At 41.9% G+C, this 72,089-nt stretch overlaps 1 protein-coding gene and 1 pseudogene across 1 annotated transcript; both read right to left on the reverse strand.

Moving 5' to 3' along the window:
- Positions 1 to 30,880: 30,880 nt before the first annotated feature.
- Positions 30,881 to 31,946, reverse strand: LOC147451585 (uncharacterized; annotated as a pseudogene).
- Positions 31,947 to 36,541: 4,595 nt separating this feature from the next.
- LOC147451586 (glucan endo-1,3-beta-glucosidase 8-like) lies at positions 36,542 to 38,062 on the reverse strand. The gene is made up of 2 exons (XM_086518778.1): positions 37,759 to 38,062; positions 36,542 to 37,675 (listed from the first exon to the last, which is right to left on the reverse strand). The coding sequence occupies exons 1-2, from the start codon at positions 37,959 to 37,961 to the stop codon at positions 36,640 to 36,642; spliced, it is 1,239 nt and encodes a 412-aa protein (XP_086374904.1). The 5' UTR covers positions 37,962 to 38,062; the 3' UTR covers positions 36,542 to 36,639.
- Positions 38,063 to 72,089: the final 34,027 nt, after the last annotated feature.

Consider the following 72,089-nt stretch of genomic DNA (forward strand, 5'->3'; position numbering starts at 1 on the left):
CATATTACCATACTCTCTTCAACTTTCAAAAGAACTTCAAAAAATCAGCAAAAATCCAAGGTTAACCTCTGCAAATGAAGGCTTTATCATGAATTTTCCAAGGTTTGAAGATAACGTAGCTTCATCGACACGCGTTACTTCGCCATGCTGACCGCTTCTTCTACCGGTGCTATAAAGAGGTGAATATCAACTTCTCCAAGCTTCAACCTTGCTTTACAAGCTTATCCCTTCTCTAACTTTTCTTATCATATATCTCATCATTTGGTGAATGATTTTGTAAATATTTTTTTGTGATAATTACTAACTACTAACCACTAACCTTATCGTAAAATGCACCCTCTCCTAGAGTAGGCACTTCAAAATTATTCACTCAATCCCTCTCTCCTTTCATCCTCAATAATTCTCTTCCCTTGAGCCCACATCCATGTGACTCAAAGGACAAGAGAGACCCACCCTCATTAAAAAAAATTAAAAATATGCATAATCTTTTATTCCTTCAAATAAACTTGATTAGGCCTAATCCTAATTGGGGCTTCTAAAACCTATAAATAGAGCTCTTCTCTCCCTTGTAAATCATCACATGATCACACTACACCACACCATTCTCAACACATAACACACCACTCTTCAAGCCTAGTTGTGTAGAGTGTGTGCATCGTGAGTGCTCTATTCCATCATTACACATAGGTGCATGGAGAAGCTTGAAGTTAGTTATGCCATCTAGAGGAGTGGAGTGTATACTATACTCTGCAATCACACTTGTAGCCTACTCTTGTCCATAAATAAGATTCATAGTTTTGGGTGCAATTGTATGCTGCAACTACGACTCTTCTCTCCAAATTGACTTGATAAGTTGGCTCATCAGGTGGTTGAAGGTATATTGTCCTTGAAGTTTGTTGTGCCATTTCATGCTTGGTGGTTTGAGGGCTTGTTGAATTGTTTGCCAAAACTTTCAATTGTAAGAGGGTGCTCGGTGAGAGGGCTCCCGTGACCCTAAGACAATTTGTGTATTGGCAACAAGGTCAAGTTTTGTGTTGTCTCTCTATTTCTCATCAAGTTTTGTGTGCATCTAGTCTTTAAGGGTAAGACTGAGTTGCTCAAGTTGATTTGTGCTCTTTACCTCTCTCTGGCGTGGTGAATGTTTGTGTTTGGTGTGTGTGGCTATCTTGCATTCCCCTCTCTTTGTGCGTTTGAGTACAAGGAGATATCACGTGCGTCCTAGTTCGCATCTACAACTAGGTGGTGCCCCTTTTCTTGTTTGGTTTCTGGCTGTGGGTTGTTGTTGTCTCTGATTGTGCTTGCCCCATCCCCAATTGAGCAGCACGGGAGCCTCGAAGGGTGTTTAGAGGCCGCTCTTCTTGTTGCCCGCCCCGGACCGCCTCAAATTGGTACCCCTCCCCCAGGATGATGGTATATTCATGTACCATCATAGAGCATCTTTTCCAAAGAGAGTGCTTTAGAGTCCTTGACGAGATCTTCATTGTTTGGCCCCTCAGAATTTTGGTTTGAGTTACACTCATGCTTCACGGAACAATACCTACATGAGATAGCTGCCTTTTGACAGATCTTTGGTAGATCCTTTGGTAGAAGGCGACTCAAATAAGGCTTCAAGCGATACCCGTTTACCTTCTTGGAGTGCTCTTTCCCATTCAAGTCCATAAGTTGATAGTAACTTGAAGTGAAAGCCTTCTTAACTATGTATGGCCCTTGCCATCTAGTTTCAAATTTGGCATCAAAACGATTGTCGAGTCTATTGTCATACCTTAGCACAAGATCTCCTTCATTGATGCCTTTGTCCTTTAGTTTCTTGTCAAGCTTCTCCTTCGCCTGCATAGATTTCCTCTTGTAGCACTCGTATGCTGCTTCTCTTTTCCACTCAAGCTCAGCTAAGGTAAGAAGTCGATCCATCCATGCTTCTTGATCATCTTGTGCTGCTTTGCCATGAAGTCGTATTGTTGGGATGTTGAGCTCAATTGGTTGTAAAGCCTCTTGACCATAAATCAAGTGAAATGGTGTAAACTCCGTGGCTTCCCTATATGTGGTTCGATACGCCCACAAGGCACCATCCAAGAAGTCATCCCACAAGTTTGTCTTGTTTCTCACCATCTTTCTAATGATGCCTGCAATGACACCATTCGCTTTTTCTACCAGACCATTGGATTGGGGATAGTAGGGTGTACGATGACGATGTAGAATGTGAAGTTCTTCACAGACCTCTGTGAGCAAGCCCTTTCTAAACCTTGGACCATTATCAGAAACAATCTCCAAAGGTGTGCCAAATCTACAACAAATGTGGGTGTAGACAAATTTGCTCACTATCCTCGTTACCTTTGCCACACTTTGTGCTACCACCCACCTAGTCATATAGTCTACCGCCACTAGAATGTAGAGTTTACCATTTTTTGTCCTAGGGAGAGGACCCATAGCATCAATGCCCCATTTTTCAAATGGACCATTTGCAAGGACTAGCTGACGTGGACCATGTAACAAACGCTTGTTTCCATTAATCTGACAGTTGTGACAGCTTTTACACCAATGTTGAACATCAATGTGCAAGCTTGGCCAAACATATCCGGCAAGAAAAATCTTTTTTGTAGTGAGTTCCTGTGCAAAATGACCACCACACGCTTCCTCATGCAAACCTTTTAGAATGGCTGGGATTTCCTCAATAGTTGGTACTCTTCTGCACACTTGATCCTTCCCTCTTTGATAAAGGGATCCTTTTAGAAAGAGATACGCGCTTGCCTTTTTCATGAGTCTCCTCTTCTGAGCCTTCGCGAAGTCTTGTGGAAACTCACCCTCCAAAATGTAGCTAATAATGGGAGTCAATGACTCCAATCCCTGGTATCTCGGTCAACACATGTAACTACTTGCTGTGCAAGGAAATCGGCATCTTCATTCTGTTTCCTAGGAATATGATATAGTTGCACTTCTTCAAATTGATTAAACAATCTACGAATGGCATGAACTTTTGTCCTTAGGCTTTCATTCTTGCATACCCAAATGCCTAAAATTTTCTTCACAATGAGAAGTGCATCCCCTTTTACCATGAGACGTTGTATACCTTGGCCAATGCATATCTTTAAACCATGAAGTAGTGTGTCATATTCTGCTTCATTGTTGGTAGTTGAACCTGGTAGATTGACCTTCTCTTTCATGACCACCTCTCCACTTGGGTTGAGCAATACTAGCCCTCCCCCTGCTTTTCCTGTGACTCGTCGAAAAGCTCCATCAAAGAACAAGGTAAAAGCATTAGGAATACTTTTAGGTGGTGGCAATGGTAGGGTATTTACTTCAGGCACCTTAATCTCCTTCTCATGTACCCTATAAGTAAGGATCCCTGCCAATTGTGCATGCACACTATCTTCTACCTTGAAAGAGTATTGGAACTCTTGCAATTCCATAATCCACTTTGAGATCCTAGTGCTAAGATTCATTTGAGATGACACCCAAGGAAAAAAATTTTCTGCAGTGATAATTACAAAAGGTTTTGGTAGCAAGTAGGATCTAAACTTTCTCACCGCAAACATGAGAGAAAGCATCATGAGTTCTTCCTCCGTGTAGACTCTCTCCAAAGCATTCATGACCCTACTAGCAAAGTAGATGGGTCGCATCCTGGTACTGTGGGGATCTTGTTGTAATAAAACTGCACCAATTTTTTCCTTCCCAACACTAGAGCTAACAAAGAATGTGTACTCCCAACAAGGAGGCATGAGTATTGGTAGCCCTGACAAAATGACTTTAATGTTACAAAAGTACTCTTCAAGCTCATAAGACCATGCAAATTCTACTTGTTGTGTCAACTTTTGCAAAGGATGAAGCAACTCCGAAGCTAAGTGAATAAAGCGTGACATATACTTCACCTTTTGAATGAATGAGATTACCTCTTTGAGATTCTTGGGTGATGGGAGCTCAATAAGAGACTTTGCCTTTGAAGGATCCACCTCAATGCCTTTATAGGAAACCTTGTGACCAAGCAAGATCACTTCATCCTCACCTATGTGACATTTGTCGGGGTTGAGTTGACCTCCCATGTCATAGAGCTTCTTTAAACCTTCTTCTACCCTTTGTAGATGCAATGATTTTGAGCTATAAATGCAGAAATCATCAATGAACACCCTAATTGACTTTCCAAAGAATGCTTGAAACACCATGTTCATGAAACGCTGGAATGTTGCAGGAGCATTTGTCAGACCAAATTGCATGACTCTAAAAGCATAACAACCCCAAGGAGTGATGAAGGTTGTTTTTAACTGATCTTCCAATGCGATACCTATTTGAAAGTAACCCGAGTAGCCATCACACACAGTGTACTTCTCATGACCAGCTACCTCATTTAGTATCTCATCTTGAAATGGGAGGGAAAAGTGATCTCTTTTTGTTGCCTCATTGAGTGGACGGTAATCCACACACACCCTCCACTTGCCATTTTTCTTAGGAGTGACAACAACGGGAGAGACCCACTCTGAATTCTCCACTGGATAAATGAAACCTGCTTCTAGAAGCTTTCTTACCTCCTTGAGTAAAGCCTGCTCCTTGATGACTCCTAGCCTTCGTAGCTTTTGAGCCTTAGGTGTGGCCTCTGGCTTCAACTCAATTTTGTGTTGAACAGCATCTACTCCATGCACATCGGTGTAGTCTTTAGCGAAAAGCCTAGGAAATTTCCTTAACACACCTTTGAGCTCCTCTCTTTCATCCTTTGTAAGTGTTGTAGATAACATACCTTCTAACATTCCTTCATCTTACATATTTTGGTTCTCTTGGGAACCTACCTCTTCCAAACCTGGGCAAGAGGTCTCTTAGTTGTTTGGATTAAACCTTACCCCCATGACTTTGATGGAAGACTCCTCTTCAGTAATGCTGCCGCTACTTTCTCCTTCTGAAGTGCTATTGGTCCAGCCTTCCTCCGTCTCACTTTGAGATGATTCTTCATGGAGCTCCTCTTGGCGTTGCTCCTTCATGTCAAAGACAACCTTCTTATGATTGTCATTCCTGCAAATTAGCTTTCCACTCTCCCAATCCTGCAAAGCTCGCATTTTCATTAGCCATGGTCTCCCTAGGGTAAATGGATAACCATTTCCTTTTGTAGACATAACATAAAAATCCACTGCCTTCTTAATGCCAAAGGCCTCTACAAAAGCATTTTTACAAATGCCTACACACCTAGCTTTGCTATTGTTTGCCATCTTGACTTTAATTTCAGGTGTCTCATGGATGTGCATGCCTAGTTTTTGCATGAGTCCCTCTGTCATGATGCAAATATGTGCACCCCCATCTACTAGACCTTTCCTAACCAATCTTCCTTTGATGTAACAATCTAGCACAGGTGTAATATCCTCATTCATTTCAGCATGTGCAATTTTTACAACAGGCACACTCTCTTTTACCTTTCTTTTAGTGCTAATTGCCTTTGTTAAATCCCTCCTAACTTGTGGGCATAATGCAAGAAACTGAGGCCATGAGATATCAGGACCCTTACCTCTCATGTCTTCCAATGGGTTGTATGGAGCCATACCATGTCCAAGAGGGAAGTCTTGGAGATTGATACGATGTCGAGTCCTCTTAATTTCCTTGGTCTCCTTTGCCTTCTTTTCTCATCCATGATCACTTTGTGACGTGACTCCTTCTTTCTCTTTACCTTTTCCTCGGCCACGCTTAATGCCATTTGCTTCCATGTCAACCTCATTTGAGTTTGTCACCTCTACTACATGCACATTTGGGTCTGGCAAAGGTGGAACTCCTTCCACTCCTTGTGGAGGTGGTCTTGCTCCATTTGGCCTTTGTAGAAGCCGTGGTTGCTGACTAGTTCCTTCTCCTGCATTCATCACTGGGTAATTCAAGTTAGGTCTCCCTGGCTCCCCACGGGGCCAAGGACAATTATACATCCCATGTCCAGACTCACGGCAATTCCAACATTGCAAGACTCTCCTAGGTCGTGAATCTCGCTCTTTAGACTTCTTTGCTTGTCCCTTTGGACCTACAGCTTGTGCAAGGTGAATTGACAAGCTGCTTAAAGATTCATTTAACTTCTCAATCACTTCCGCCGTTACCTCAGGAAGCTCCCTAGATGTTGATGCTTGTGACTTACCTTTGGGTCTAAGACCTTCTATTGGAACCTCCCCCCTTAAGCACTTGAGTTTCCTATATTTCTCAGCAGCCAAAGTTTCAGCTGCATGAAAGGTAGCAGGTGCACCCTCCTCAACTTTTATCTTAAGGTCAGGAAAGAGTCCGCCGTCTATGAACTCTCCTTCTTTAGGAACTCTGCACCATCACCAGGGTTAGCAACATTTCTCACCCATACAGTCCAAAGACGTAGAAACTCTTGCTTGTACAAGTAGTAGTCATCTAAGTCTTTTTGCTTATGAGAAACAATGTCTTGCCATAATTTCTGAGTGTTTTGGGGATCAAAGAAGTATTTCTTGAAATGATTCAACACTTTCGTGTAATTCCCCTTAACTTCCTCAGGCAAAGAGTCAAACCAAGTGCTAGCATCTTTCCTAAGGACTACCTCAAACATTTCTACACGTTCCTGATTAGTTACTATCCTCTTGATACGACAAGACATCTTGAAATTTGCTAAAAATAATTCTGCATCCTCTCCAGGCTCTCCAAAGAAAAGAGGATATCCGGACATTTGGCGTTGGGCCTCCATTGAATCGGTTTCAAAGTGACAACACGTTTTTGTTTTTCTTTCTTAAAAAAATTACACAATAATGTTTTCTAAATTGCAATCTATTCTATAACAAAATAAAAATATTCACATCAAATGACCTGTGATAATCAATAAGAGGCAGGATGACAGGGTTTGGTGATGCGAGAATTTCTCCTACTCTTTGGGCACCAAACATGAACACCATACGTTGTTGAAAATGGATTTTTCTACTAATTGCAATGTTTATTTTAATGTGTGGAGTGAAATGAAAGGGGAAAACCTCTATTCTTGGGCCATTATCCATGGTCTATGCATGACCTAATTCTTAAAACAAAACAAAAATATAGACATCCAAACTAAGGTCGTACCTAATGAGAGGCAAAATAAAAAGATTTACTGATGTGTTTGTCTCTGCCAACCTAAGAGGACCTAAAATTCTACGAATTACACGTTGAAATTGCAACTTAGTACTAACAATTATGTGTACCTTTTGCCTTGCAATGGGAATGAAGGGATCATACAAATTCTCGTGATTCATGCAAGCTACTTGATTATGCTAAAGGTTGAGCCTTCAGAAAAATACACAAGCCGTCCTCCGTGGGGGCACCAATTTGAGGCGGTCCGGGGCGGGCAACAAGAAGAGTGGCCTCTAAGCACCCTTCTAGGCTCTCGTGCTGCTCAATTGGGTTGGGGTTGGAAAAAACAACAAACACACACACAAAGCCGCAACCTAACCCTACACAAATTTGGGGCACCACCTAGTTTTGGATGCGAACTAGGACGTGTAGAGAGAGAGAGAGAGAGAGAGAGAGAGAGAGAGAGAGAGAGAGAGAGAGAGAGAGAGAGAGAGAGAGAGAGAGAGAGAGAGAGAGAGGGCTGCTTTGAAATGTATCGACAGTGATCAAGCAAACACAATTATATCTGTAAGAAAGAGAGAGAAGGGGGAGGGGGTGCTTGTTGCATTAATACCTTCTTACAAATCTGTCATGACCAATCAAAGTGAGATTAGTATTTTTTCAACATAGCTCGAGTAAATTACACCACAACACATCACAAGAAAATCCACCCCAATCACTGTCTTAAGGTCAGGGGAGTCCTCTCCACCCTGTCGCCCTCTTACAGTATGTGGAATTTATGGCTAGATTGATGACAACACCCAGAGACAAGCTATCAAGAACTTTAAAAAACACCAAGACACTTACACATCATTGTTGTCCATTACTTCACGTTGAAAGAGAGACAAAGTATCCAAGCTTAGTCCAAATCCACCCTCCTTGATTCAACAAATAATGGGCTTACACTAGTAGGAGAAATGATAGATTTCCAACTCTCAATTGAATGATCACTCTCTCTCTTACAATGGCATAGAGTTCCCTTGCTAATCACCCCTACTACAACACATGCACATGCATAAGGCAATGAGCTTCCACTCAAGATCTCCTTCTAGAGAGGTTGATCTTGGCTTCTCAAGCTATAGCATAGTGCTCTTGCTTATGACTCCCCCTTTGTGCTAGCTACACCCTCCTTTTATAGCAATTTTGAAGGTTAGGGTTACTCCTCTAACCATGGTTGGGTTAGCTTTTCAGCACTTATCTAATTTCTTTTGCTTGGAATTATCAAGAAGTTGGTGTGGATAGATGAAGAAGAGAGAGAGGAGAGAAGTGCAGGTGATAGGACTTTTCATAGTAGGTTAGTGTTAGTAAATTAGTAGAGTTAGTTATTTTTATTGATTCACAAATGGAATTGGATATTTACAATGGGAGTATCCAAGTAGGATACAAATAAGGAAGAAAAAACTCTTAATAGGTAAGAAAACATGGATTTCTTACAATGTTGATGCTCCAAGTGTCTTGAGTAGGGTCAATTTTGACGCTTGTTGACGGTCCACTAGCTTTGACGGTATGTTTTTTTCACTCTTGACCTTCCTTTGGGAGCCAAGGTAATTGAATATGAGTAATCAATCACCATGATGCTGTCTTTCAAGAGAAGAGGCTGAATTTTATGGTTTTTTTATAGATATGGGTAATATGGATGAGGAAAAATGAGACTAGGTGGTCAATTTTGGAATGGAAGTGTGTGTAGGAAACATGAGTTCACCATGGTTTCTCTTATTCTTCAAGGTTTAGAAGAAGGTGAGTAGGGTGCAGAGAGGAGTGGTGAGAGAGGTGGGGATGATGAGTGGAGAGGTGTGTGTGAAAGAGGAAAATGATAAAGTGGAAGAGGGAGTGTGGCTGCATAGCATGGGCAAACTGGGGTCCACCAATAAAATCATAGCTCACAGCGCGTAGCTCAAAAAATATGAAGAAATTTGAGGTGAAAGTTCAGCTCATGAGCTACAACTTTTGTTTGTATCACCTTTTCAAATTCGGAGAGCATGTGATCTTTAAAAATTCAGTAAAACCGATTGTTTTTTCCACTGCACAAGGTCCTTGTGAGGTCCTTCTTTGGATGATTCTTTTGAATACCTCCAAGAGTGAGCTCCCCATGGTGCATGCATGCATGCCACATACCCTTGACCTTATTTGGTAGGTCTATAATTGAAGATATTGTTGAGATCATGATATAAGTGAATAGTACAACTAAGAAAATCAAATATTGAGGGGTCTAAAAAAATATATACATGTCAAATATAAATAATATAGGTGGAAAAAATATAAAGGGGTCAAAATAAATCTCTCTCATTATAAGTCTACCATAAAAAGATGAATATTTTTGGTGTTCTAATTTATGAGAGTAAAAGAGAATAGATGTAGGAAGGAAAAATCACAATAGTGAAAAAATATACACATAAATAAAACTAGTTTTTTTGGATTTTTGTTGGGATGGAGTTACACCAAAAATAAGAGAAGCTTGCATGAAATTATTTTTATATGGAATAAAGAGTATGCAAAATGGTAAGAAAAAACATGGTAATGGTGAGTTAATGTACATAGCATAAATAACACACCATAGGTAGAAATATTTAAATAAATACCAAAATAATTATGAAAAATCCTTTTATTTAGGCTCTATATACAATGAAATATTTACACACAAATGGGCCATAATATACTTATAATTTTTATTATTTTTTATTTTTTTGGCTCAACTAGCGTAGTGATTAGCTAATTAAAGGTTTTTAAGAAAATATGGAAAAAGTCCCCTAATTCACACACACCTATATAAAGTGAAATGATAGGGATAGCCAAAATGTTTGAGTGATTTGATAGGGTGAGGTAGCTTACTATGGCAATTATGGAAAGCTAGAAAACGGCTATCAGTACCAAAGTATTAATGACCTGATAATGTGCAAATACTACCCACAACATTGTAAAGTGCCATGTTTAGAACTCTGGGTACTAGTCCTAGGAACTTGATACTATGCAGATTGTAGGTACTAGGATTGGTGTTTTGGGTGTTGTAAAACTCTAAGTTTTGAAGAATCATTTGATGAAAAGTACCAAAGTTCCAAAGAATCGATGACTTGGTATTGTGCAAATACTACACATATCATTGTCAAGTACTAGGTTGGGAACTGTGGGTACTCTAAAGTTAAGATTACCAAACAAAGAATACATAAAGATACATGATAATAGAAGTCCCATGGACTTGGTACTACTGAGAGATAGTACCCAAGCCATCCTAAAGTACCAAGATTGGTGCTTTGGGTGCTGGTCAGCTCTGAAGAATCATTTGATGAACTACCAAAGTTCCAAAGTCTCAATGACTTGGTAAGGTGCATATACTACACACAGCATTGTGAAGTACCAGGTTTGGAACTCTGAGTACTCTAAAGTTAATATTACCAAATAAAAAACACTACAAAGAGACATGATGATAGCAGTCCCATGGACTTGGTACTAAGAGATAGTACCCAAGCCATCCTAAAGTACCGAGATTGGTGCTTTGGGTGTTGGTCAGCTCTGAGGAATCATTTGATGAACTACCCAAGTTCCAAAGTCTCAATGACTTGGTACTGTGCAAATACTACACACAACATTGGGAAGTACCAAGTTGAGAACTTTGGGTACTCTAAAGTTAGGATTACCAAACAAAAAACACTACAAAGAGACATGATAATAGCAATCCCATGAACTTGGTATTGAGAGATAGTACCCAAGACATCCTAAAGTACCAAGAGTGGTGCTTTGGGTGCTGTTCAACTCTAAGTTTTGAAGAATCATTTAATGAAGTACCAAAGTTTCAAAGTCTCAGTGACTTGGTAATGTGTAAGTACTAGGAACAACATTTTAAAGTGCTAAGTTGGGACTCTCGGCACTCTAAAGTTAAAATAACCAAACAAAGAATACTACAAAGAGACATGATAATACCAGTCTCATGGACTTGGTACTGAGAGATAGTACCCAAGCCATCCTACACTATGAAGACTAGTGCTTTGGGTGCTGTTCAACTCTAAGTTTCAAAGAATCATTTGATGAAGTACCAAAGTTCCAATGTCTCAATGACTTGGTACTGTGAAAATACTAGGAAAAACATTTGAAAGTGCCAAGTTGGTAACTCTCGGCATTCTAAAGTTAAGATAACCAAACGAAGAATACTACAAAGAGACATGATAATACCAGTCCCATGGACATGGTACTGAGAGATAGTACCCAAGCCATCCTACACTACCAAGACTGGTGCTTTGGGTGCTATTAAACTCTAAGTTCCAAAGAATCATTTGATGAAGTAACAAAGTTCCAAAGTCTCAATGACTTGGTACTGTGAAAATACTAGCAACAACATTGTAAAGTTCTAAGTTGGGAGCTCATGGCACTCTAAAGTTAAGATAACCAAACAAAGAATACTACAAAGAGACATGATAATACTAGTCCATGGACTTGGTACTGTGCGGATGGTAACCAAGCCATCCTAAAATACCAAAATTGATGCTATGGGTACTATATAGCTCTGAGTTTCAAAGAATCATTTGATGAAATACCAAAGTTCCTCATCATTTGGTTTTAGCTTTTGACAAGTACCAGGTGAGAAACTTCTAGCATTGTGAGTTGAAGGTGTTTTTGAAATATCAATTGGGTATGTTATGTAGCAAACAGTACCTAGACCTCTGTAAAGATTCGGAATGATTACTACCTTCCTCGGCCTCAAAGCATATTCCTATAAGAGGTATAATTGATCCCTTGAAACTATGTACACCTGAGAATCATCTAGAAAATGAACTAGATGTTTCACAACACTCTTCTCTTCAATTCTAAATTTACAAATGTCCTTTTTATTAGGAGAGACACTAGTCTTTGATGACCAAAAAGCATATACTATATTCCTTGTTATAGAATTTACATGGTTCCCGCGATGAAGCGATCTTTGACAGGCAAACAATGGTAACACTTCATCGTCATATTTCATGTGTAGTTGAGAAGTTTCCACTGCAATGTTCCTACTATGAACACCTAATAGTGTTGTAATTTTAGTTTGATTCACTGTTGAGCCACTTGTAGTGTTTAAAATCATGCTCAAAGAGGTTTTCTTGATGAAAAGTTTGTTTGCAAAATGAGGGACCTTGAGCTGTGTAAGTGTACTGCAGATGCCAGACACAAGACCGGATTCAACATCGGTGACTTGGAGCTTTGAAAATGTATTATGTTGGAGTAGTTTCTGGAAGAGATCCTTTTGCTTGCTAGCCAAAAGACCTCATGTTTGGTTGCACCAACATCGGGCCACTATTGAGAAAATATTCTTCCTTGACTTGCATGTTGAAGCTCTCCCAATGATGTTGGGAATCCTTTCCTTGCTTCTTTGTTGATGCTTCTTAGCAACCCAATAATCTCTCATGTAAGTGAGGTTTGTGAGAGATGAAGTGACTGGAATGATCATGCTTGGACTAGTATCCATTTTGTGTTTAGTTGTTGGCTCCTAGTCATCAAAAGACGGGAAGCTCTCTGAAACCGGTATCTCCATTGGCGTGTGCAAAACTGTGTGCAGATTGCACCCACACACACACACACACACACACACACACACACACACACACACACACACACACACACACACACACACACACACACACACACACACACACACACACACACACACACACACACACACACACACACACACACAAAGAGAGAGAGAGAGAGAGAGAGAGAGAGAGAGAGAGAGAGAGAGAGAGAGAGAGAGAGAGAGAGAGAGAGAGAGAGAGAGGTACCTTGCACTTCCCCGCCCTCCCCCCTCCAAAAAAGTACCCCACGTATCCAATGACCCCACCTGGCAGTTTTCTTGTTGCCATAAAGTAAAAGACCACCACTTTTTGAGTATACATATAAACATATAAAATAAAAGGAACTTGATTACTAGTATACTTCATTTTTTTCATCAATAGATTCACCAAAGGTTTGTTGTGTCAAGAACACCACATTTTTGTACCACCAATACCTGCTTTCAGCCTGTAGTTTCTAGGCTTCTAATCACATTTTACCCCCACTTTTGAGTGCTATTTAGAGCAATAAACACATAAAGTGGTTTTACAGGGCTATACTTGCTTGTTAACCGATGTTAACTTTGCTTATACATACAATAGACCCCCTAAAGTGGTTGAAATCACTTAACCTTTTGCTTCAAAGTCGCTTTGAAGTGGTGGCTGAAATCACTTTACCTAGTGCCTATTCTTATTGTGCACGGAAACAAAGTTATACTACATGGTTCATAATACCTAAGGTTGGTCTAGCAGATGTAATGGATACTTAACAATAGCCTTTTGACTAACATGCCTTTGGCATATGTCTTTCTTATTTGGACAGACTGGAGTCTTTGTTGTCAAAACCAAACACTAGATCCTTAATGTCCTTTGTGATGCATGTAGAACGATGAACTTGTCGTTGGCTGCATGCTATAATGGAAAACCAGCTATTCTCATCCTCAAAGTATAGTCGTGCATTTGCAAAATTGATGTTTCTTCTATGTATACCCACTGAATTTGCAAGTGCTCTATTGGTTGTTGACAGGCACACTAGTATGTCAATTATTTGGTCAATCGGATATGGTATGCTGGTTAGTCTGATATCCTTCCGTCGGATTGGTGTGGGTCGGATTATGGTCAATCAAATTGTGATAAATTGGATATTTATAGATGGTTTGTATTCCAAAAGTTGGGTTGTTATAACCATATTATAGTGGAGCAGTTCATAAGCTCATGTTGTGCTTTGTATGGATCCGACTATGATTTATGAATCTATAGTGTTCTTTTTGAGGGATATACTAGTTTTGAGTTCTATTTTTAGTGACTTTCTTGCTCTATCTGATCTCGTCTGTGTGTTACGTTTCTCAATTTGATCGTAGTATTGAAGTCTGTGAGGCTATGGAGTAGTTGTGTAGCTTACTTTTATCTGTGTTGATGAACCACAACACATTTGGTGATCTTATTGTGTTATGTCCTCTTTTTTTGAGGTCAAAATCAGTTGTTAGGTATTCTTTCTCTGGCTATGGAAGTTTTTCAGAGATGATGCATGTCCGTGAGGGACAGGAGAATATCTCAAATATATTATACAAGGGTTCAAGCCCGAGCAGGCACCATAGATCAATTTCATTATAACTCTGCCACTGAGGATGATGAAATTGACCCACCACATGTAGAACCACTACTAAATTCCAGTGTGGAGAGTTCTGGTGCAACCGAGGGAAGGGCAGTGAGGAAATTATTTGGGGTGTTACTCTTGATAGGAGGACCTGCAAGTAGTAGAAGGAGACTCCACTTTGACCCACTGAGGGTTTCAACCATGCAAAGAACTAGGAGAATCCCAAATCTTATCCCCATGGCCCACCAACCACCTCCTAATCCACAGATTAAAGCAGCAAAGTTCAAAGGAAGTTCTAAGGAAGATGCAGATTGTCATGTGGGCAATTTTGAAACAAGATGGGAAGCTAGTGGATACCAGGTTATGTACACGGATGCTATCAAATTACATCAATTTGCAGCTACATTGGAAGGTAAGGCCATAGATGGTTTAGCCAATATGGTATGGCTCACTTTGCCACTTACAATGCACTTAAGGTATCCTTTTTACAAAGATTCAAAAAGGAGAAGACTCCTACCGACATTCTCAGAAAGCTACATCGTATCAAACAAGGTACCACAAAAATTCAAGATTTTGGTTGAAAGATTACACGGCAATGAAAGACCCACTGATGAGATGTTGACTGGCTATTTTTTGAAAGGTTTAAGGAATGGTATTAAGAATGTTGTGGCCAGTATTGTTATTACAGGTGGTTTTAACAACTTGGTACATGATGTAGCCAAAGTTGAGAAAAGGCTTGGCATGATGAAGTCCATCAAAAGAGGAAGCAAAAACTCTAGATTTGTTGATGATTCATGTATAGCTTCTTCTGCTGAATTTGCTTTAGAGAGTTCATCTGACCATGAAGATAAGAAGAAGAAAAGGACTCCTGATAAGAAAAATAAGGACAAGACAAGTGATGAAGTTGATTTGATCCAACAATTGAAGAGTATCGGATATTCTGTGATAGATTCTAAAGAGAAGAGGTTCTATGAAATTTATGAGAAGGATGGTCATACAACTGCTCAGTGTTGGTATAATCCCAAGCGGAGGAGTTAACCACCTTTTAATGTTGGGCGAGGTAACCCTTTAGGTGAGGTTAATTAGGCGGCTCCATTCAGAGGTAAACCACCTGGTTAGGGAAATTAGAGAGCACATGGGAGAAATTAGGACAACAAATAGAGAAGACCCCAAGGGGTGATGCCTTGTGTTTATTGTGGTGATCCCAACCATTGGGCCAGTCTTCGTTGTGTGTTATGGGTAAACATAGGGAAGAAAGGGGTATTCCAATTGTTACTTTTAATCAAGAGAACCACCAAACAGGTCCACCATAGCCTCCTTAGAATCAACCTTAGGCACAAGCCAATGTTACTATCATCGATATTTTGATTTATCAGGGACCAATAACTAGATCAACATCAAATGTCCAGATTAAGGAGTGTGAGGAGGAGGAAATTAGTTGCAATAATTTAGTACAACAGGAGCAAGGGATTGAGATGTACGTTGTAGCAAGGCCTAAAGCCAAGGGTCCTATTGATTGGGAGCAGCAAAAGGGGTACAAGATCGGGTGTATAAGCATGTTCAGAAGGAGCAACAACATCAGGTTTTGGAGGACACTTCTGATTCTTCCAGTGAACCATTGCATCAGTAGAAGGGGGTTGAGAAGTATAATTTTGATTGGTTTGAGGTACTCATTAATTCTCCCTTACATTTATCTTTGGATCAATGCTTTCTATAGTTCTTGCGTTTAAAGAAAGGCTGTTGCATAAATTGCTGGGTAAGCACTATGAATTTTTGACTCAGCAAATGGGTGAACCTGGTGTGAACACAATTCATCCTTCTAATGTGTATTTTGTAGTTCCAGTTATTAAGGTTACCTTATAGGAAAGGGTATTTGATGAGGTATTGCTGGATGGAGGTCTGGGGTAAATATTCTACCAGAGTCAGTGTATCTTTCAATGGGCTTAGGGAAGTTGGAACCAACACTTTTTCAAGTCAAAATGGTAGATTAGAGAAGGGTCCAGCTTGTGGGTATCTTGAAGAATTCTTCTATTCAAATTTCAGTCATACAATTTCAAGTCAATTTTGTAGTGCTTAAGATGAAGAAAGGAGATGCTTCCTATAAAACATTGTTGGGTAGGCCTTGGTTCAGGTTTTCCAAGGTGAAACAAGATTGGGAGGAGAATCAGGTGGTTCTAACCAAGGGTAAACTGGTGACTACTATTCCTATGTTGGGAAGGAAGCATATTTCTGGCAAGGAAAGGCCATTGTTTGCCCAATCTATTAGTCTTGCAGAATAAGTGGAGGATGATGAGGAGGAAGCCTTCTTGCAGGCTAATCCGGCTGTTGTTCTAGTTTTTGAGGTGGATATTGCAAGTATCTTGCAAAAGGAACAAGAATCTGAAGAGGTTGCTACTGCACCTATTTTGGGTCAGGAAATTCAGAGATTCAACATACTCAGGTTAATGGATCAGAGTGTAGCTTCTAGTGCTATATAGGATGTTCAACAGGAAGAAAAGGATGCTAGAGACATGGTGGAGAAGATCTATAACAAGAGGTTTGGTGGCTCTAAAAGAGTTCAGCAAGATGAATTAAAGGAACTGAATTTAGGAACTAAGGATGATCCTAAAATGGTCAATGTCAGCATTTAGGTGGATGGAGAATTTTTATAGGACTTTTTGCAATTGTTGTTGGAATATAAGGATGTAATTGCCTTGGATTACTGAGATTTCAAAGGGATTAATCCAATGCTGCATCAGCATCATATTGATATGAGAGAAGATGCAGTTCCAATTGTGTAGCAAAGGTATTGGATGAATCCTAATTTTGCACAATAGGTCAAGCAAGAAATTGACAAATTGCTAGCAATTGGGTTTATCAAACCAATCCATGAAGTTACGTGGTTTTCACCGATCATTGTGGTATCCAAGAAAAATGGGAATATCCAAGTATGTGTTGATTACAAAAAATTGAATGCAATCACTACCACTGATCCATTTCGAATGCCATTTTGTGATGCAATATTGGATACAGTGGCAGGGAAAGAAACGTATAGTTTTTTGGATGGTTTTTTAGGGCAGAATGAGATCACAGTGGTTGAGGAGGATCAACAAAAAATAGCTTTTATAACAGATTGGGGAGCTTTTGCATCTACAATTATGAATTTTGGTCCAAAAAATGGACCACCATTATTTAATTTTACAGCTTATAAAACATTTGAGCCTTATCTGCTGGGTTTTCTGGGAGTTTTTGTGGATGATTTCTCAGTGTTTGTAAAAGGGATTTGCATCTCAATCATCTAAAGTTGTGCTTTGAAAGATGTCGGATGTTCAAACTCTCTTTGAATCATTAAATTAATTGAGTAGGTTTGTGGGTCAAGTCAAATGGAATAACAGGTACATTAGATTGGCCAATGTTTGCATGCCTCTTACTCATTTGACCAAAAAGCATGTAGCTTTTGTATGGTCTGAACCTCAAGAAAAATCATTTCAGATGTTGAAGAAGATGTTGTTAGTTGCTCCTATCTTACAACCTCCTGATTCCGACATGTCTATTATGCAAGCAGGGTGTTAACTCCTGAGAGGAACTATGGAGTTACTGAGAGAGAAGCTTTAGGAATGGTTTATGCCTTGAATAAATTCAAGCACTATCTTCTATGCAATTGGGTTATCTTTCATGTTGATCACCAAGCTTTGTTATATCTCATTAAGACCTTTGCTTACAGGAAGGTTAGCAAGGTGGATGTTTTTGTTGCAGGAGTTTGATTTTGTGATTGTTCATACACCCGAAAAAGAGCATGCCATAGCTGATTATTTGAGTCGGATTGAGACATGAGAAGAACCTATAGTATTTCAAGATGATTCACCAGATGCTAAATTATTTGAAGAGCAGAGTTCTATTTTTGATTCATGGTATGATCAAATGCTGATTTTCTTAATTGATGGCATTATGCCCACTGAGTTTTCTACAGATCATAGGAGGAAATTTTCTCTTACAATTAGACCTTTTCTGGTTATTACTAGAGCCTTGTATCGGAAAGGAATTGAGCAGGTGATTATGTACCTAATTTTGTGCAGTCAGCTGTGTTGCAAGAAGCTCATTTTGGAGCAAGAGGAGGTCATTTTTCAGGTGACATTACAGGTAAAAATATTTTACAGGTTAGTTTATGGTGGCCCACTGTCTTAAAGGATGCTCATTCCTATTCTAAGAGTTGGTATGTTAGCAATATTGTCAGCCTAATTCTAAGGATAGAATGATTGATCATCATATTTTACCTTGGAAGCCTTTTCAAAAGTGGGGTATGGATTTTGTGGGACCTGTAAAACCTACTACTAGTAGAGGGTGCAAGTATATCTTGGTTGCCATTGATTATTGTACTAAGTGGGTGGAGGTTGTAGCTTTGAGAGACAATAAGGCTCAGGGTGTAGCTAAGTTCCTTCATCACAACATCATGACTAGGTTGGGATTTCCTATTGAGTTGGTGAGTGATAGGGGGACACATTTTTTGAATGAAGTTATTTCTGAGCTCACCAAAACTCACATGATTATGCATAAAAAGTCTACAGCCTATTGTCCTTAGGAAAATGGACAAGCTGAGATTACTAATAAGACACTTATTAAAATTTTGAAGAAGATTTTTCACGAGAATAAGGACTGGGATGAGAAGTTGGATTTTGCTTTGTGGTATTTCAGAACAACTTTTAAGGTGACACATGTATGACTCCTTTCATATTGGTATATGGTCTTGAAGCTGTGGTTCCTATGGAGTTTGTGGTCCCTAGTCTCAGGGTCAGCGCTGAGAAGATGACTCCTAAATTATCAGTTCAACATAGGAGTAAGTATCTGATGCAATTGGAGGAAGACAGGTTGGTCATTTCTTACATCACAGAGGTAATTCAAAGAAGAAGGAAATCTTGGATGAGTATGAATGTGAAGTTTAATTTTTTTAAGTTAGAGATTGGGTAATGCTTTACAATTCCACGTTGGGTCCTCATCCTAGTAAGTAGAATTTGAGATACAAAGGACCTTATCAGATTGTTCAAGATTTGGGTCAAGGTACATTTATTGTGGCTGATGTGTTTGGAACTAAAGTGGACAAGCCTGTGAATGGTTTCAGGTTAGAAAAATTTTAGGGGAAGCCACCTCATCTAGATTGGCTTACATATAGTTGTAGATAGTGCTTTTTGTGAAGTTTTTGGGTTCTTGCATAATCCAATGGAGTAGGTGATTGTTGAGACTTTTTCAAAAAGTAATGGGTTTCCATTGGGGGTAATGTCTGGGTTACTGGAAGTCAGAATTCTCCATAGGTGTGAGTGTTATGATCTCAGAGCTTTTGAATTTCAGCTTAGTTTTTTGAAACTTATAGTTTAGAGGTTCTAGGTCAGATTTTATTGGCTCAGACGTTGTTGGATCAAAGATTGCTACATCGGATATCTTTTCATTGGATATCTTAAATGTGTGGATTTCATATGTGGCCTTGAGCTACGTGCATACACTAAGTTCTATTATGAAAGTGAGCACCTCACTTACTTGGAAGTGCAGGTGTGGTTGTGTGAGGAATCACGGGTGAAAGCATGACTCGGTGGACACCAAAGCTGTGTCCAGGACATCACTATTTGGCAAATTAATAGCTGTAATATGTTTGACAAAGATAGAAGAACCCAAGGCGTGTGATATATCATTGGATAGCTCTTGAAGAGGAGAATCTAAAAAGCTGTTTGGCGCCAAATTTAGAATTAATTTGCAAAAATTTTACCGCACGCCACGTCTAATAGTGCAGCTATTCAAAACTAGTAACAACCCATGAAAATGTTCCACCCAGTCATGTTTTCACCCTCACATAAACCTTTCCTACATGTATATCTGGTAGGCCTTCAAAATCTCTCTGCCCTTGGAGCACCTTCCACCATACTGAAAGCAAAGATAGTTCTAGCCATGAAGCCTCCACCTGATGATGATCAAGGGGAATCCTCTAAGCTGGGACTGAGAAGAAGGGAACTTCACTATGTGGGTCGACATCTCAGAACCTAAGGATGAGGCCGAGTTGTTGCCTGAGGAAGATGCAGTTCCATTGTCTTCAAGCAAGATGCTTCAGAGCTTGATGGAACCCTTTACAGATTTCAAGGTGGAGATAGATTTCCAGGCTGACAAAAATGTGAAATGGTTGAAGCATTAGGAGGAGAATGGGGTCTAGGAGGAGGCTCTTTATTTGGCACTTTAAGGAAGTCAAAGCTCTAGTATTAAGAAAATAATCAAGGAGAGATTTTGAATTCAAACAGGCAAAACGACTAGTTTATTTGAATTCAAATTCCCCCCCCAAAATGAAATTTAAATCTAGCGGACAAAACTATATCAAGTAACATATCTACAAAAAAGCTCGACGTGTAGATTATAGATCTAGTATAATCTCCATCCAAATCGGAGATCGAATGTTAAGTTATGGAAGGCCAAAAATCATAAAGTTGTTCCACCCTTTTTTGGGGGGGGGGGGGGAAGTGCATCCTTTGACCATTCTTACACCTCTCTTACTCACCCACCATTCTTGCACACATGGCACGCACCTATTCGTCAAAATGATAATCACCTTCATAATCTCATGGTAAGTAAAGGGGCCCTCCTAGATCTCATTCTCTTCCTAATGATTATCAGGTTGTATGATTTTGCTATCTTGCCTTGGGTTGAATGGAAGGCTAACATATATGCAAAAACACAGATGGAGTTATTGAGAAAAACAAGAGGAGTTATTTTAGAGAAGCTCACTTTATGTCCTGAGTAATTGCTGTAGTATTTCAATTGCCTTTTATATCTGTTATTGTAGTGCCTAAATTCTCAGATGATGCTTTGAAGAGAGAGTTTGGTCCCAGAGAAAGAGGGAGGCAGTATTATATGCTTAAGAATGTTGACTACAGCAGAAGGGAGCAACTTAAATGGTTTTGGAAAGACTATGTTTTCTGGCAAAGTATGATTACATGTCCAAGGATAATTTTGCACCTTTATGCTCTGCTGAAAATGGAGGAAAAGTGAGCTGGGCCAATTGGGTCTATGACAGGATTCATGCTGAGATTTTCAGTCCTGACAAGAGGAAGACTCACTTTAACATCAGGTTGTCTGCATTTTTATCAGCATGATTTTCTTTTGCCTTGAAGGTGGATGCAGGTGAAGTTCTTGTGCCTAACATTACTCCAATCATCGAGTCAGATCAGGTGCATGATCAGGGGGAAAAATCTGAGAAATCAGATGTGTTTACATGAAATTTAGAGAAATTGAATACTTTTCAGGATTTGTTGTCAGCTGGTTACTCTGAACAAGAGGCTAAGCAGGTTTTGGTTAGTCTTGAGTATAGGCCAATATTTGGAGATTTGCCAATGTTCACACAGAAGTTAGTTATGGATGACAAACCCCTATTAACCTAATTGGAAAAACTTTCACTATGCCTAAGAAAAGGAAGTTGGATGCTACTGCTCATAATGTAGTCAAATCCTTAGAGTTTTTTGGAGTTGGGCCAAGCATGGAAATAAATTTGGGCCAATCAGATGTATTTCTCAGAATATCTGTTTTTGAATTCTAGAAAAATGCATCAACCAATTCTCCCTACTCAGAACCTGCTTAGGTAAATGTGTTGACGAGCCACAACATTGGTAAAAGGCCTTGCATCTACTTCATCCCTTGAATTAATGCAAGCCATACTATTGCCCTCTTAAAAAGTATTTGTGTGGCCAAGTGGGGGACCTTGACTTTTGACAAGGTGTTGCGATTATTTGAAAGCAATGCTCTCTTTATATAACGTTCTGAGTACTACATGTTACAAAACACTGGTTTCTAGAGTAGCTAATCAAATATCTCTCCTTGGAGTTTCTTTGTCAATCTTTGTGTCTGCACTTTGACATAGCACGTAGAATCTTCCTTTTCAACTTCTCATCAAGCTGGACATCCTTCCGCTTTTCAACACTAGGAGTGTGCCTTTGCCTCTCTCTTTGTTCCCTTTTCTATGTAGCCTAATACTCTCGTAAGCATCCTACGAAACTTTTAGGAAACTCTGCTGGGTGTGCACTGGTGGGCACATAGATGGCTCATGAAAACTTGCATAGAAAGATATGAAGACATGAATATACATCCATAACAACCACGAAGAAGAGCCCAAGGAATCGACACGCCATAGCATCTCACACACACAAATAGCTCGAAAGAAGGGTCCATCCTGTGTGCAGAGAGAGAGAGAGAGAGAGAGAGAGAGAGAGAGAGAGAGAGAGAGAGAGAGAGAGAGAGAGAGAGAGAGAGAGAGAGAGAGAGAGAGAGAGAGAGAGAGAGAGAGAGAGAGAGCCCGGGGGATTCACTCTATATACAAACGGGATGCCACCTGCGAGCGGACAACTTTGATAAAACCCCTATATACGACTCATACTAGGGAATATGACCCCCCTTTCTACACTTATACGACAATCAATGACGAAAACTATCATACCCCTATCTTATATATAAAATTTATGCCTCACATGATCTAACCAAGTAAAACTAGTCAAGGCATGGAAAAATCATGCAGCTTGAGTAAGAAGCCCTAATCATGCCATCCACTTTGTATTATCACTGATGAGTTGAAAGCTTGTTTGTAAGGTTTGCATGCATGTACTCTTGTCGCCTTATGTGAACAATAAGGCGGGAGAAAAGTTTTTGTACCTCTTTTACCAACGAGCTCGTCTAAACCCGCCCTGAGACTCCGCTCTCTTCCTTCTTTTTATCTTTTGGTGTGCCTTCAAAATTATAAGTACTGAAAAGCTCTTCCAACATGGGGTTGTTAACATATGAGGAGAAAGGAGAGGGAAAGCACTAAAAAACGGCTTGAGATGCTCCTCTGCAAGAAGCCGAGCATAAACGAGCCACTACCTGCAAAGAGACTCGTGAAGCATTAGGTGAAGAGCGGTCGAGGGCTTGAAAACCCGATATAAATGTATAGGATTGTTCAAAAAAGTGTAGGGCAAGAAAGAGAAAGTGAGCAAAAGATAGAAAGTGAGGGAAGGGACCTAGAGTTTTAGGGGACTAGCCTAGTCACTACCCTCATCTAACGAGGAAGCGAGAACCTCAAAAAATAAACCTCCACAATGAAGCCATTTCGGTGATTGCACCTTCTTGAGAGCCTTTTAAGTTTTCACCCACCAACACAAGTTACCTCCGGCCTCCATGCTGGTAACATCATTAAATGCACTCAAGAACCCACTACCCTTAGTCATAACTTTCTTCTGAGCACTCATTGCAACACTCACCAATAAAAAAAACAAGGAGAACAAGGTAAAAAAAGTGATAAAATAACGAGGCCTACCATGTAACTATTTAGGGTCACAAATTATTTAAGTGTAGCTCTAAAGAGGTCAAGATGGGAGATAAGCACGGGGAGCACGCAAGGGTCGAATTACGTGGCGGAAGGTGGAAAGATCATGCTAAGCACACTGAAGGCCATGAGCAACAGTAAAATCCCACATATGCTTGTTGTGAAGTCTAATGGTCTGCCTGTACACCCACCTCGGGACCACCATATAGCTAGACCAACTCTGGTTACATTTTGAGAGAAAACCAATTTAATCTCAAGTTTGTCATTATATGTTAGTTCCATGGCTACCTAACAGAGTTCAATTACTGAGAGCCATAAGAGGTGATCATACTGAAGAAGATAGCCTACCATAGTGGGAAAGGGGAGCGGGAGCTAAGTACTACTACTCAATGTTGCAATTGACCATTTCCCACCATCGTCTATAGGTGTTCTTGCCAAGGCCAGAGGAGGTTCTGCTTGTGCAACTCGATGCAAGTCAAGATCTACAATCCAATCCCCCCATGATCAATCCCCTTGCGGAAATCACCAGGGCTCTACTTTGCTTGTCTCCCTTTCTCAGATGATATATCTTTCAAACCTCCCTCCCTCCCCTAATTCTAAGCTTGGAAGCCAAGTATAACCAAATACTTGCATTTTTGCCAAATTTTGGGGTATGTTAATATTGATATAGGATACCAATTTTTCCGATTATGACTATGCTGAAGTAGAGGATGATGCAAGTTACTATTAGTGATAGCACTTGGGTGAGCTTGAGCTACCCAATACTGACAACGATAGTGATCAAGAAGCAGCAAGCCAGAATCCATATGAGCAACAACAGGCAACAATGGAAGGGGAGAAGAGGGTGGGAGGAAGCATGAGGATTTGGGATGCGACACCTCCACCACTGTATTCCAATGACCAGAGAGGTTGGCGTATCGCTGCAAAGGTTTATACGACAAGAGAGATGCCTACCAAACAACAACCAAGTAGCAATTTACTTTATCCAGCCATGCCATGTTTGATATGTTTTGTTGAAGAGAGTGGATTGGGCAGATCGTCCAGGCACCACTGGAGTTGGACGTGGACGCATTGCAGAAAAGGTGGCAGCATGCAATGCAAATAATCCAATGCCTCCTCGCAAGCGTCCTATTGTTTTACTTTCTGAAGAGTCAGAAACACTGACTGAATTAGCCAGCCAAGGACAAGACCTTGCCAGCCAAGGAGAAACACCGGACATGCTTTGTGGCTGGATTCTTGAGCTTGAAATAGAGTTAAGTGATGCACAAGCAAAGCTTCAACGATATGAATCATTGTATGGACCTTTGCCAGATGATACTACCACTTCACATAAAGATGTTGTTGAATCATCCCGCGAGCTAGGAATTACATATTTTACCATAGACGATCTTATAGCAAATCTATCAAACTCATAAGTCACTCAGAAGCTTTTTGTAATCTCAAAATTATATCAAACTCTTTTCGATTGAGTAATTTCCCAGAACCTTGTTGTAATTTCAAACCTACACCGACAAGATATTATCGACAGTTTATTATTTTCAACTGAAGAGATCACATCTCTTAATTGTGTATATATTTGAGTGTGAGTGAATATGTGTGTCTGAGAGAGAGAGAGAGAGAGAGAGAGAGAGAGAGAGAGAGAGAGAGAGAGAGAGAGAGAGAGAGAGAGAGAGAGAGAGAGAGAGGTTTTGATGTGAACGACAACGAGATAACACTTTCTTTCACCATATACAAAAACTTGTTGAGTAAGTATTACAATGGTACTCTCACAAATCATCTCCATCTTCAAAAACTGCAACCATATCATCTACTTGTCCATATCTGAGCATTTTGAAACTATCTCCCATTCCATATCATCATCATCATCAACTTCTGCAGAAATAGCTTCATGCGTTTGGAAGACTCCATATTGCTTTTGAGCGGCTCTAGTTGCAATGTTTTGAGGCTTATGAATAAGTCTCATATTGCAAAAAACATACACCAAATCAGTAGCCCGTTTAGTATGAAGTCTGTTTCGCTTTTTAGTGTGCACAAAGTCGAATGCTGACCAGTTTCGCTCACAAATTTCACTTGATGCAGCTACTGATAAAACTCTAACTGCAATGTGTTGCAACTCCACTTTCTCTCCACCGTACTCCTTCCACCATAATGGTGCACTTGTTTTGCCAATGGCATCTATATGCCACGGATTCTGAAACATACCAGTTCTGTTGGCATAATCTACTCGTGATGAAAAGCTACTTTTCCATCTTCGTGCCCTAAGAGTTGGGAGCACACTGTTTTGAAGTTGGACATAACTTCTTTGTTGGCAGATTGCTGATGCATTTGAAACTTAGGATCCAATACAAAAGCCGCACCATGCAATGGCGTATGCAACTGCACCCAACACTTGTTAACAATTGTAATCATGGTAGCTTTATCCTTTGCACCAAAACTGACATTTTCTCTTAGCTTGCGTATAGCGTCTGACATATACTAGTAGACCCGACCAAAAATAAAAGAATCTATGAATTGCTCTCAAAAGATCTACAAATGGCTTTGACACAGTTACTATTCTTTCTACATTACGCCAAAAGACTGGCGAGTTTACTATTTGCTCACATCGACCAGTTGCTTCCTGATAACTTGGATACTTGTTGAGCCATCCATCCCATCTTCTGTCTGCTAAGGTTTCCATCAATGCAGGCTTCAACTCTTGCAAAGCAGCAAGAACATAGTATGCCGTAGCAAACCTTGTCGCGCAAAATATTTGCAAAGCTCTATTTGGTGACTTGGTTCGAAAAAGAGCATACAAAAATTGATGCTCTCTAATGAATTTCACCACATGATTAGCATCCAATAAAGTTTGCTTCACACATGTCATTTTACCAATATCTTTTAAACGCAAATTTAAAGTGTGAGCTGCACATGGTACCCAAGAAATCTCCGTATACTTGACTTGAATAGCTCTTCCTGCTCCTTTGTAGTTGGCCGCATTATCTGTGACAATAGCACTCACATTCTTTGGTCCACCTACCTTTGCAATTGCACACTCATACACCCCTGGTAGGTAGGTGATAGTCTTCTCTTTCAGTGAGCTGTCAATTGCTTCCACGAACATAGCCCCTCTAGGGTTAATAAGCATTACATTGATTAAAGGTTTTTTTTGACAGTTAGTCCATCCATCCAATGTTATGGTGCATCCATATGCTGGAACAAACTCTAGCACTGTGCGTTTGAGAATGGCTTCAGTACTGTCTTTGAATTTATCAAGACATTCAGTTCGCATCTTGTTATAGTTAGGAAGCATAAATCCTTTTTTGGCTGTACTCATCAAAGCATCTTGAAATATTGGATTGCGCATAGCATTGAACGATATGCCACACACAAAAAATGCTTGTGTCCATTTTAAATGCAACTCAAGCAACCATTGTTTACCTAATGCTTCAGGCATTGTCTGTCCATTGGATGACGCTCTGCCGGATTTGCTTGTGCTAAGAACTCCTCCTGATGTAGAAGCATGTCCATGAAGAGGGTTCAATTGAGAACTCTGATCGTTTACTTGAGTGACACACACCTCTTCTTGCCTCATTGCATACAGATGGTTCAATATTCGCATGAATATCTTTAGAAACATCACCTTTATGTTTAGTTGCAAGAATCAACTTTACTTTGCGAGAATACATGGGAAATTTTTCATGAATATCTTTTGGCGGTGCCCCGCACTTTTCAACATTGCCAGGGACTTTAAATAAATTCTCTTTAATTCTGGTTGCATCACCACTGAGCTGGTGGCCACACGATTTACATTTAAGTCGAGATGTATTTCTCCTAGCTTTCAACTCATGCACATAACTCCACTCTTGTCCTTTCACCATGATGCACAAAAGTAATTTGCTACTGAAAACAAAGTCGGTGATCATTTTTATAATCAAAATCAATTTAAACATTAAATTAATTTAACTAACAATGATTGAACAAAATTAAAATAATTAAAAATAATGATTGAACAAAAATACAATAATAAAAAACAATACCATTGGATTACATATAAATTGCATCGATTTATCTAAAGTGCAAGCTTGTAGCTTTAACACATTACGCTAATCAATAATTACAATTAAATCAAGTATTAAAATGATTATCATTATAAATTGTTATACCTACAAGAGCTATAAGTGACATTTTTAAATGTCAAAACAATAATCACTTAAAATACTTGATAATTATCGTATCTATGTAAAGTGCGAACAAAAAGTTTTTACACTTTACCATAGATTTTTAAGCGATTATCTATCTACAATGCGAGCATGTGTATGCTCTCACACAGTACGATAGATTTTACAGTCCAAATAAAGATAAGAGAATATCAATATTTTTGGACATGTTTTTTCTAAATTTTTACTCTAGTGAGAGCATAGCAGTGTGAATAGCTCTACACAAAACGTAAAAATATAATTTGGTTTCATTATATTCATTTTGAAGTGAGAGAAAATCTCTACACATCAAAATCCAACTTTAAATTACATAAAATTATTTTTATGTAATTATATTTTTAAACTAATTATCTCATGTGAGAGTACACTCTACACACAACAATAATATCCTAATTTTTTTAATTAGTCACTTTCAAGTGTCAATTAATTGAACACATTGACAAGTGATTCTTATAATTACATTTTGTATCAGGTGAGAGATTAAACTCTTCACAAAATACAAACTTTCAACTATTTACTAATTTATTCAAAACAAATTTATAAATTTGAATCACAAAACTTAAAATCCATTGAATTTTAATTTTTATCTAATTCAAATTGTTTTATTTTCTTACATATTACTCTTTTGATTGTTTGGTGAGAATACTCACATGGAGAACACTGACTGTGAATGATGGTGTGAAAATTGGCTGTCGCGTGTTGCTATATATACTAACATATTCGATCGTTATTATTTTAGATCGAAAATAATTTTGTTCAAAAAGTTTCTTGATCGAAAAACTAAGAAGTTATACGTTTGGCCATGTGTGCTGATGTGGTACCGTATAATTTAAATAAACGAATAATACGCCCATTATTCGCGTATTATACGTACGTCTCCCGAATAACGAATAATGCAACTTAGGATGTTCGAGGTGATGTGGGCCCTGCTCCAAACCTTGCACAACCTCATGGGAAATTTATAGAGGGCTCACAAAGGGGTGCCAAGTCAGTAGCCGATAAAGGGAGAACTGAGGCGTCGAAGGACCGGGGCCTTATTGAGATTCTGGGAGAGGAGCAAAGGAGGAAGGCTGAGAGCATTTTTTTGGTGACAAGGGATTGCTTTGGGAGGTTGAGGTGGTTGTTTAGGGGCCACCAGGATGCCACTGGCATAGGGTGATGGAGAGGAAGAGGAGGTGTGTGTGTGTAAGATTCCCATTCTCCAAAGTTTTAACTAAAAAATTTCACTTTCATTATGTAGTAGATTGTTTCAGTATTCAACATTTTCATGATAGTAGCATTCATTGCATGCCACTTTCAAGAACCCAGTGTTCACTGCTATTAATGATTAAGACAACATTTCATTCTAAATCTTTTAAATTCAAAATTCTGTGTACAATTGACATTTGTTCTAAATATATATGCAAGCTACATCTACCTGAATTGAAAGACAATTCATCACATTTTTTGCAAATACCTGTTATGTATGATGTCATCTGTGTTTGTTGTAAACAGAGATATTGTGAAGCCTTCACAAACAGCATATTTAACAGAAGAAAAAACTTGTCCCTTTTAAGTAAACACATCCTCGGATTCGATATCAATGAAGTTCTCCTAGAATACATTATCCATGTCTTAACTTCACAACAGACATGAATTGATTTGTTAAAAAAAAATACAAAATCTTTTCTCAGTACAACGATAACCATGTCTTTTAACTTGATGCCAGACATGAGTTAATTTGTGATTAAACACTGAAGGTCAACATAAGGCAGAAGCTTAACACTCTCTCAAGTGGCACAATAGCAGATAACAAAAACTACCACTAATTCAGACTAATCATGGTAGGAAACCCTTAAAATCTACTCAGCCAATAATTGACCTTTTCTACGTGTTACTTAAGAACAAATCAAATAAGCTCGTGCCTCAAAGCACAAATGACCCCAGCCATGCTGAAGACTAGAGCTACTTTTCAAATATTTGAATCATTCTAGCTTCACTCAAGTAAATAGACTTTGAAAAGGAAACAACATTATTCCAAGCAGACACCTCAACAATCCCTTTCCTCCAACTCAGGAAACAACTCCACCAGAACAAATTTGAGGCACTTAACAAGGTTGCTCTGCTCCTCCGTACAGAGTGAAGCTCAATGAAACCAAAATGGCATCTTCTATGATGGAATTGCAAGTACATAAAAGATGATCATCATCCAAAGAAACAGAAGGGCTTTATTAACTCCGAAAGGTAAAGAACAACACAACATCTTAAAAATGATAACTTACAGTCATAGCAACAATTTGATCAGGTAGCTCTTTGATATCCACATCAAAGCGCTCTTGGACCTATACCCATGCAAAAGAACGATTTCTTATTCTTCTACGAAGAAGACTTATCTTTTAAAGCTTATGTAAAAAGACATCACAAAATAGCTCTACCACCAACAACCTTCAACATAATGCATATGGAACCTGAGTCGGATTCTTGTGACTACCCTGTTTGTAATATGTTAATATGCGTAGGAAAATGTTTGTGTAGGATGATTGAGGTGAATGGAGCATTCCAAGTGGCTTCATACTAGACTTTTGCTTTGTAATGAAAGGTTTGCACAAGACTGCAATGCATCACAAAGAGGCCACAAAGGCTACTCCTGCAAAGCATCATCTATCATCTAATCACTCACATTAGTTTGAATTGCTTTGTAAAATACATTTATGCGTTATTGGGCTCGCATTGCGAGAAATGAGAACTAGCTACAGCCTCAGCCTTGGAGCCCTGTGCTTCCCTTTACCTGCATATTTTTAAAAAAAATATATATCATTAGGTTAACTATACACAACCTTCATTCAAAACAATAAGGTGGCAACAATTCCCATAGCCACAACTTCGTGACTTAAATTAGGCAACAAGGACAACCATTAGAGCACTAACAACAAACAAACACAAAATAGAAACACAAATTAACCATACAAACATGAGCTTGAGCATTAGGCTTAAAAAAAAATTAAAAAATACATGAGCAATTTTTGTGCAACAACATGGCACAACAATACGCAAAGCAATTCAAATTCAACCTTGACTTTTGAGCATCAAAAACCAGAAAAAAAAAACCCACTTTTTGAGAGCCAAGACTAAGTAACTCAGATTAAGTAACATCTGAGAACCCCAGTTAACATGAGCCTAAGTTGAAAGAAGAGGAACAAATGGGAACCTAGTAATGATGCCAAAAACATATGAAAGGATGCTAAAAATTGAGACTAAGTTGCAAGAAGGGAAAGAACACTGAAGCAATCACATCACAAAAAACAGGCTGAATGTTGTTGATGTGTGGAGCACCGCATCACTGCTCCCTAGAGCCTCTGTGCCGACTCTTGCAAGCTTGCTACAGGAGAACGGCAGTGAGAACAGAACTAAACAAAATGCAATTTGCTTCACACTTACCAAGAGGAGTGAAAAGGGCCACGAATGGTCAAAATCTGTGGACAACAAACTTCAGCATGAGCATAAGAGTTTCAAAAATGGAAATGACACATTATCAAAATGCAAGAGCTTTACAACTGGGCAGAGTGTTCCTCCATGAGCTAATGCCCTTATGCATGGACCCCACCTAGCCCACTTGCTACTTACCTCCCCCCCACTTTGCACAATGGCTAGAGTCGCAACACAAAACGTGCAGTTCAGCTAATCTTAATCCCACCTTCGTCAACAACAATTGCAAAATATCAAACAGGGTTTGCCACACTGATCTCATGAGTGTCGATTTGCAAGGGCACTCAGACTCTGGAGCCCCGAAGTCCCAACCAACAAGCGAGAACTAGAGACTTACCTTGAAACTCAATCAAATGGTTGAACGAAGACTTGCTGGCAGATTCTCTTAAAGGAGCGATCAAAGGAGAATTTGAGAGTGAGTTTGCAGAGAAGTGTACAAACCGAGAAAGCATGGGAGAGTGTTAGTTTGGCATGGCACACGTGGGAACCGCCATGGTGGCAATGTTGTTAGATGTCTAGCACGATGGTAATGGCCACAACACACACACACACACACACACACACACACACACACACATCCAGTGGCCCATGCTTGTGCCTGGGGGGGAAGAGAGAGAGAGAGAGAGTGATGCAGCTCTAGATAATGGCTTGTGGGATTCCTTATCACTGTGTTGTGCTTTATATCCTTAACAATAATGCACAACAAACAAAGCGTTATACCAAGCTTTCAATAAGAGAAACCTTGCCACACCACTAACCTCAAAAACCCAGACAAATATTCAAGTTGCCTTTGCTGCGTGTTCTCCAAGCAAGATGATCATGAGCTTTTGAGTGTAGGCTCACACCCAATGAGAGGGATTGACAAGTTGAGACACAAATAACAAGCTTGGGACCAGCAATGCAGCAAGGCAGGGATAATGTGATTTGAGGCAAGCTAGGTCAACATGTCGACGACGTCAGACTTGGGGGGACCACAACAAGAGGTATGCCCATGCATCCGAGGCCTTGAGGGCTGAAGTTCTTGAACTAGCCATGAGTGGAGCACAAGCCACCCTCACAGTCTCCTTTCACATCCTAGATAGCGCACTTACGTCGACAGTGGATGGGCGGCAGATCGCATGCAAAAAGGCCTTGCGGTCCCTCATTCGAAGAACAGAACCCTCTGTGGCAACGTTGGAGGATGGTAATCAACACTTTGCCCTATCGTCGACCTTCAGTTAATTGTCTTGCAAGCAAGAAAGAAACACACTTAGATGCCTGCTCTATCTAAGAGGGAAAATAAGATAGCCTAAAAAAACACAGCTCACTCACATGAGAGAAACTAGCAATAAGCTCTTCATGGATAGCGCCTCCGATAGTCCAAGCAGGCAGTGCAACATCATGGCATATAGGGGGGAAGAGCCCACACACAGAGAAGTTCCATGGCTGGAGAGGCCATCCCAAACGTAGCTCTATGGAGGAGTGCATAGTCAAAAATCTCTCATAACCCTAACATAGTCTTTAGTGCAATCCCATCACCCGTGACCCGATGCGATAAGACCCATCCCACCACTCATGAAAACATTCAAGGCAGGTCACCGTTTGCATCCATGATCCCACGTTGGCAGACCACGTGGATCATTCACAGAGAAAAAGAAAGAGAGGGGCATCAGGCATGTGTGCATGCAAACACATGGACGACCACCCCGATCTTTTTAAACTAATATATTATATTATTATATATATATATATATATACACTTTCACAGAGGAAAAGAAAGAGAGGGGCATCAAAGGCTACGCACATGAGATCTTCAAAACACAGATAGTACTTCAGCCGGGAATTTAGGAGGTTACCGCAGAAGCCCTTTCGCGCACATGAGAGCACTTAACCCATGGAAATCGCTCTCTCCTATTTTTCTTAGCACCTGGAATGTAGGGCCACAATAGCTAACTGTGTAGCAAGCCCTACTTAAACGCATTTGACGCAGCGGCAGTAAGATAAGATTCCAGCCAAGTCACGGTTTTTAGCCGCAGTGGTGGACTCTCAGGCTCATGTGCGCACCCTTTCAGACATGTGTGCTTGCAAACACATGGACGACCACCCCTGTCTTTTTAAACTAATATATATTTTATATATATATCCTTTCCTTTGTAAATGAGCAATGAACATTACTTCATATTTGGAAACTCAAGACATGTCCATCGTTAGATTTACACACTCTCCATTTAAATGAGTGCCCACTATCTTGTTTCAACCAATCAACATTTTTGGCCTATCAAAAAATGTCAATCTTTTTTCTATTTTAGTCAGCAAAAAGAGAAGGCATCTCTATAGCCTTTGCCCTTTGGGCAGGCCAAAAATTTACATATGAGATTTTTCACTAACAAAAAGGGAACACATCACTATGGCCTTAGCCCTTTGGGCAGGCCAAAAAAGTGATGAAATCGCAAGGCGTGCAAAATGACCATTAGGAGATGTACATAATTAAAAACAAGATAGAGAGATAGAGAGTGAGGCCCGGTCGACCTTGGTGCCCTTCCGAGCCTGAGGCTACTTGACCGATGAGGGCTACTGTGCAAGCTTCTGCGAGCTATTGGCATATGATACAACGAGCAACAGGCCATTGAGAGAGGGCACTACTGAGTAACTGAGGGCAAGCCACACTAAGCAACTTTTTTTTGTTAATGAGCAGAGTAGGGTGGTGCCCATTTTGTTTTGAAGGAAATCTCACCAAATCCCTCTATTTTGCACTTTCCATCTGGACAAGAGAGGGGATAGAGAGGATGGTTGGAGGATGTGAGTGTAGGCGACATCTTGCATGTGGGCCGATGCAAGTGCTGACAACTATCACGGGTGGAGCTGGTGAGAGCTATGGGAGGGTGCTCCTCTGTGTGTGTGTGTGTGTGTGTGTGTGTGTGTGTGTGTGTGTGTGTGTGTGTGTGTGTGTGTGGAATGGACTGGCGACGAGACCCTCGCATGCAGAAGCAAGGCAAGGCACGGGAAGGCTCCTTGCTATGCAGTCTCTCTCTCTCTCCCCCGTGAGTTTTTCAACATTTAAGGACAGGAAGGTGCAGCTTGGCTAGAAATGGAAATCATTGTCGGGCTACAGAAGCTGGAGATTTGGACTCAACTACATAGAGTTCGTAATGTGACTTGTGGGTTACGCCTTCTAGCAACGCACTCTTATCAAACATATACAGGGGATGCATGCCTTATCATCGTCATCCTCCCTCCCTTAGCTGCAAATCACATTTTCCAACATGGGTGTATTTTACTAGTAGCTTTCCTAAATGGAAAAGAAAATTTGAAGGTTTTTTCCCCCCTTGAACGTGGTAAATTATATGGAAAAAAAGACCCTTTTTTCATTTGGGAATGTGTCGTGAAGTTCTTGTGATGTGTGCGTCAACTCCTTCATAAACAAGAGCATAGACAATCTGTGAAAATTCAAATTTAGAAGTAATCCAAATGTAGAGGTCGTCTTTGCAGGTATGTGGAGATGGGGGGGGGGGGGGGGGGGGATGCATCCCGGGGTGAAGCGTTTGGGAAACCCTAATGATGCAAGTGTAGCGATCCTTGATGAGGGAGAGAGAGACTTTATCTGTGTCGAGGGAAAGACGCAAAATGAGTGTGTACGACGAAGTTGAATACTAAATCTCACAAGAGGGGCAACCCATAGAGATTAGAAAGCAAGAAATGGACCTTTTTAAACAGAGGTGAGAGTTTAAGAGTGGGTTGCATTGGCGGCAATGGCTAACCTCGGCACTCACATATGGCACATGTGTACATTTGGACAATGGGAAGGGGTCCCATACGATCCCACCCATAAGGATCGATGGTCCACTTTACAAGGCGCTAGCAAGGTAATTCTTTGTGGTCAAATTACCTCTTGTTGTGTTTCTCCTACTTCTTGGTTAGAGTCAACCAAGAGAGACAATGTGACATGCTCTAAGGTTCTCACTGCTCAGCACTCACAGACTCACAAAGAAAATCTTTGAAGATGCGGGATGAGAAAATCTGACAGAGCTTGTGCCACCTGTGCCACAAATGTTGAGAGAGAGTGAGAGGGGATTCATAGACAACGCTTACAAGTCACAAGCTCACAAGGCAAATTGTAAAGAGTCGGGATGACACGAAGGGGCGGGAGCCTTGCCAACCAAAAATAATGTTTATTTAGATTTGAACGTTAGCTAAGCCTAATAGCAACAGTGTAGTCTTTAAAATTTACATTAACCTGATCAAAGCATCGTGATTCTCCATTCCCACTATCCTTAGTCCTATTCCTCACTTCAAGAATATAATGCACTTTAAAATTCTAAAAAAACTACATAACTTTTTTATTTTTCCTTATATTTATCTTATCTTTGTATATTCAAAAGGTAGTTTATCTCCTCTTCCTTTGCAAACACTTAAAAAACCTAGTAGGCTTTTTTAAAAAAGTTGCCAAAGCCCACATAATTAATTTGAAGAGGTAAATTTTAAAATTTGTAGGTGGAAATACACTAGAACGAGGTTTGTTTCGAACACTGACATGTGGCCTTCAGTTTTGGTTCAAGATAGTATAAAAGCTATAGGCTAGATCTTCAAGCATCTAGACCATGATAAAACAAAGAAAAGTATAGGGAATAATATGTGTGCCCTCCCCCCCCCCCCCCCCCCAAAAAAAAAAAAAAAAATAAAAAAAATAAATGATACCCCCTCCCTTATTTTTAAGCTTGGGGATAAATTATTGGAGGCTTACCCCTAACTTATACGCTTATGTAGCTTGTAAAAAAAACCCCTCCCTTGCACTTACGTGGTGCGGTAAGTTTTCCATGGTGAATCCCCACAGAGAGAGAGAGAGAGAGAGAGAGAGAGAGAGAGAGAGAGAGTTATGGAGAATATCTATGGACACACAACTGAGAGAGAAAGGGGATGCTCTGTGAAAAACACTCTCACAAACAGAGAAGGGGAGAACTTAGCTTGGTGTCTGCAACCCACATCTAAGAAGGAGTGGGCATTTGAAAAGGAATAAAAAATGCACATCCCTCATTATTTAATTTTGTTTTTTTTTATTGACTAAATGAGTTCCCTCCCCCCAAAATCATTATAGACTCAATGAGTCCCCTCCCCCCAAAATCAATATTGACTCAATGAGTTCCCTCCCTCCAAAATCACTTGGAAAAAGAGTGACCAAGATAGCCCTTTTTGGACAACCAATACATGCTTTGACCCTTATACATATTCAAAGTACCTTTGGGTGCAATGTGGCTCATGACTTCAACTCAGTGTTAAGTAGTGGATGAGAATTCTCTTCCCTATGCTATTGCTTTCGCACTTTGATGTTTGCAGCAATATACTGAAAACTTGAGCTTGTGTGCATGTAATTAATATGTATGAATACAACAAGCGAGAAGATTACAAGATCCAAAACCAAATTTGGCTTTCAGCAAAACTCTTGATCTATTATGTATACATGGTATAATATAGAGCAAACTTTGTGCGACTGCACATCATGAAAGAAATCAAACAATTCATAGTAACATCGTTTCACTCTTATGCACTGAGGTCAATTTGCACAATGAACTTGCAAGTCTCCGTAGAGGGGACTTCAGTAGTGAGGGTAGCTAGACCTTCGAAACTGCAGGAAGCAGATGATTGGTTTTGCGCCTGAAAGTATTGATTGAAGGCAAAAGAGGCGTTGCCTATGGAATCCAGGCCATTGCAAGAACTTCCATATGAAAGCTGTGTACAATCTGCATTGGAGCAAGCAAAATCAACCGCAGCAGCAAGTTTGGCAGGATCAGCATTCGACGTATAAATAGCAACGCACCATCGCTGGGGGAGGTGTATCACCCCCTTAGCATTGACCAAATTTGCATTGGTGGGAGAGGCAGGAATAGTGAGAGGGTACTTTGCATTCCCATCAAATGTGAATATACCCCAATGCCTCTCAAATATACCAGGAGCGGTATCCTTGTTGTTCTCATCAAGCAGACCAAAAAGATAGTACTCTACAGTAGTGTTGGGCCGTAATGGTGTCCCCTTATTGCCCCTCACATGGTTTACAAACCCCTGATTAAATCTTTGAGCATTAGCTGGTGTCGCAGCAGATAGCCCATCCGTCGGCCAACCAATCTCCCCGACAATGATCGACATGTTGGGAAACCCTACCACTGCTAGTGCTTGCACCAGCGTATCATAGCTAGCATCAAAGGTGTTGGTGTAGAGCTTATCCCCATCAGTTAATTGTGCTATATTGCTATCAAAATAGGCATAATTCTCGGGAAAATCTTTATTCCTCGCATAGCTGATGAAGGGGTAAATGTTGACAATGTAAGGGCAGCCATTCTGGTTCAAAAAGCTCACAATTTGAAGCATTTGAGCAGAAATATCTGGCCTAAATGTGCCCTGTGAAGGTAAGCTAGAGTCTGTTAGGACATCGGCATTCATGGGCACTGTGGCTTTGATTTGGGTTCCAAGATCAAGCTTGTTGAGGGCAGCTTGAACATTTTGGAGCGCTGGAAATGTGAGCGCTACATAAGTACCATTGTAAGAAGTGAGAAAAGGTTCGTTAGCTACTGCAACATACCTGCATGCGCATCGTCACCACCATCAGGAATCAGCTTGCATGGAAAACAAACAGACAAGCTTAATGAAGGAGGATATATATACTTGATGTTCACGCCGCCATCAAAGATGTAGGGCTTCACATGATCCTCCACCCAGGTTACCGCTGAATCTGCATCCTGAAGACCGGCAAGGTCCTTATTGGGGATGCCTACCATCACCTCCATATCTGTCCCTGCAAGCGCCTGTAGAGTGTTCTCGTCCGTGTCAAAAAGCTTCACCTTATTGAAGTTGTTATCCTTAAGCATCTGCACAACGATGGAAGCTGGAAGCTTGTGCGTAGACTGGCTGCCCCAATTGACTCCGAGCCCTTGCACCTCGACCCTGACTACAAAAACCAGAAGCAGAGTTGCAGCCTGCATGGAAAGACATGCCTTCTTAGGAGGGGAAAACTCCATCTATCTTCTTGACGTTCTCTCCTCGACTCTTTCTCTCTCTATAAGGCCCGCGCATTCTCTCTCGTAGAACATTCAAATTTTAAAAAAACAGCTATTTTGAAGTTTGACCTTTCCATACTTATCTGTGACTAAATTAAAAGGTATTCCTAACGGCGGCTTCAAAAAAATTAAAAAGGTATTGCTAATTCAAAGATTCCCTCAACAAAAAAATCCTATTCCTTAGTTTATAGCACATAGCAAAGGGCAATGACGAAACACGTAGATTTGCAACAATATTAGCTCGAAAGGACGGATACATCATTTGTGTGTGTGTGTGTGTGTGAGAGAGAGAGAGAGAGAGAGAGACGCAAGGAAAACGCTAAAGATAACTAAGAAGAAAACGCTATTAAAAAAAAAAGAGCAGAGAAACACCTATTTATATGTGCACAAAATGTCTTTTGACTTTCCATCTTCATTTGTCTTTTGAATTTCCACCTTCATTCGTCCTTTGACTTTCCACCTTCATCTGTCTTTTCATTCCTAAACTCGCCCTTCACTTATACACTTAATATGTTTTAAAAGAATTCTTATTTTCCTGAGATTGGGGAGACCTAATCGGAGGCCTTTTTAAAGATTGCTAAGAGCCAAGTCCCGCTAGGGACTTACAAAATTAGTTATATTAATTTAAAAAGCTTAAAACCAGGTTACGCTGTGGTTGTCCCATTTCAGCAAGGTTATAACAAAATACTCCTAAACCATTTCGTTCTTCTTTTTCCCGCCAGGATTTCGGATGGCTAACGAATCAAAAATCGATAGAAGAAGACTTTGGCCGTCACAGCTACCATCACACCTAATTCCAACAATTGGTATCAGAGCAGGTTGCGTTCTCTTGAGCTTAGTTGCCAGTAGCTCCAGCACACGCCTGGTCACTTTCTTCGATTTCAGTTAGTCTGCTTAGAGTTCTAATTTGGGCTCATTTCGGCCTCCGTTTTCACTGCATGCAGTATTGTGCAGGCTATTTCTTCATTTTGTGCAAAAATTCTGTTAGTGCCGTTTTTAGCATAATAGGTCCCTTACGGTCTTCTATGGTTTGTGCTATATAGCACGTGTTGTTCCCGCTTTCCTTCTCCTCTTTTCAGACAATTTTCACATCAGGTGCAACATATACCATGGCTAACAACAACATAGATGTGTTCAAGATGTTTGTTGCTGAGGACAGATTGGATGGGGACAATTACCCTATGTGGGATTATATGATGCAACATGTTTTTGTGTTGAAGGGCGTTTGGAACATTGTGCAGGGCATTGATATACATCCTGGTTCTGAGAATATAGGCGATGTTGAGGATGTTGCAAGTCTTCTTGCAAGAATTGCTGCTGTTAGAGTTGTTTTGCCTACGGCTGAGCAAGCTCGTTGGGATGTAAAGGATGCACATGCTCATGCATTGATTGTGTTTTCTATGAAGCACACCATTACTCCTCACATACGTTTAATGAAATCTACAAAACAGGCATGGGATATTCTGGTTGGTCTTTATGCAAGTTGCAATGAGGCAAAAATTGCATTGCTGCGTAAAGAGCTGGAATCGAAGATTATGCATGAGGAAGATGATATGGACACTTTCCTTGCTAGTGTCAAGGATATCAATGAGAAACTTATTTGTGCAGGAGAAGTCATTCCAGATAGTTCCCTTGTGCAGACTGTTCTTGATGCCTTGCCAGATTCTTACCAGACTTTTGCTATTACTTGAGACTTATGACCCAAGGAAATCCTGAAGTTGTCAAGTTTGATGCAATGTGCACATTGCTGTTGCAAGAGCCACTTTCCCAAAAAAAAAAAGGGACTAGACATCGTGGAGTTGAATAGACTTTTATTGTTGCTCAAAGAAAAGGTGGTAACAACAATGCAGCCACTTCTCATGGTTCTTCTGTGAGTGGGAAACCACCTATTTCTAATGTTTTTGCTGGTAGTATTTTGTTTGGGAATTCTGGTGATAAGGGTAAAAAGAAGATGCATTGCCATTATTGTAAAGCTAATGATCACTTGATCAAGCAGTGTCCCAAGTTAAAGGCCAAAGAGGCTAAGAAGAAAGAGGGTGGTTCCACTGCAAATGCTGGTTCCACTACAAATGCAGCTATTGTTCAGTCTTTAGTGAAAGGAGATTGTGTTGCTGACGTTGATGCGGAATGGGCTTTTAGTGCGGAGTGCACTTATAATCCTATTGTTCATGATGCATGCATGTCAATTGCTACGGATTCACATGTGTGGTATTTTGATAGTGGTGCTACAAAGAACATTACCTCACATCGTGATTTGTTCACCTCTCTTGAGTCTATCCCTCATCGGAATTTAGTTACTTGTGCCAACAATGCCTCGTATCCAGTTCAGGGAAGTTGGAAAGATTGTGCTTATTGCTACACATGGAAGTTCTTTCACACTCGTTGATGCACTTTATGTACTTGGGATCAAGAAGAATATTTCGTATGTATCTGTACTTGCTAGACTTGGTCTTGTAGTCAAATTTGTGGATGACAGATGTACAATACATGATCTCATTTTTGGTGATGAAATTATTGCATCTGGCATTTTATGACGTGGGTTGTATAAGCTCACTTTGTATGACAAGTGTGGTTAGAATTTTGCAAATGCAGTTGTGGATTCTAAGGCTATTTCAGATGCAAAAATTTGGCATGCACATTTAGGACATCTGAATTTTGCTAGTTTGTTGCGTTTGTAAAAATTTGATATGGTGCTTCTTTGCCGCCTCTTGAAGAACCTATCAAACATGTTTGTGAAGGCTGTATTTTGGGTAAGATGTAGCGTTCTAAGTTTCCAAAGGATGGTTCAGTTAGGGCCAATGTAGGTTGCAGCTTGTGCATAGTGATGTTTGTGGACCCATGCAAACTCCATCCTTGGGCAATTACCTTTACTTCGTGAATTACATTGATGATTACTCCAGGCATGCATGGGCATATCCGCTTAAAGCTAAGTTCAAAGTGTTTATGTCCTTCAAACAATTTTTGGCTATGATTGAAAATGTTTCAAAATGTATTCTGGGCACCCTTCGTTCCAACCGAGGGGGGGAGTATATGTCTCATGAGTTTAGTGCATTTTTGGTTACTTGTGGGATTAAACACCAATGTAAAGTGCCTTATACATCTCATCAAAGTGGTGTTGCTGAGAGAAAAAACATGTCACTTACAAGAATGGCACGATGTATGGTCAAAAGTCAAGCTTTGCCGCATTTGTTTTGGCTTGAGGCCATCATGTGTGCCACTTGTGTACTAAACAGGTGTCCTACAAAAGCTTTGCATTCTATGAATCCATATGAATCATAGCATGATAGAAAGCCTTCTATTGAGCACATGCATGTTTTTGGCTGTTTGGCATATGCTTTGGTGCCACAAACGCACTGCAAGAAATTGGATGATAAGGTTGTCGAATGTAAGCTCACATGACATTTATGACTCTTTGTTGCCTCTTTTCAGTGGTGGAAGTTTGAATGTAACTTCCAATGAGGAAAATATATAGTCTATGGGGGTTTCTGAAAATGTTACAAATCAGCCTATTACTGATATAGATGTATGTATGATGTACTTGATGAGGAAAGGGATGATAATGAGCAGGCTAGAGGTATGCCTAAATGTTTGGTCCATACTTTGTGTGTTAGTAAATTGGATGCACCTTTGTCTAGTCCTACTCATTCTGGTTCTTGCCATGCATCTTATGCATCAGATTGTTGTTAGGAAATAAGACGTAGCTAAATAGATATTTGAGTAGATTACTTAATGGAGAGAGATAGATTTCACACACAAGAGATTATAGAGTAGAGAGAGAGAGAAAGAGTACATACGATATACTGGGCTACGTCCACGGGAAAGAAGCCACTCAATGGCTTTAGTACTTCAAAACAAGAAGTAGTTTACAAAGGGATTATACCCTTAATGGAGCTCCCGCCTTGCTTCACTCTCACCACCTCACACTCACCTTGTTGCATCAACTTCACACTATGAAATGTGTGTAGAAATGGCCTCCTTTTATAGGCAAAAAGGGCTACCCTCTCTCATGAGAGGCAGCCATGTGTAGCCGCCTTTGTGTAGATAAGTCCAAATCGGACCCTCCAATCCGCCCATGTGTGGCCGCCCTCGAGAAGACAAGTCCGCTTTTGAATTCCACCACCGGCCATTGAATTCGGCCACCGGCCACCGGCCATTGACTTCCGACCACCGGCCACCGGCCATTGACTACCAGCCACCACCAGCCAACTGACCGGTTGTTTTCCGACCACTTTCCGGACGCTGTCGGGCCATAATATTCCGGCGAAAAGGAATATTCCGACGAGGGAAAAAAAAGTCTCGGAGCCCCTAAAGTTGTCCTTGATTTTTGGCCGTTAAAATTTTGGTTTCCGGCAAGTGATTTTCCTTCACGCACGATGGCTTCTCCTCATAATGGAAGCCTTACAAATGTGCCCTTTTACCATAGAAAATTACAAGGGTAAATCAGGCTCCATACTTAACAATCTCCCACTTGGATATTGATCTCCAAACCAAACCTGTGACTGCTTTCCTACCTGGCTTCTTATCCTTGAATGCCGATTGAAGATGAGCAAGAGCTCAACATCTCCTTGTGGACCACCTTTGTAAACATGTCTGCAGGATTTTCACTTGTATGCACCTTTCCTAGATTTAGCTGTCCCTCTTCCAAAAGAGTGCGTATGAAGTGATATCTCACCTCAATGTACTTTGTCCTTGAATGAAAGGCTGAGTTCTTCGCAAGATGGATAGCGCTTTGGCTATCACTGTACAAGACACAATTGTCTTGTTTGAATCCAAGCTCTTCTACGAATCTGTGAAGCCACAAAATTTCTTTGCTTGCCTCCGTCAGTGCTACATACTCTGCTTCCGTGGTAGAAAATGAAACCACTTTCTGCAGCTTTGAAGCCCAGCTTACTGCTGTGCCTCCAACCGTGAACACATAGCCAGTAGTGCTCCTTCGAGTATCTTTGTCACATGCCATATCTGCATCAGCATACCCTTCTAGAAAAATATCAGTTCCTTCAAAATACAAATCATTTGTTGTTGTCCCTTTTAGATACCTAAGTATCCACTTCACAGCTTGCCAATGCTCTTTACCTGGGTTGTCCATGAACCTACTCACAACTCCCACCGCATGTGCAATGTCTGGCCTTGTCCAGACCATAGCATACATTAGAGAACCTACCGCTGCAGCATATGGAACTTTAGACATATAGGCTATCTCCTGTTGTGTCTTTGGACACATATCCTTCGTTAGTTTAAAATGACCAGCCAAAGGTGTAGAGACTGGTTTTGCATTTTGCATTGCAAACCTTTCTAGTACCTTCTTGATGTAATCTTCTTGAGATAGCTTTATTGTCTTCTTAATCCTCTCCTTTGATATTTTCATACCAAGTATCCTCTTTGCAGCACCTAAATCTTTCATTGAAAAAGATGTAGACAGGTCCGCTTTTAGGTCTTTGATGTCCTGCATGTTAGCACTTGTAATCAACATACAACATTAGGATGATAAATTTTCCATCTCCCAAATTCTTCGTGTAGACGCAGTGATCCGAGTTGCATCTTGTGAATCCATGATCCAACATCCATCAATCAAACTTCAAGTACCATTGTCTTGATACTTGCTTTAAACCATACAAGCTCTTCTTTAATCTGCAAACCATTTTCTCCTTACCTTTTACTTCATACCCCTCTGGTTGAAGCATGTAGATTTCCTCCTCTAAGTCACCGTGAGGGAATGCCGTATTTACATCCATTTACTCGAGATTTAGATCATGAGCAGCCACAAGGCTTAAGACAAGCCTAATTGAGTTTATTTTTACAATAAGAGAAAATATATTTCATTGAAGTCAATACCTTTCTTTTGAGAAAACCCTTTTACCACAAGCCTAGACTTGTACCTTTTCTTCCCACCTTCTTCTTCCTTCAGCTTGTACACCCATTTGTTTTGAAGTGCCCGCTTACCTTTAGGCAACTCAACCAACTCCCATGTTTGGTTGCAATGTAGTGAGTCCATCTCCACTTGCATGCTCTTCGTCCATTCTTCTTTGGATTCATGTTGCATAGCTTCTTCGTATGATTCCGGCTCTCCAGAATCTGAGATCAAGAGATGGTTGAAGGAAGGAATAAACCTTTCTGGAGGTCTACTTGCTCTTGTAAATCTTCGGGGAATAGGTTGAGGCTCCTCATTTGGTTGACGTTGTTGCACATTGTCACCGTTTGCAGTACTTGAGTCTTCACTGTCCTCAAGCTCCATGTACTGATCACCTATTTCTTTTGTTTGTTTTCTTTCCAAGTAATCTTTGTACATACTTTGTTCGTTAAAAATTACATCCCTACTCCTTAAGATTTTACCATCTTTAGGATTCCATAGGCGATACCCAAAGTCACCTTCTCCATAGCCAATGAAGAAACACTTTTTGGACTTTGCATCTAGCTTTGATCTTAGGCTTCTATCTATCTGCATGAAAGCCTCACACCCAAATACTTTGAGAAATGCATAATTCACCGGTTTACCTGTCCATGCCTCTTCTGGAACTCCCCCATTCAATGCCGTTGAGGGTGATCGATTGATTAAGTACACAGACGTACTTACAGCTTCCGCTCAAAGCTCAAGCGGTAGTCCTGCATGTAGCCGCATGCTTCGTGCTCGCTCCATGATTGTCCTGTTCATCCTTTCCGAAATCCCATTTTGTTGAGGTGTCCTTGGGGTTGTCCTTTGCCTCCGAATGCCATTTCTAGCACAAAAGCTTTCAAAAGCTTGGCTGCAGTATTCGCCTCCATTGTCGGATCTCAGGCATTTAACCTTGGTACCTGTTTCATTCTCCACAAAGGCTTTCCACCTTTGAAATATGGAAAATACATCGGATTTATTCTTCATGACATAAACCCATGTTTTTCTAGTCGCGTCGTCTATGAATGTTACATAGTACAATGAGCCACCAAGTGATGGTGTACTTGCAGGACCCCAAACATCAGAATGAACCAACTCAAGTTTTTTATTTTTTCTTTCATTTCTTGATTTTTGAAATTTCACCCTCTTTTGTTTACCATAAACACAATCTTCACAGAACTGTAAGTCCACTTCTTTCAAACCTCGTAGAAGCTTCTTTGTTTGAAGGATTTGCATTCCTTTGGCACTCATATGCCCAAGTCCGTAGTGCCACACCGCACTGTCAACTTCTGTAGTTGTTGCACAAGCTGAAGGTTGCGTGCTAACAGTACACAAGTAAAGTGTACTGACCTTTTCTCCTTTGGCAACCACCAAAGATCCCTTTGAGATCTTCCACCATTTGTTTCCGAATGCAATGTTGTGACCTTCATCGTCTAATTGTCCTGTAGAGATCGAATTTTTGCGAAGAGAAGGAACATGCCTAACATCTTTAAGATTCCATTCATTTCCGTTAGCAATTTTGACAAAAACTGTACCTTTGCCAACAATCTCACAAGCTTCATCATCTCCCAAGTATACATACCCAGAATTACCTTTGGTGTAGTCTTGGAAATTTTGCTTGTGTGGTGTCGCATGGAATGAAGCCCCGGAATCTACTATCCAGGAATTAGACACATTGTCTAATGAGAGAATTAGAGAATCTTGCTCTACTTTACCTGCCACATTGGCCTCCGATGTTGGCTTGTTGTCTTGAGACTCCGTCTCCTTCTTCTTCTTGGACCAGCAATCCTTCTTGACGTGGCCCTTCTTGCCGCAGTTCCAACATTCAAGAACTGACTTTGTGCGTGACTTGCTCCGTCTTGAGTGATCACGACCCTTTTGGTTTTTGAACCTCTCCTTAGGCCTTCCTCTTGTTTCCACTGACAGTGCAGCACTTGATGATTCTCCTGTGCTTCTCCTTTGTATTTCCTCACTTAGGAGAACACCCACAACATCATCAAACTTAAGAGTATTTGTACCAGAGATAGAATTACTTACAGCCATCACAAGGCTGTCCCAACTATCCGGTAGAGATGATAGTATAAGGAGAGCTTGCATTTCGTCGTCGAAATTGATTTTCACCGATCGAAGTTGACTTAAGTTTGTGTTAAAGTCATTTAGGTGTTCTGCAACTGAACCATTCTCTGTCTAAAGATTGAACAAGCGCTTCATAAGAAATACCTTATTGGATGCCGATGGTTTCTCATAGAAGTCGTCAAGTGACTTCATCAAGTCCTCCGTGGTCTTCATCTTCGAAACATTGAAGGCCCCCGTTGATGCCAAGCTTAACCGGATTGTTCCCAGTGCCTTTCGATCAAGGACAATCCATGCTTCATCTGCCATCGTTGCGGGCTTCTTTGCAAGACCGCCTAGTGGCAAATAGAGGTCCTTCTGGTAGAGATAGTCTTCAATCTGCATCTTCCAATGTTAGTAGTTTTTGCCATTGAACTTCTCAATCTTGAGCTTCCCTTCCTCCGCCATAACTCCCACTCAATTCAAGGAATCCTTTCCTTGAGATAATTTAGCTACGAGTAAACCTTGCTCTGATACCAGTTGTTAGGAAATAAGATGTAGCTAAATAGATATTTGAGTAGATTACTTAATGGAGAGAGATAGATTTCACACACAAGAGATTATAGAGTAGAGAGAGAGAGAGAGAGAGAGTACACACGATATACGTGGTTCACCCAATGTGGGCTACGTCCACGGGAAAGCAGCCACTCAATGGCTTTAGTACTTCAAAACAAGAAGTAGTTTACAAAGGGTTTATACCCTTAATGGAGCTCCCGCCTTGCTTCACTCTCACCACCTCACACTCACCTTGTTGCATCAACTTCACACTATGAAATGTGTGTAGAAATGGACTCCTTTTATAGGCCAAAAGGGCTGCCCTCTCTCATGAGAGGCAGCCATGTGTAGCCGCCCTTGTGTAGATAAGTCCAAATCGGACCCTCCAATCCGCCCATGTGTGGCCGCCCTCAAGAAGACAAGTCCGCTTTTGAATTCGGCCACCAGCCATTGAATTTGGCCACCGACCACCGGCCATTGACTTCCGACCACCGGCCACCGGCCATTGACTACCGGCCACCGGCCAACCGACCGGTTGTTTTCCGACCACTTTCCGGCCATAATATTTCGACGAAAAGGAATATTCCGGCGAGGGAAAAAAAAAGTCTCTGGGCCCCTAAAGTTGTCCCTGATTTTTGGCCGTGAAAATTTTGGTTTCCGGCGAGTGATTTTCCTTCATGGACGATGGCTTCTCCTCATAATGGGGGCCTTACAAATGTGCGCTTTTACCACAAAAAATTACAAGGGTAAATCAGGCTCCATACTTAACAATTGTTATGCTTTGGCTGTGTCTAGCTTACATGATATTGAGGAACCTCTATCTTTTGATGAAGCACATAATTCAAAAAATTGGATGGCAGCCATGCAGTCAGATGATATGATGCACTTATAGAAAATGACACATGGAATTTATGTGATTTGCCTCCTGGCAAAAAGGCCATTGCTACAAAGTGAATTTACAAGTTGAAACCAAGCTGGATGGTGAGATTGATCGCCATAAGGCTTGACTTGTTGCAAAAGGTTATGCACAACAAAAAGGCATAGGTTATGAAGAGACTTTTGCTCCCACTTTTTGTATGACAACGGTGCATTTTCTTTGTGCATTGGCAGCTCATTTTGGTTGGGATGTACATCAATCCAACATTGTTACTGCTTCTTTGAATGGTGACATATTTGAGGAATTCTATGTAATGCAGCCTCATGATTTTGTCAAGAAAGGCCAAGAGGATAAAGTGTGCAAATGTAAAAAAGCTTTGTATGGGTCTTGTGCTTGGTATGAGAAGGCTGACACTCATTTGGTCAAACGAGGCTTTTGTAAACAGTTCGACATAAAGCACATTGTATATAAAGCGTGAGGATGATGTGCTTCTCATTGTGGTTCTTTATGTGGATGATTTGTTGATCACTGAACCAAATGAGGGACATATTGATGAATTTAAGGCTGATTTGAATCCTACTTTTAAGATGAAAGATTTGGGACTGTTGCATCATTGCTTGGGTATACAGTTTAAGCAGTGTGATGGTCGTATTACCTTGTGTTAGAAAAGTTACATATAGACATTGCTATGTAAGCTTGGACTTGAAGGTTGCAAAACTATTACCACTCCCATGGATACATGTTTGATATTGAGTCTTCATGATGATGGTGATCCTACAGATGTCACTCTTTACCAAACTGCTATTAAATTCCTCATTTATGTATGCAACACGAGGCTAGATATTCAGTTTGCAGTCTCACAGGTCACCAAATTTATGCATAGCCCAGGGTCTAAGCATCGGCAGGCTATCAAGAGGATTTTTCGCTACTTGAGTGGCACTTTACATCTTGGCTTGTTTTATCCTAAGGGGGGATCATTGCCACTAGAATTACATGCTTTTTCGGACTCAAATTGGGCTGGCTATTGTGACACGCGAGTGTCCACAAGTGGTTTTTGTTTCATGCTTGGCAGTTCATGTATATCATGGTTGAGAAAGAAGCAACCTACTGTGGCCACTTCTAGTTGTGAGGCTTAGTACATGGCAGTCTTCTCAGCTATAGTTGAGTGTGCATGGCTCAAACGCCTTATGGTTGATTTGGGTGTTGGATAGAACACCGCCACACTATCTACACTGACAGTGATAGCGCATTGGCAATTGTGAGGAACCCAATTTTCCATGATCGCACAAAGAACATTGAGGTGCATTACCACTATGTCAAGGAGAGGCTCTCAGCATCAGGAGAGATTTGCTTGGCTTATGTGCCAAAACAGGACAACCTTGCAGACCTTTTCACAAAGGCATTGTCTCGTGAGATGTTTGAAGCTTTTTGCAAAGCTTGGGGCTTACTTCCCTTTGTGAACTGATCATGTCCTCAAGGCATGGCACTTTCCTTTAGTCTATGTGCCAGCTCTCATTCACAACATCACTCCAGGGGGATTTGTTACCATATATATGTGGTAGTAATGTGTGTGAACACACTTAGGACCGTCGATGCATTTTTCCCCCTCACTAGGAGGTTTTTTTTCCCGTGCATTGTATATACACCCATCATTCTAGGGCTATTATATTTCCATTGCACACTAAGTAATACACTCTCTGTTGTGTGCCTTGAGCTTCGTTCGTCTTCTCCAAGATGTGTGTGTTTTCTTGCAACCCTAATTGCGACAGTTTCTTTCTCCCTTGCCCCTCCAATCAATTATGTCTCACATATAGTGTTAGCCCATGCAATGATATTCAATTTTGACAACATGAGCCAAACAAGATTGAGATAGTCCATATATGCTCTTGTAATTTTGGAAATGATGTAATAGGATTTGCAGGTCATCTATTTCAAGATTACAGTTAAAATCTTGTAGATCATTGGTCATTTTGTATCGAGGCATTTTGCTATAATTCATTTTTGCGATGAACCCGGATTCAATGGCATAGTGCACACGTGATTTTTTCCTTACAAAAATGCTATCATAGATTTTGTCATTTTATAATTATGAGATGGAAATGTTTCCCTGCTTACTTTGCTAAGGTCTTCCTCTCTTTATTTGGACTTGTTTAATTTCTATAGGTGCAAAATCATATTTCTCCCCTTCACGTTTGCGGGTTCGCCCATCATCATCGATCCCTTGCAATCAAGAGAGCCATCCCTTGCTCAGTATGGGTCTGTATCAACCATTTTGCAACAATGCAACCCTCTCACTTCTCCACCAAGCCAACACAACTTGCAAGCAATGATTGATTCCGAGGAAGTTGTCCAGGACTTGCATTCTTGTGCGGACAAGATCATTCCCTAATGCCTTTATCTAGTGTGGGTCTAAGGACGCCCATGTCAAGCTCTCCCTTGTTGGATGAAGGAAGTCATGGACTTCAAGCAAGCAATGCCCCTACTCCACCTCAGGGTGTGGTTCCAAAGCATAGAGGATGGCCGCCAGCAAACCATCAACCAAAGGAGAAGCCTTCTACAAGGCGTCTCCATTGGCACAATAAAGTACAATAGTTCTTATTGTGTAAAAAAAACAATATGATGACAAGAGATTTCATGCAGGAATAGCTGAAAAGTCAAAGACTATGGAGGAGCAGTGGGAAGGCATTGTTGCCTTGTGCACTCAAAGTCACTTCCATGTTGATTGGAAGACCACATACGAGAAGTGGCATCGCATGTATCAAAGCTACAAGGGCATAAGCGAATGCGAGAGAAATCCTCCATTGGGCAAGAGTAGCCATTGGGCCATGTCACCAAGAGAGAGGGAAATTGAGAAAAAATTCTCACATAACAACACAAATGGTGGAGTGCCCAAGAAAGATCAAAGGAGAACACACATGCTGGATGTAGGGTTGCAGGAAGCTATAAGGGACATGACCAAGCTTTCTTGCAAGTCATGCTCATCACCGTCGATGCCACCATAATTCAACATAGTGTAGAATGTCTCCCACATCTGTATGACAGTCGTGACAATAGATGTCATTGGTGCAATTAATAGTTGAGCATGTCGAGGATCCATGATCTATTGAAAACGCAACAAGAAATGTGTAAATCTGGATGAAGTTGTTTTTTACATGCATTTTGCTACAATTGCATCAGTCTTGACATAATCACACACAAGAACTCTGATGCCCAAATATATTTTCATGTATAAGTGTATCTCTCTATCTCTCACATACACACACACACCTTTTGTCTGCTCAATGCCATTTCATTAAGTGGAAATTTGTTTCAAGATCTCTCTCTCTCTCTCTCTCTCTCACACACACACACACACACACACACACACACACACACACACACACACACACACACACACACACACACACACACACACACACACACACACACACACACACACACACACACACGCACACACGCACACACGCACACACGCACACACACACATACACACAGACCTTTTGTCTGCTCAATGCCATTTCATTAAGTGGAAATTTGTTTCAAGATCTCTCTCTCTCTCTCTCTCTCAAAACACACACACACACACACACACACACACACACACACACACACACACACACACACACACACACACACACACACACACACACACACACACACACACACACACACAATAGAATTTTCAAAGAACTCACCACTTTGTAATGAAGTGGGCTTGATGTTGATGTTGAGTGGGAGAGCAATCAAAAGTGGCTTCGTTTTGTTCAGGGCACTGTGTGGGCAACCAGGTTCATGTGTAAGGCATTGACACTCGGTGAGTGCTCTCAGTAGAAATCAAATATCTTTTGCAGTTGGCACTGGCTGATGGAGCGAACAAACATGTGATTTTTGGAGCAACTGGTGGATCCTCTGACTCATCGGCTGTCTATGGGCAGCATGACCACTGTTTTGGTTTAATACGACTAAACATTTTATGTGCATGTGAGGCCCGACTCTCAATACCTGCTCCATCGTGTGCTTTTGTGCACAGAAACAATGCCGACTTGAATAGATCTTCCTTATTTCACCCCTCTCTATTATTTGCCTTCCCCACCCCATCTTCATCTCTTGCTATGCTCAAGACACCTTCAACGTCTACATTGAAAGAACAAATTTTTCATATCCATTGCTCATCGCCAACGTCTTGGCAGTGGACTAAAGGCGTCATAGCTATGGATTGTTTATCTACAAACTTATAGAGATGCTTTATCTACAAAAGTTTTGTATCCGTGTACGCAATCATGGTTGCACAATAATTGCACCAACATCCTACTTATTTAAATTGTGCGTCCTTACATTTGCACATTCCTTCTAAGTTGTGACGGACGCAAAGCGGACCCCGAACCCCGAACCCCGACGGCCTCTAAAAAGCCGGGGGCCAAATGGCGCGCCTCGAGCCTGCCCCACGGTAAAGTGAACAGGGGGCACCACCTAGCTTTGAGCGGCTAGGGCGCAAACCACGATGATATGAACACCGCAAACTTACACACTGAGAGAGAGAGAGAGAGAGAGAGAGAGAGAGAGAGAGAGAGAGAGAGAGAGAGAGAGATTTGCAAATGATGGGGGTGTGAGGGAGAATTATTTCTGCAATATTTCTAAAATGGCACGCCGTGGTGGTAGAGAGGTAGGGAGAGGAGGTGGTGCAACCTACTTGGTGCGTTCTCTAAGACGACTCAATGATTGTGAAACTTTCTACCAAGAGCGTGTATACGTGTGTGCATCGACCATTGGAGTCGAGAGATAGATGTGGTTCCCTTTGCATGGTGCAATTCCCAAGGCAAACCCAACACACAAGCCCCCTCCCCTTGATGGTGATAGTGTCAATCCTTCCCACTACTCTACCAAATGCTTGGCTCCTCATGAATTGCCCCCCTCCCCCCCGGTAGTGACCTCTCAGTGCCAATTTATAGGTGTTGGATGCTTGGATTATGGTAATCCCAGTGTGGTTAGGGTAAGCTTAATCGGGGAGACAAAGAAAGTGGGGGGCCCGGTGTGGTTGACCCTTGCTTTGTTTTGGGAGGTTTTAAAAAGATGAGAATCTCTAGGTGGGTCTTTGTGACCATCACCTAGAGAGAGGATATTTAAAAAAAAAGGGAATTTACAATGGCTCGGGTGAAAATTGAAGAAATGATGAAAATACCCTATAATTTATTGAAGATGGCATCGTGGTTGTGTGTTGCCGGCGAATGGTGTGTTGCAGGTGCGTCGGTGTAGAGCGTACTTCTATTCGAGGTCGGCCGGGGCATGCCTTCGGCGCATTTCTCTTTTTTGTTGTTGGCGGCGCGTGATTTGGATTCCTCTTCTTTTTCGTGGTCGTCGTAGTCGTAGACCTTTGGGTTTTTTTTTGTATTTGTGGTGCGGTGTGTATATGCGTGTGTGTGTACGTATTGGTGCATGAGGGCGAATGTGTGTGTATGTGCGAGTGTGCATGCGTGAGTGTATGTGTGTGCGCATAAGCGTGCGTGGGAAAGGGCTTAATACTATTATGTAAATAATATATATATATATTTTTTTTCTTTTTTCTTTTTTCTGTTGATTGGCGGCCGGCTGCCTGTTGGCTACGCGAGGCGGGGGTGGGATGGGGTGTGTGTGTGTGTGTGTATGTGGGGTGTATGTGTGTATGAGTGTGGAGAGGGAGAGAGAGAATTTATGGCGCTGCGCCTTTTTCAGGCCGAGAGGGAGAGAGAGAGAGAGATTTTACTGCGGCCCTCACTGGCTGAGAGAAAGAGAGAGATGAGGGAGAGAGGTTTGCGGGCTACTGGCGGCCTGAGCACCCGAGAGGGAGAGATATGGGGTGAATGGGGGGGGGGGGGGGGGGGGAAGATGGCGGGCTAGAGGTGTGTGCATCTAGAGAGAGAGAGAGAGAGAGAGAGAGAGAGAGAGAGAGAGAGAGAGAGAGAGAGAGAGAGAGAGAGAGAGAGAGAGAGAGAGAGAGAGAGTCTAATGGTGCTGCGCCTTCGGGCTCAAAAAACGAGAGAGAGAGAGAGAGAGAGAGAGAGAGAGAGAGAGAGAGAGAGAGAGAGAGAGAGAGAGAGAGAGAGAGAGAGAGAGAGAGAGAGGCATGCGCCTGTCCAGAGCGCTAGAGAGTGAGAGGGGATGAGTGGGGAGAGAGAGAGAGTGTGTGAGGGAGAATAAGGGAGGGAGTGTGTGTGGATAATAAGGAGAGAGAGAATTTTCCCTGCGCCTTCACAGGCTGGCTGAGAGCGAGAGAGAGAGTGTGAGGGAGAGAGATGGATGGGGTGAAGTCCGCGCCTTGTGGGCCGCCGGACAAGAGAGTGAGGGAAGGGGGGGGGGGGGGGGGCGGGTTGGCAATGGAGTGGGGTAGGGGGAATGTGTGGGTGAGAGAGAGAGGGAATAGTATCTACTGTCTTGCATGGTAGCTTAAGGACGAGAAGAGGGGAGCAAGTCAATGGGTGGGAGTGAGGGAGAATATTAGCGGGCCAAGGGAGGAGGGAATGAGGCCGAGGGGAGGGTGAGGCGAGTGGGGGGAGGGGTTAGGGGAAAGAATATTAGCGGGCCAGAGGGGGGGGGGGGGGGGGGGTTAATGAGAGTGGGGGGGAAAAGTGTGAGAAGGGGGGGAAGAGGGTGAATGTAAGAATACGGGAGAGAGGGGGGGGTGGGGGGGGGGGGGGGGGGGTTTCCATGCGGCTCAACACAGAGGGAGCACGAGAGAGGGGTCGGGGGTGAGTGCTCAAGGCTTGCGTCTGGCCGGGGGGGTGGTAAATTTGGGAGAGAGGATATTAGAGAGAGGTATATAGGGAAAATGAGAGAGAAGGGGGTGTTATTTCATCCAATGGTCGAGCGGGGGGGGGGGGGGAGGAGAGGAGAGAGGAGAGAGAGAGAGAGAGAGAGAGAGAGAGAGAGAGAGAGAGAGAGAGAGAGAGAGAGAGAGAGAGAGAGAGAGAGAGAGAGAGAGAGAGAGAGAGAGAGAGAGAGAGAGAGAGAGAGAGAGAGAGAGAGAGAGAGAAAGGGTATCTGAAACTGAGGGCGATCGGCTAGGCTGGGGTATAGACCAACGGGGCTGAGAGTGATAAGGCCGGCCAATCAAAGGGGGGGGGTGGGTTTGTGATGCCCGTAGAGGTGTTGGGAGGATTGACCAGGCGGTGCCGAGCCTTCCAACAGTGTCGCCAAGGCTCCAACAGAGGAAAAATAAGTTTTTTTTTTCTTCTTTTTCTTTGATTTTCAAAAGTCGGCTATCATTAGCCCTCTCCCTTTGGCTAGAGGCATTCATGCTCCTAGCCCTTCTTCTGCTTCTTCAGCTGTAGAGTTAGAGGGTTCTCCCTCCTCTTGAGTGTCTAGCATGAATTCTGGGTCAAACCTAAGAAAATACCTTTTCAATCTCCATCCATTGACCCTAGTCTTGTGATTCTCCCATCTGCTTCCATCAGCTTATAGCTGTCGTTGTCATAGCGTTTCTTGATGATGAATGGCCCTTCCCATCTGGGTTGAAATTTCTTATCCTTCCTAGTGTCAAATTTGTTGTCGTATCGCAGTACTAACATGCCTCTTTCCAGTCCCTTTTCTTTAAGCCCTTGATTGAAAGTGAGCCGGCGTCGTTCTACCTGTGCTCCATAGTGGTTGATTGCTTCTTCCCTATCCAGTTGGAGTCTCTCCAGATCCAAGATGTGGTTTTGGAGGTTTACAATCGGACGATGTGTTTGGCTAGCCAAAACTCGTAAGCTGGCTATCTGTACCTCAATGGGTAGAATTGTCTCCTTCCCATAAACTAGATGGAAAGGGGTGAAACCTAGTGATGTTCAGAATGTTGTTCTGTAGGCCCAAAGAGCTGCCATGAGATGTTTATCCCAGTCCCTTGTGTGATTGTTCACCTGTTTTGTGATGATTTTTCAAATCATTCCATTTACCTTCTCTACCAGACCATTGCATTGTGGATAGTATGATGTGGAATGCCGACGTGTGATGCCTAACTTCTTCATCAGTTCTCCCACCAAATCACCTCTGAATCCTGGTCCTCTATCTGATATTATCTCAAGAGGAGTGCCAAAACTGCAAACGATATGCTCAAAAATGAACTTTGCCACCTCTTGGGTTGTAATGCGGGTGGTGGCCGTTGGTTTTGCCCATCGAGTCATGTAGTCTACACCCACAATGATGTACAGTTTACCTAATTGGGCCCTTGGTAAAGGACCGATTGCATCTATTCCCCATTTCTCAAAAGGACCATATGAGATGATAGGGGTTTGTGGCTAGTAGGTTAACGTGCGACACTGGCCACTTGACAAGCCTTGCATGTTTTACACCAATGGTGTACATCCCTGTTCAAACTAGGCCAAAAGTATCCTACTTATAGAATCTTCCTACTGGTGGTATCTAAAGCAAAATGACCGCCGCAGACGCCATCATGGAAACTTGAAATTACCTCTATGATTTCACTAGAGGTTGGCACCCGCCTGAGAATTTGATCCTTGCCCTTACAATACAAGTGGTCGTCTACAAGGCGGTATCTAGTAGCATTCCTTACCAGCCAATGTTTTTGGCCTTTGGTGTGTCCTGTTGGACATTCTCCTGTATCTAGAAAACTGATGACATCAGGCATAGAATCACTACCTTTGAAGAGGGGTAGCTTTAATTTGATCGCCCCTACGGGAACGTCTTGTATTCTTTCTTTAGCTAGAGCATCTGCCTCATGATTTTCTGTTATGGGGACATGGAATAGTTTCACTGCTTCAAACATCTTTAGAAGGTCCTTAACTTGGCGAAGTTGACCAAGTAAAACCTGATTTTTATAATCCCAGGTGCCATTTATCTGCCTTATCAAAAGCAAAGCGTCTTTAGGCGCTGAATTCTTTGTGAAATACATTGTTCCAACCCAAGAATTAGGGCTGCATATTCTGCTTCATTGTTGGAGTGGGAGTGTAATAACTGCCCAATGGAGAATACTCTTTCTTGCCGTTCACTGAAAATGACTATTTCTGCTGCCTACAGACTGATCCATTGTTCTCTTGTATGCTTCGTCAAAGAAAAGAGAGTGAGCTCTTTCTAGCTTAGGACTTTCTACCATTGGTGTTTCTTCCTTCGCTTCCGTGTTGACCTTCAGCTTCTTCTCATAATGGCGATGAGTGAGAATTCCCGCTAAACTAGCCCTGGTGGAGTTTTCTACTTGCATGGTGTAGTCAAACTCTTGTAGTCTAATTAACCACTTTGAGATTCTAGATGAGACATCCATGCGTCGCATTACATATGGGAAAACCTCCTCCATTGTCAGGATTACAAAGGGTCTAGGCAGGAGATAGGAGCGGAACTTTGTGGTAGCAAACATTATTGCTAGAACCATGTGTTCTATTTCGGTAAATCCCTTTTCTGACGGGGTCATGACATGACTAGAGAAGTAAATAGGACGCATGAAAGAATTTTTGGGGTCCTTTTGCATTAGCACTGCCCCAAGTGTATCACTTCCCACACTAGGGTTCACATAAAATGGCTCGTCCCACTTAGGAGGTGAAATAGTGGGAAGCTTAGCTAGGATTTGCTTTACCTCAGTAAACTGCTACTCATTCTCTTCACTCCATGAGAAGACATCCCTTTGGGTGAGTTGTTGTAGGGAAAGGACCACTTGAGATAGCAGGTGAATGAACCTGCTTAAGTATCTTACCTTCTGAAGGAAAGAAACCAGTTGCTTGGCGGTGGTGGGTGATGATAAAGATACCAGGGCCTGAATCTTGCTAGGGTCAGCCTCGATCCCTTTTGCTGAAATTACATGACCAAGGAGAGTGACTTTGCCTTCACCAATGTGACACTTGTCCACGTTGAGTTGGCCGCCCAAGGTTTGCAGCCTGGTTAAGCCATCACCCGGGGTGGTCACTTATCAAAAGCTTCCTATATCACGTGCGTTCAAGAGGTTATTAAGAATACCTCAATATACATACTATATGTACACTACGTGCCTATTTTAAAAACCCCCACCCCCCTCTGTATGTATACATTTTGATACATTTTGATCTTTTAATAATCCTCTCCAGTTAACTCACGTGATAGCATACACATTCTAAAACGTGGCCGCCCCGGGAGCCATCATAGACTTTGCTTAAATGAAGGGCTCGTGAGCTATAAATGCAAAAATCATCTATGAAAACCCGTATTTATGTTCCAAAGTAGGGTTGGAAACAAAAGTCACATAGCGTTGAAACGTGGCCGGGGCATTAGTGAGGCCAAACGGCATCACTCTGTAGGCAAAACATCCCCAAGGTGTGATGAAGGTTGTCTTCTTCTGATCCTCCTCCGCAATGCTAATTTGGAAGTATCCTAAGTAGCCATCGCATACTGTGTATCGCTCGTGACCTGCCACTTCATTGAGTATTTCATCCCGGAATGGGAGGGGAAAGTGGTCCCTCTTCGTGGCTGCATTGAGAGGTTTATAATCCACACAAACTCTCCACTTACCATTTTTTTTTGGGTGTGACTACTACTGGGGAGACCCATTCTGAGTCTTCGACAGGGTAGATGAAACCTGCTTGTAGCAAACTTCTCACTTCTTTAAGCAATGCCTCTTGTTGGATTACTCCAAGTCTTTTGAGCTTTTGTACTACAGGTTTACTGCCTTCCTTGAGCTTTATGTAGTGTTGTACTACTGTAATTCCTATGATCTTATCATAGCCATCAATGAAAAAATTAGTGAAGTTACCTAGCATGGAGACGTACTCCTTCCTTTCTTCATTGGTTAACTCATCTGAGAGCATTTTTTGTAGCTTACCTGCATCCTCCAAGGACTGCATACCTGATGATCCCTCTTGGTTTGTCGAGGTTGTTTCAGAGTGTGTTAATCTGTTTGGGTCTTTAAGAATGACCCCCATTACTTCGATGCTACTGTCACTTCCGTTGGTGGTGGTCGTCTCTTCTCTTGAGGTAGACGAGTAGTCGCTGGTGGACTCATCTTCTGAAGCCTCCAAGATCATGTTGCGCTGCTTTCCACTCCTCATGTCGTAGAATATGGACTTCCCTTTAGCATCCTTCATCTGGATCATCCCGGTGATCCAGTCTTGTTTAGCTTCCATAGCCATAAGCCAAGGCCTCCCAAGAATGATGGGGTAGCCCTCCCCTTTGTGTGGCATGACGAAGATGTCTACCTCCACTTCTGTATTGAATGCTTTTACTTTGACCGCATTTACAATGCCTACGTATTTCAATCTTACATTGTCTGCCATCTTGGCTCGGCAGGGTGCCGGCCTACTTACCTCTAGACCTAGATGGTGCATCATCTTTTCACTCATGACGCATATTTGCGTGCCACCATCTATGTAGACGTTTGAAATTCATTGCCCCTTGATGTGAGCGTCCATGGTTGGCAGGATGTCGTCGAGATCCCTCCCAGAGATAGCCCCAACTATCCTGGGCCTTGATTTCCTAGTACTTACCATTTTTGTCCATTGCCTCCTCATTCTGTGTGCAAGGTGGAGTAATTGGGGCCAAGTTATCTTCGGGCCTTGCATTAACACATCCTGAACTAAGTCATAGAGTTTTTCATACTCACCTAGTGAGAAGTCCATGATGTCTATCTTCCGTCGTGGTTTAGCTACTTGCTTGCTAGACTCGGCCTTTCCTTTCATCTTCTCTTCTCTTTGAGATGCCTCCTTGTGCCTCGCACGCTTCACTCCCATAGCATCCACTTCTTCTACCTTCGATTTTCCTTTGTGCTTCTCTCGAGCTGATTCTTCTACCTTTGCCTTCCCTTTAGCCTCCAAGCTAATAACACTCACCGCTTGGTTCACAACAGGTGGTGGGGGTAGTGGCGGAATGAGAGGTTGGGGTGGTGGTTGCTATTGTACAGGTGGTCGAAGGATTTGGACCGGTGGGATTGGTCCTGGTTGCCTAGGTGGTGGTGGTTTTGCTCTTGGTGGAGAGATCTGATTTTGTCTCCCCCCTCTATTGAAATTCTTCCTCCTCGGGTGTGGGTAGTAGTACATTCCATGGCCATCTTCCCCGTAGTTGTAACAGTGGTACTCTGGGTTCTACCTTCATTGTCCTCTTCCTTGTTCTGGGTTCCTACCAGAGGCATGCCCTTGTTGCAGCAGATGCACAGATAAACTCTCTAGCTGGGTGGTGATGCGACTCAGTAGGTCTTGCTGCTCTTATGATTCCTCCTACGGGTGGACTCTATGATTGACTGTTGCAATCACACTGGGGTTGGTCGGGCCGAGCTTGTTTCCTCTGACTCGTTTACTCTTGCTTGCATGCGCAGCTTCTTGTCTTTAAGGCGGGCTACTTCGACTTCCAACTCATATGTTGTAGGAAACCTTCCCTTCACCTTCTCTCTAAGCGGCGACCATAGACCAGCAATTAAACGGTCCTTCTTTAGGAAATTAGGCGCTCCTTCACCTTCCTCCAGTGAGGCAACCCATCTCTCCCATAAGTCCACAAATTTGGACTCGTAGGTGGCATACTCCACCAGGCCTCCCTGCTTTAATTCTGTCAGTAGTAGCTGCCATAGCTACTCCGAGGTTCTGCCTCCACCAAACCTCTTTACAAAAGCACCCCTTAACACATCCCATGCATTCTTGGTGGCCTGGGGCAATGCATTATACAAGGACTTGGCCTCTACTTTCATCAGTAGAGGAAAAATTCTAAGTCGTGAAACGTCGTCATCTTTGTTGGAGACGACACAAGCAATGTCGAAATCATCCAAAAAGTCGATGGTGAGATCCTCTCCCTTCTTTCCACTGAACGTGGGGAAAGAAACACTTGCCATGGTAGTGACTCAGGAAATTAAAAACCTCTTTTTTTTTTACGTTACATTAACAGTAGCGGCTCATAGCGGCTTTTTATAGGGGTGGGTGGATAGCTTAAAACAGGATAAAGATAGAAACATTAAAGGAATGATGGTAATATAATATGGGGAGAATGATAGGGTTCGGGGAATTGAGGATTTCTCCTGGTACCGCCGCACCGAATAGGTGTACGATCTTTTGTTGGTAGAAGACTTTCCTATCTACATAGATATTCACATGCATATGCTGTAGGAATCTGAACGAGAATGTCGTCGGCCCGTTTTCCATCATGCACAGAGGGTGGAATACTTATTTATACTCTTACCGTGCCAGTGTTGATGAGTCGGCACATCCACAAGAGGTCATCGCCTTTCATGGGCTCTACCTTTCCTTCGTTGCTCAGCACGTATGGGGTGATGGCGACGTGTCTGACCACTCCCAGCCTCTTGTCTAACAACAATTGTAGGTAATTTCCGTAGTCTGCGTGTTGCATGAATTCTACTCCATTCAATTGCAACTCGTCCCCAGCCCAATGGTTTCTCCCGTGGTAGAGAGCTTCTTCAGGATAAGTTGTACAGGGAGAGGAGGAAGATCCTCAACTCGCTTTCCAAAACAGCGAGAGCAGTAGCCGAACCACTCTTCCCTAGGACATGGGAATCTTCTTACCACTTCTTCTTCCGGATTGTCGAAGTGGATTGGTAGCACTCGCATGCGTCGTGCAAATCGGTAGGCGACCTTCCACCGCTTAGCTTCGGATGACTCCTTCTTTGGCAAACTGGGTACAACCCAGCTTTTTGAGCTTGAAGCACTTGCATGGCCAGATGCTTCTCCCTTCGGGGTCATGTGTTTCCAAACTGGCTTATCTTCTCCTTGCCTTTGGCTCGACCAGCCCCTTTAGGCCACTTTGGAGTTATAACTTTGACTGCAGTTTCTTTAGGGAAAAGAGGTCTCACCGTTTGCTTCCCTTCCTTGATGTGAATGACTTCTTCGCGATGAATGTCGATGCCCTTTCGCTGCCTTCGTTGCTGGCACTCATTGATAGTGTGCCTTGGTTGACAACAGTGATGGCACTTCACCGACCTCCCACCTGATGCTCTCAATTTACAGTTAGAACGAGTGACACGGGATGGAGAATTTACCTCTTGAATGCTGACGACACTGCAGCCTGGCAGTAGCACCTCAATGAAGGCGGATAGTGCCTCCTTCGTCTCCTCTTCTTTCGTCCTCCAGTTAGAAAATTCCTTCAGCCATTCGTCCATGATTCAGAGTGGGCGTCACTTTCAACATTGTAAACTGAAGGGTCTTAGAAAGCCCTCCTCAGTGGGGGCACCAAATGACGGACGCAAAGCGGACCTCGAACCCCGACGGCCTCTAAAACGCCAGGGGCCGAATGGCACGCCTCAAGCCTGCCATGGTAAAGCGAACATGGGACACCACCTAGCATTGAGCGGCTAGGACGCAAACCACGATGATATGAACTCCGCAAACTTACACACACATACACACACACACACACACACACACACACACACACACAGAGAGAGAGAGAGAGAGAGAGAGAGAGAGAGAGAGAGAGAGAGAGAGAGAGAGAGAGAGAGAGAGAGAGAGAGAGGGGTATAAGTCTGGGGACAAAATTATCAGTTTTTAGGGGACCAACGATCATATGGAATATCAGTGGTGGTAATCATTTCAATGATGGGTGAAAGTGTTGTCCACTGCATGTCTGCCATGTCAGTTGCGGAGCACATAAGTCTAGGAACGGTAAGTGGTGGAGCTTTTATGGCACGAATGCGTATAACAGTAAGGCGAGTAGGCAATTTTCCTCACAAATCCCCTGCACAATGATTACCTCCTGTTGTCCACTCGCCCCCATCGCCGAGCTCTGAAGTATCTTCATTGCAACCGCAAACCTCATCCTTTGAGGAGACCGTGGATTGTCGTCTGACTTTGCCAGCCACACCTGGGTACGGTTTCGAAGAATCAAGTAAGTCATCTTCTTCTTCACCTGCTTCATCATCTTCACAGTGCATGGGTAGGAGGAGACTGTTAGAAAAGATGCAGGACACTATCGATGAAACCCAAGCTCTTATTACTGCTACAAAGGCAACTCTTCCACTCATCCCGTACAACAAAATTTAGTGTTACTGAGCAAGCTATGGCTCTACTCCAACTGTGGGACTTGCGTGTGTTTCTACAAGCCACAAGGATTGAGTTTAACACAGCCATCATAACGCAAGTCTTGGACTCTTTCAATGCTAAAGATGGCAGTGCTGTGACTTATGGCCAGAAGGTGTCTATCACACCAGAAAGCATTACTTTTGCATTCCATATGCCAAACGGGCCCAAGATGTCTGTGGAAATTGCAGAGCAGATCAGTGCAGCTTTGAAGGAGGATGATGCTTCTAAGAGGAAAAGGAAAGCTAGTACCCAAGGGATTCCAGTTGCAGGACTGGAAGCTCCTGCTGCTTATCGATTTGTGGCTGAAGCTGTGAGTCTGAAGAATAACCCGACATATGTGTCAGAGAAACTTTTTGCCATGCTTTTAGCAAAAAGACTGGATTCCAAATTCTCTATCAACCTCTGCCAGATATTGTTGCACAATGAGCTTCAATAAACTTCTTGGTATGTTTGGAAGTTTCTGTACTAGGCAACTACTCTAGACACCCATGATCAAGTGACAATGGCTTGGAGTTAGAAGCCGTTTCCACTATCCAAAAATATCGACTTATCATCGGATGAAGAAGAGCCAGAAAGTCATTCAACTCCTACTGGACTGAAAAGGAAGTCTAAACAAGATAAACCTGGCAGTTCAAAGAAGCCAAGGACGACACTGACTAAGAGCAGTGCTCTCCTGAAGCAGCTGGAAAGTCAAGTCAAAACAGTGTCTACTGAAAGGACTCCAGTTCGCCAGACTGAACAACATAATGACCAGACCACTGGTGGAATCAACCAGTCAGCAGGGCAGATTTCAGTAACCACTAGTACTAGCCAAGATCAGACAGAAAAGGCTAGTCCTGAGCATCAGCAGACCAGGTTGATAAGGGAAAAGGCCCAGCTTCTCCAAATCCACTTGGCCAAGTCTCCATCCCATACAGTTAAGAAGCCCTGCACTTGACTAAGAAAGACAGGTTACAGCAGCTGCAAACTCATCCACTCAAGGGACGTCTCCTATTACAGAAATCTGATTATGCTGCATTACCTTATATGGCTCCTGTCCTATGAGCCAACTAATTCTGACCCAACAACAATTAATGATGGCTGTTCAGTACTCATTCAGTCATCATGGAATACTATTGTCAATTGTATGGGACAAATGTTGGATGTTGTAGGGTCAAAAGATGAACTAATTAAGGTAAAAATTGAATTAAGGGAGACTGAGGAGCAGATTGAAAAGCTGGAGCAAGGGAGAGCAGCCCAGAACTTGCACCACACTCTCCTTGAGGCTCACTCAGATAGGAATCAATTGAAAGAGGTCTTAGTGCAAATTCAAATTGCTAGGAGTTCTGGATCAAAGGGTGCAAACCATTCTTGAAGACCAGACTACCACCAGTAAGGGACCTCAAACTCGAATGTTAGTGGGAGAACAGGAAACTGCTCTCCGCCTGGACTCTTTCAGATGGTTAGAGTAACCAGAAAAATGATGCAGCAAGAGAACCAGGCTATCCTTAACTTCTTAGATTTTGTGCCTGATTCCCCGGTTCTCTTGTATGCTTTATCAGCAAGAGAGGCAAAGTTGCCAAGATTTTTTCCAACACTTTATCCTCAACATCTAGAACCAGTAAATGGGCTGAAGGACTTCACTTTGCAGAAGACCAAACTATGCAAAGAATCTTGAGACTTGGAGTATTTTGGCCGACTATGAGGAGTGATGTTCGCTCTTTTGTAAAGGATTTTCCTCAATGCCAAAAACAAACACCCATACCTCATGTAACTTTGTTCCAAATGTCTCATGTTCCTAAGTGGAGTAACCATCTGGTTACTTACTTGTCAAGCCGAACATTTCTTGAGGATATGAGTAAATGTCATCAAAGAGCAATTGAAACTGAAGTAAGAGAGTATGCTCTTATTGGGAACCAATTGTATCGGAGAGGTAAAGATCAACATTCGCGTCTTTGTGCAAATGAAGACGAGTATATTTTGATTATAGAACAAGCACATGCTGGATTAGTTGGAGGTCACTCTTCTAGTGATACCACCACAAGAGAAATCTTAATTGCAGGCATATGGTGGCCAACACTTTTTGCAGATGCCAAAGAATATGTTCGAAGGTGTGATGCTTGTCAACAAGCAAAAATGCCAACACGAGTAGATAGCATGCCCTTAAGACCAATGATGGGGGGTAGAGCTTTCGCAAAGTGGGTTATAGATTTTGTTGGGCTAATACAGGCACCTTCTTATAGGACCCAAACTCAATATATCATTGTAGCTATGGACTATTTGACCAAGGGGGCCGAGGCTAAAGCAACTCAAAAGAATGATGCCAGAACCACTATTGCATTCTTATATGAGTATGTATTCACAAGATATGGACTATCAATAGAAATTATCAGTAATCGGGGAACTCATTTCCTCAATGAGGTAATCGAGTATTTGCTTAATGAGTTTATGGTCATCCATAACAAATCATCTCCCTATCATCCACAAGCAAACAGACAAGCTGAGCATACAAACAAAATTCTTAGCTCGATACTGATTAAAGTGGTTAGCTCAGGAAGGACATACTAGGAAATGAATCTCCATGCTGCTCTATGGGCTTATTGAGTTTCATTCAAAACAACTTTAAATGCTACATCCTTTAACCTTGTTTATGGTCTTGATGCCATACTGACAATAGAATTTGTATTGCCGACATTAAGGGTAACTAAGGATCTTGAGTGGACTAGACATGAATTGTCAGAGAGGCTTGAAGATTTAGAAAAGCTAGATGAGCAAAGGCTAACTGCCGTTGCTCACATCTATGCACAAAAGCGAAAACAAAAACAGTTTTTTGATTCCCATCTAATAACAAAAATCTTCAAGAAAGGGGACTTAGTTTTAGGCTATTCCCTTAAGCAACACATTCCCAAGTTTAAGAAAAAGGGAAACGGACCGTTTATCATTGAAGATGTATCTCCAAGTGGAGCAGTAAAATTGTCCACCCTAGATGTTGAACCAATGGCTAATTGGATTAGTGGATGCCGTTTAAAGAGATACAATTTGCTGCTAACCAATGAATTGCTAGAAATAATACATGTAGCCAAGCAAAGGAGGATTAAACAATAGCAGGTTATTGATGAATCCCAAGAGGAATCTCGGCTTTGGGTACTCAAACAAAAAGCTTCTCTCAGGAATCAATAACGTGCTATCGTTTAATCCTCTTTTGCTTGGTTGCATGCATTCTTTCTAGCAATTCATTGGTTAGCGGCAAATTGTATCTCTTCAAACGGCATCCACTAAGCCATTCGTTCACCATCTAGGGTGGACATCTTGACTGCTCCACAAGTTGTCCACCCTAGATGGTGAACGAATGGCTAATTGGATTAGTGGATACCATTAAAGAGATACAATTTTCCGCTAACCAATGAATTGCTAGAAAGAATGCATGTAACCAAGCAAAGGAGGATTAAACGATAGCAGGTTATTGATGAAGCCCAAGAAGAATCTCGGCTTCAGGTACTCAAACAGAAAGCTGCTTTCAGGAATCAACAGATATCGATTCCCATCAACACTCTAGAAATAGATGACCGACAATGGGAATTGCCTAAAGATGCACTTGAAATAGATGATGAGAATGGTTAGACGGAATGGACCTGCGCATCAAAGTACAGCTCAACAATCATGGCACAAATGCTTTGGTCGACACAGGAGCTAGAGTAAATGCAGTCAGTTATTCCACATATAAGAAAGCAACAAGTCAGTCTTTGATAGCAGGAATAGCGATGATCATAGGATGCAACAAGAACCCAACACCAACACTGGGAGTAGTCAACTTGAACATATGGATGTTCATATCCTCAGTTTGCATGCTTGCCAGATGAACACATGAATGAGACAATGATTCTTGGAATTCCCTGGATGCAGACATACAAAGCAGTACAAGATTGGGATACAAATCAACTCAAGCTATCACCTAAAAGGCGGGCAACTTATTGTTCCAATTGCACCAAGCAAGGAGGAATGGAAAGGACGCAATTAGCAGACCAAACCATGAAGTAATCAATCTTCTCCATCCTCTTAACAAGCAAATGCTACAAGTAGCATGTAAGGAGTCAGGAAAATTTGGGTACCAAAAGCACAGCTTAAGGATAAGCCGATTCAAATCTGGGTGCCCAAAACATCACCGACAAAACCAATGATAGTTCCAAGGGTAAAAACACAGAGACGAGCATCTCGGAGCAAGGAACTTGACTTGAAATGGATTTGGAAAAAAAAGGAGCACTTATCTTCTCCACAAACCGTAAAACCAATCAAGCAATGGAGAGTTAAGTCTCAAAAGAGTCCACCACACCATTCCACACCAAGCACACGAACCTACCAATGGCGAGAAAAAGCTCAACAATAGGAAAAAGTGTTACCAACAGCTCAGGCAATCAGCATGCTGAAGCATCCCGATGGTACAATCAAACAGAGAGCACACAAGCTACAAGATTTGCTCTATGGAAGACATCATCAGAAAGCCTCGGCATCAGAAACCCTTGAGTTAATTACTCAAGGCCCAGCCCTTGCACATCATAGTGGTTTGAATTGCATTGATCTTCAATGCATGGTAGAGCCGACCATGGCTAAGCATAGACACGATTGTTCAACCCATGCACACAGTCATCCCGGAGTACGCCATCTAGGAGGGGTGGAAGGGCACTAAGTAATTAAGGGCAATGTTTGAAGAGGGAGGAAAAATTTCTATGTTAATGTGTAATTTTTTGCAAAATTACCTAATAATTCCTTTATAATTCATCATCAAGGAAAAATTCACTGATAATATCTTCCCGGTGAGTGTAAATAGTGTATATACTATTAGAAAATCATCAAAAAATAGTCCTTTTTGGTTTTTTCATCATTTTTCTGGATAATGAGACTTAAAAATGAAGAAATCCAACAACAAAAAATAGAGATGTGTTCTTCAATGGATTTACTTAATTATTGGATTTTCAATTTGATTTTTTTAGCGCATTTTGTTATTTTCTATGATTATTTCAATAAACAGGTCAAAAATTAATAATAAATAGCAAAGGAGCTTAGATGGAAAAATGGAAGACATGGTGGTGATCAGAAAGACAAGGTGGACAAGCACAAAATTTTTCAATGAAATCGAAAGATGGAAGCGGGAAGCCTAAATTAAGCAGCTAGACCTACTTTTGCAAAATTCTTGGAGAATGAGCTATAGGAATCCAATCGGGGAAATTTTTGAGTTTGACATAGATTTCACGGCCTAGTAGGACTAATGGGGGAATCTCGTAAAAAATGGTTCGGGAAGTCCGGGTATAGATATCCCAGGTAGGCTAAAACAACTTCATTTCCACTTGTCACCTTTGCAGAGGGAGCTTTTCGACCTCTTTCACGCATACTTTCCGGAGTCTACAGTTGCCCGTTTTCAACGTCGTCTCACACGAGACATGAGGGGTAAGTTCTTTACTCGTCAATGATCCAAGTTGCAAATTTTCATTTGACCTTTACAATTTTGTTCCTTGCATGTTTTTATGCATCTATGCTTGTTCAAAATTGATTTGAAGCAAATTGGACCAAAATTGGCAGCATTGCAGAGTAAAGGATATTTCAAAAAAAAATCTGACAACTCTGATAACTTTGACACTCTATTCATTGAACAGGAGCCATGCAAGCAGCGAAGAGGTCCAAGAAGAAGTTGAACCAGAAAGAAAAGTTGCAAGGACTACCAGCATACCAACCGGACCCCAATTCAGTCAAAACCGCCAAGGCAACCTATCTCTCAAAGGAACAGCTTGAGGAGCATCACACAACAGTGTTCACTGGCAGATTCAAGAGTGAGGAGGGACATCAGGTAGAGTTGCAACTCCTACCAAAAGAAGTGTATGATGTCACTGCAAAGCCCGAAACCAAAGATGCCAACTGACAGCTACTCAGAGATTTTTATGAATAAGAGCCGTGTAGAGTGGACTTCCAAAAAGCTTACGAGCTTTTGTCCACGATCAAGGAAGATGAAACTGTGCAGATTTCCGGCCCACAAGGGAACAAGGTTGAAGTGGTGATCACCAAGGAAATAGTGGTAGAGGCACTCAGATTGCCCACAGAAGGAATGACAATGAGGGCAAGGGATAGGAAGACAGCCGGAACTTTCACAAAAGAAACCGCCGCGGCCACCTTTGTAGACCTTATTCACAAATAGCTTGAAGAGCTAGCAAGGTTATACCACCAGTATTTCAACTTCCTTGCTAAGAGGCCACCAAGGTATACGACACCAAACCATACGATTTCCACCACCTTCATGCAAGTCCTCGAGTCAACAACGAGGCAACTGGTTGACCATGCTCAATATGTCTTGACCACATTGAAAGGAATAAAGAAAGAAGGAAAGATCACATACTTGGGTGCACCAGAGGTGTTGACAAGGATTGCATACCATGCCATCAGCATGGCCCGACAACCTACCACCTGCCCCAGATCAAGCTACAAGATCGACCAAGAGATCCTACAAATCTTATGAAGAATCTTCTGAAATCTCACTGAAAAGGCACAACAGTGAGAGCTTGGATAATGAAGAAAAGAGAGCACGATGGGAGGAAATGAAGAGAAAATTCATCGCAGCACACCAAGAAGAGCATGTTCAAAAGCAAGCCCGGTTTGAAAGAGAGAAACACTCATACCAACGTAGTAGCCAAGCACAACGAAAGGACCCAGAAAAGTGGGTGCCGAGTGGGCTTAAGGGACCAAGAACCAAGCATCACATCAGGAAGCAGGCTGAAGAACCCACTGAAGTATTGTAATGGATGTACTAAGAAGCAGAAGGTCTAAAGCTAAAAGAATCACAAGAAGCGGCAAAGAAGGCAACAGAGGCGGAAGAACAACAAAAGAGAGCAGAGGAAACCACTGCACAAGGAGAAGCACAACATGCCCAAGGTGATGTGTCTCCCCGCATCTCTTCTCCTGTCTCTGAACACCAAGATCAACCAATGCCGAGCCCACCACCATCACCAGCAGTTAGAACCACAACAAATGAGCCAACAAAAGAAGCAAACCCTAAACAAGAAAAGCAGTTGAATCTACACAAGAATCTGAACAGCAAGAAGCAGTGGAAACAACACAATAAGCGGTTGTCTCTACTCAAGAAAAGCAAATAGAGAAAGAGCTAGAGACAAAAGCAGCCAGTCCTGCACCAGAAGAATACTCCACAAAATTTGAGCACACAAGAGAGCAAGAGGCTGAGGAAACACCCTCTACCTCAACACAGCAAGATAAGGCTGAGATACAACCCTCTACCTCAATAGAGAAAGATCAGCAGCCACAAGGGCAACAACAACAACCAACAGCCGGGAAACTTTGCAAATGGGGTTAACACCAAACGCATTTTGCAATTAATTCTTCAGTGGTGTAACCCATACAAGTGGTGTAGGAGGGTTTAAATAGGTATCCAACAAAGGGTGGAGGGGTTTCCAAGGAGGCAAGTACAGAGTCTAAAGAGGAGGAGGCCTCTTCAATAGGGAATAATTATCCCTTTAATGGGGTAGGAAAAGGAGGGAAAAGGAGAGGTTTAAAGAGGAAAAAAGGGGAGGTTTAAAGGGTGCAGTTTACAAGGGTGTACAAAGAGGTGGGGACTTTGACCAAAAATAAATGGAGGAAAGGGAGAGGGGGGGCGGGAAAGAGGAAGAGGGAATTCATATGGTTGTATCCTTAGAATAGGGGTAAGGGACCAAAGCTAAGGTAGGGGAGAAGAATGAAGGGGAAAGGGAGAAGGGGGAGAAGGGCTCTTACTTGAGAGAAGCTTGCCAAGGTTGGGTGCATTAAGCCAAGAAATGATAGGTTTGGCAAAAGATGGGAGCTTGGAGTTACTTTCTAAATGCTTAGAGAGAGGTTTGTTGATGGAACGGGTTAGATTGAGTTGACGGGTAAAGGGTGAAAACGGGATCTTGACAATGGTGGGCGGGGCACTCTTGTGGTTACCCTTTACAAGGAGAGAGGGCCTCGAAGCATAGGTTACATAGAGAAAACATGCCTTTAAGAACGGTGAAGGGTAGCCTTTAGCCCTGAGCCTGGAGAAGAAGAGGTTGCGAATGGAGATAAAACCCTCAAGTCAGTTTTCCCTGATGATATACCTCTTGAGTTTTGATAAGATAAAGGAAATTTTCTGGTGGGTAGGGTGCCAGGATTGCCACGGGATGTAGTTGTAGGGGTTAAGTGGATTTTGGTGGCAATGTGTGTCAAAAACCCCTTTAGAGCGGAAAGACGGCCCTTTGAAGAAATGTATGTCCAAGATAAAAGCTTCGTGCAAGGCGATGAAGGGAGTGATCTTTATGTGCTCTTAGAGAGGATGCCCATAATCAAGGAGAAGCTTTTTAAGGCTAGAGGGGGGGCCATCCCAAACTCCAAAAGAGTCATCTATAAACCTTTTAAAGTAAAGGAGAGAAGGGGAAGATACAGGTTCCCTCCTTCCTCCAAGGAACACAGAACAAGACAGGCATAAAGCACCGCAAAATCCGACCCTATAGTGGTGCCTTTCACCTGATGCGAAAACGTACCTTGGAAAGAGATGTAGTGGTGGTTAAGAAGGAGAGAGGCAAGGGAGAGGATGAAGTTGACTTTAGGAAATGGAAAGAGATCTTGGATAGATTTTTTAAGAGCGCATAGTCCTTCACGGATAGGAATGCTAGGGTAGAGTGACTCAAAGTCAAAGGTAAAGAGAGTAACATGGGGGGAGAAGGTGATGGAGGCTAAGTCCAAGATAAGAGAATGAGAGTCTTTGAGGTTTTTTCTTTTTGGTAGGAGTATGGGGAAGAGTTGAACATGTAGCCATTTCAAGGTATTCTCCAAGATATACCCCTTGTATGAACAAATGGGGCAGCCTACAAGGGTAGATTTATGGATTTCTGGTAATAGGAAGAAGGGACAATGTTTGGGAAAATATTGAGAGGAGGAGAGGATGAAAGATCTTTCTTTGGAAGGAAGGAGATGAAAGTGCGTAACAATGGAAATCAGAGTGGATTGGACAAACGGCAAAGGTGGTGATGAAATAGGAGAATAGGTGAGAGGGTCCAAGAGGTGGTGTAGAGCTTCCTTATTGTACCAGGATTGGGAGAGGACGACGGGGCCAAGATTTTTGTCGGCCGGTTTGATTATAATCTTATGATCATTTTTGAGAGAGGAAATAGCATCTAACAAGAAAGGTTTAGCAAAAAAGGGTGGAGAAGGATTAAGGAGGGGTTCTAGGCAGGAGAAAGTATCATCAAAGGTAATCCTAAGGGTGGTGGAGTGAGAAGGAGGGTTCCAAGAGGGATTAGGGATAGAAAAGGAAGGAGAGAGAGGGGGTGAGTTTTTATTAAAAATGATTTTGAGTTGTAGGCTCCTCTCAAGATTGGAATAATCCTTGAGGATAGAAGAGGAAGGTGGAGGAGGGGAGGGGGGAATGTAGTTGAGTCCAAGGCCTAAACTTTTACGCTCCGCGGAGGAGAGAGAGCGCTTAGCCAAGTTGTGAATGGAGAGGTTGGTTATTTTATGCTCAAGAGTGAAAATTGTTTGCTTACTCAAGGCTAAGATTTTGTAGAGATGTGGATTGGTGAGGGGAAGCCAATATTTAGACCTTTTTCTATTGTTGTGGTAAGAGAGAGGAAGAAAAGAGGAGTTACATGGAGGAGGGGTCCAAAGGTTAGGAAAGAGAG

This window comes from Adiantum capillus-veneris, chromosome 8 (genome assembly GCF_014529385.1).
Source record: "Adiantum capillus-veneris isolate H3 chromosome 8, ASM1452938v2, whole genome shotgun sequence".
Taxonomy (NCBI): Eukaryota; Viridiplantae; Streptophyta; class Polypodiopsida; order Polypodiales; family Pteridaceae; genus Adiantum; species Adiantum capillus-veneris.

Bases quoted from the DNA above. Each gene is read 5' to 3' on its own strand.
- LOC147451586 (XM_086518778.1), bottom strand. From the start codon at position 37,961: ATGCTTAAGGATAACAACTTCAATAAGGTGAAGCTTTTTGACACGGAC. The intron at 37,676-37,758 runs GTATATATATCC...ATGCGCATGCAG, and splicing joins GATGGCGGCGTGAACATCAA to GTATGTTGCAGTAGCTAACG.